The sequence below is a fragment of the Trachypithecus francoisi genome, unplaced genomic scaffold (genome assembly GCF_009764315.1).
Source record: "Trachypithecus francoisi isolate TF-2019V2 unplaced genomic scaffold, Tfra_2.0 Lachesis_group5, whole genome shotgun sequence".
NCBI lineage: Eukaryota > Metazoa > Chordata > Mammalia > Primates > Cercopithecidae > Trachypithecus > Trachypithecus francoisi.
In genome coordinates this window covers 91,762,936-91,835,024 of record NW_022681470.1, presented here as the reverse complement: position 1 = coordinate 91,835,024, position 72,089 = coordinate 91,762,936, and the positions used below count along the sequence as shown (strand labels likewise).

Below are 72,089 nucleotides of genomic sequence, written 5' to 3'. Positions count from 1 at the left end.
GGGGGAAAAGCAGTGCAGAAAAGCTGGAAATTCAAAAAATCAGAGCACATCTCCCCCTCCAAAGGAATGCAGCTCATCGCCAGCAACAGAACAATGCTAGATGGAGAATGACTTTGACGAGTTAAGAGAAGAAGGCTTCAGTTGATCAAACTTCTCAGAGCTAAAGGAGGAACTACATAAGCAGTGCAAAGAAACTAAAAACCTTGAAAAAAGAATGGATGAATGGCTAACTAGAATAATCAATGCAGAGAAGACCTTAAAAGAACTGATAGAGATGAAAACCATGACACGAGAACTATGTGACAAATGCACAAGCTTTAGTAACTGACTTGATCAACTGGAAGAAAGAGTATCAGCAATTGAAGATCAAATGAATGAAATGAAGTGAGAAGAGAAGTGTGGAGAAAAAAGAGTAAAAAGAAATGAACAAAACCTCCAAGAAGTATGGGATTATGTGAAAAAACAAAATCTACATTTGACTGCTGTGCCTGAAAGTGATGGGGAAAGTGGAACCAACTTGGAAAACACTCTGAAGGATATCATCCAGGAGAACTTCCCCTACCTAGTAAAGCAGCCAACATGCAAATTCAGGAAATACAGAGAGCACCACAAAGATACTCCTTGAGAAGAGCAACTCCAAGACACATAATTGTCAGATTCACCAAAGTTGAAATGAAGGAAAAAATGTTAAGGGCAGCCGGAGAGAAAGGTTGGGTTACACACAAAGGGAAGCCCATCAGACTAACAGCAGATCTCTTGGCAGAAACTCTACAAGCCAGAAGAGAGTGGGTGCCAATATTCAACATTCTTAAAGAAAAGAATTTCCAATTCAGAATTTCATATCCAGCCAAACTAAATCTCATAAGTGAAGGAGAAATAAAATCCTTTACAGACAAGCAAATGCTTAGAGAGTTTGTCACCACCAGGCCTGCCCTACAAGAGATCCTGAAGGAAGCACTAAACATGGAAAGGAACAACAGGTACCAGCCATTGCAAAAACATGTCAAAATGTAAAGTCCATCGATGCTAGGAAGAAACTGCATCAACCAGCGAGCAAAATAACCAGCTAATATCATAATGACAGGATCAAGTTCACACATAACAATATTAACTTTAAATGTAAATGGACTAAATGGTCGAATTAAAAGACTGGAAAATTGGATTGAGAGTCAAGACCCATCAGTTTGCTGTATTCAGGAGACCCATCTCACATGCAGAGACACACATAGGCTCAAAATAAAGGGATGGAGGAAGATCTACTAAGCAAATGGAAAACAACAAAAAAGCAGGGGTTGCAATCCTAGTCTCTGATAAAACAGACTTTAAACCATCAAAGATCAAAAGAGACAAAGAAGGCCATTACATAATGGTAAAGGGATCAATTCATCAGGAAGAGCTAACTATCCTAAATATATATGCACCCAATATAGGAGCACCCAGATTCATAAAGCAAGTCCTTAGAGACTTAAAAAGAGACTTAGACTCCCATGCAATAATAATGGGAGACTTTAACACCCCACTGTCAACATTAGATAGATCAACAAGACAGAAAGTTAACAAGGATATCCAGGAATTGAACTCAACTCTGCACCAAATGGACCTAATAGACATCTACAGAACTCTCCACCCCGATTCAACAGAATATACATTCTTCTCAGCACCACATTGCACTTATTCCAAAATTGACCACATAGTTGGAAGTAAAGCACTCCTCAGCAAATGTCAAAGAACAGAAATTATAACAAACTGTCTCTCAGACCACGGTGCAATTAAACTAGAACTCAGGTCTAAGAAACTCAATCAAAACCACTCAACTACACGGAAACCGAACAACCTGCTCCTGAATGACTACTGGGTACATAACGAAATGAAGGCAGAAATAAAGATGTTCTTTCAAACCAATGAGAACAAAGATACAACATACCAGAATCTCTGGGACACATTTAAAGCAATATGTAGAGGGAAATTTATAGCACTAAATGCCCACAAGAGAAAGCAGGAAAGATCTAAAATTGACACCCTAACATCACAATTAAAAGAACTAGAGAAGCAAGAGTAAACACATTCAAAAGCTAGTAGAAGGCAAGAAATAACTAAGATCAGAGCAGAACTGAAGGAGACAGAGACACAAAACACCCTCCAAAAAATCAATGAATCCAGGAGCTGCTTTTCTGAAAAGATCAACAAAATTGATAGACCGCTAGCAAGACTAATAAAGAAGAAAGGAGAGAAGAATTAAATAGATGCAATAAAAACGATAAAGGGGATATCACCACCAACCCCACAGAAATACAAACTACCATCAGAGAATACTATAAATACCTCTATGGAAATAAACTGGAAAACCTAGAAGAAATGGATAATTTCCTGGACACTTACACTCTCCCAAGACTAAACCAGGAAGAAGTTGAATCCCTGAATAGACCAATAGCAGGTTCTGATATTGAGGCGATAATTAATAGCCTACCCACCAAAAAAAGTCCAGGACCAGATGGATTCACAGCTGAATTCTACCAGAGGTACAAGGAGGTGCTGGTACCATTCCTTCTGAAACTATTCCAATCAATAGAAAAAGAGGGAATCCTCCCTAACTCATCTTACGAGGGCAACATCAACCTGATACCAAAGCCTGACAGATATACAACAAAAAAAGAGAATTTTAGACCAATATCCCTGATGAACATCGATGCAAAAATCCTCAATCAAGTAATGGCAAACCAAATCCAGCAGCACATCAAAAAGCTTATCCACCATGATCAAGTGGGCTTCATCCCTGGGATGCAAGGCTGGTTCAACATACGCAAATCAATAAACGTAATCCAGCATATAAACAGAACCAAAGACAAAAACCACATGATTGTCTCAATAGATGCAGAAAAGGCCTTTGACAAAATTCAACAGCCCTTCATGCTAAAAACTCTCAATAAATTCGGTATTGATGGAACGTATCTCAAAATAATAAGAGCTATTTATGACAAACCCACAGCCAATATCATACTGAATGGGCAAAAGCTGGAAGCATTCCCTTTGAAAACTGGCACAAGACAGGGATGCCCTCTCTCACCACTCCTATTTAACATAGTGTTGGAACTTCTGACTAGGGCCATCAGGCAAGAGAAAGAAATAAAGGGTATTCAGTTAGGAAAAGATGAAGTCAAATTGTCCCTGTCTGCAGTTGACATGATTGTATATTTAGAAAACCCCATCGTCTCAGCCCAAAATCTCCTTAAGCAACTTCAACAAAGTCTCAGGTTACAAAATCAATGTGCAAAAATCACAAGCATTCTTACACTCCAGTAACAGACAGAGAGCCAAATCATGAATGGACTCCCATTCACAATAGCTTCAAAGAGAATAAAATACCTAGGAATCCAACTTATAAGGGATGTAAAGGACCTCTTCAAGGAGAACTACAAACCACTGCTCAGTGAAATCAAAGAGGACACAAACAAATGGAAGAACATACCATGCTCATGGATAGGAAGAATATGGTGAAAATGGCTATACTGCCCAAGGTAATTTATAGATTCAATGCCATCTCCATTAAGCTACCAATGACTTTCTTCACAGAATAGGAAAAAACTGCTTTAAAGTTCATATGGAACCAAAAAAGACCCCGCATTGCCAAGACAATCCTAAGTCAAAAGAACAAAGCTGGAGGCATCACGCTACCTGACTTCAAACTATAGTACAAGGCTACAGTAACCAAAACAGCATGGTACTGGTACAAAAACAGAGATATAGACCAATGGAACAGAACAGATCCCTCAGAAATAATACCACACATCTACAGACATCTGATCTTTGACAAACCTGACAAAAACATGAAATGGGGAAAGGATTCCCTAATTAATTAATGGTGCTGAGAAAATTGGTTAGCCATAAGTAGAAAGCTGAAACTGGATCCTTTTCTTACTACTTATACGAAAATTAATTCAAGATGGATTAGAGACTTAAATGTTAGACCTAAAACCATAAAAACCCTAGAAGAAAACCTAGGGAATACCATTCAGGACATAGGCATGGGCAAAGACTTCATGTCTAAAACACCAAAAGCAATGGCAACAAAAGCCAAAATTGACAAATGGGATCTAATTAAACTCAAGAGCTTTTGTACAGCAAAAGAAACTACCATCAGAGTGAACAGGCAACCTACACAATGGGAGAAAATTTTTGCAATCTACTCATCAGACAAAAGGCTAATATCCAGAACCTACAAAGAACTCAAACAAATTTACAAGAAAAAAGCAAACAACCCCATCAAAAAGTGGGCAAAGGATGTGAACAGACACTTCTCAAAAGAAGACATTCATACAGCCAACAGACACATGAAAAAATGCTCATCATCACTGGCCATCAGAGAAATGCAAATCAAAACCACAATGAGATACCATCTCACACCAGTTAGAATGTCTATCATTAAAAAATCAGGAAACAACAGGTACTGGAGAGGATGTGGAGAAATAGGAACACTTTTTCACTGTGGGTGGGACTGTAAACTAGTTCAACCATTGTGGAAAACAGTGTGGCGCTACCTCAAGGATCTAGAATTAGAAATACCATTTGACCCAGCCATCCCATTACTGGGGATATACCGAAAGGATTATAAGTCATGCTGCTTTAAAGACACATGCACACGTATGTTTATTGCATCACTATTCACAATAGCAAAGACTTGGAATCAACCTAAATGTCCATCAGTGACAGACTGGATTAAGAAAATGTGGCACATATACACCATGGAATACTATGCAGCCACAAAAAAGGATGAGTTCGTGTCCTTTGTAGGGACATGGATGCAGCTGGAAACCATCATTCTCAGCAAACTTTCACAAGAACAGAGAACCAAATACCACATGTTCTCACTCATAGGTGGGAATTGAACAATGAGATCACTTGGACACAGGAAGGGGAGCATCACACATTGGGTCCTATTGTGGGGAGGGGGTTGGGGGAAGGGATAGCAGTAGTAGATATACCTAATGTAAATGACGAGTTAATGGGTGCAGCACACCAGCATGGCACATGTATACATTTGTAACAAACCTGCACATTGTGCACATGTACCCTAGAACTTAAAGTATAATAATAAATAAAAAAAAAAAAACAGAAGCAACCTAACTCCTAAAAGACACCAAATCATACACATATAATTTGCCCACATTTCTTGAATGTATGTCACACTTCAACAAAAGATTTTTTAAATAATGCAATAAAATTCCAACTCCTCAAACTTCTGGAGTTTTTATGATCCCTTGTTTTCTAAACCACTAAAATCAGTATCATTTTATTGCATATAAGAAAAACTATCAGACAATACATAAACAATCTTATTTGTATTTGAAGTTCCTCACAGTCTGTGTCTCCACTTTTCTGTGGACAGTCTTCTGGAAGAAGTGACCTACATTTATCATCTCTACTTCATTATCTTATATCTCATATGCACATTTTGTCCATTATAACTTGGTTTTTAACCCCAATAATTGACTAAAGCTCATTTTTCATGTTTATGAATATAGTAATGATGATCATGATAAAATAAAAAAGATATTTTTCATCATGACACTATAGTGCCTTCAAGTTCTGGTGAGTGCATATTTGTCAGATGTAATGTGTAAATATTTATATGTATACAGATGCTAATGTAATCATCAAAACAATTCAGTGAGGTGGGTACTATTGTTGTCCCTGTTTCACAGATGAAGATGCTAAGGCCCAGAGTGGTTGAGTCACACAGCTAGTAAATGAAGAGGCAGCAGTCAAACCCAGGTATTCTGGTTCTTGTCTGTGTTCTTCTGCCGAAGAGTACTTTGTGGCTAAATTCACTGGATGTGACTCAGTTTTGTTTTTGATTTTGTTTTTGTTTTTGTTTTTTGTTTTTTGTTTGTTTGAGACAGAGTCTCATTCTGTTGCCCAGGCTGGAGTGCAGTGGCACAGTCTCGGCTCACTGCAGCCTTCGCCTCCTGAATTCAAGCGATTCTCCTGCCTCAGCCTCTCAAGTAGCTGGGATTATAGGCGCCTGCCACCACGCCCAGTTAATTTTTGTATTTTTAGTAGAGATGGGGTTTCACCATTTTGGCCAGGCTGGTCTCAAACTCCTGACCTCAGGTGATCCACCCACCTCGGCCTCCCAAAGTGCTGGGATTACAGAAGTGAGCCACTGCACCTTGCTGTGATTCAGTTTTTATCATTCATCATCTCGTGGCTTTGCCTTATCCAAACTGGCTCACTATCTTCTACTTGGAACACGTTCTGCCCTTGGTGACAGTGGTACCCACTCTCATAGTGCCTCTTCTCTCAGCCAGAGTCCTTCCTTCTCATGTCCCATCTCCCCTACTGGGACTGGCCTGGGAGTTCTGTCCAACTGGGCACTCTCTTGTTGGGCTTTCTCCTTCACTCCTGGCTGCTCCCCAAACTGGCTACTCTATGACCTGTTCCTCACTGTGCTGCTGGAGTGGTTTTCCCCAACATTTAAACCTTCATGGAGCCCAAATTCCCCTGCAGAATATGGCCCAAGCCCTTACTCTGCTTCTAAGTAGGTTCTAACCATGTTTTCTTCCCCAACATTATCCTTCCTTTCTCCACCGTTCCATCTATGCTTCAGTCATCAAGAACTGACCCCTCTCTGGAACCGGAAAGTGTCCTCCCTTCCTCACCACAATCCTCTTCTCATGCTGGTCTCACCTCGCCCATGAGCTCTTCTAAGAAATTTTTTCTCACTTCCCAACTCGGATTGGATGCCTTTCCATCTGCTCCTGCCGCCACCAGGTACTTCTAACCTAAGGTTGATGTTTTCTCTATTACTTGTCTGCATTTGCTGTTAGTCCCTATGAACTGTGTGGGCAGGGCCAGGTTAGTCTATTCTCAGATGCATCCTTAGATGTCAGTGTAGTCTGGTCCATGGAATATATGCAATCAATATTTATTAGGTGAAGAAATGAGTCATCGATTAGGACCTTATATCTCTGAGTGAGTTTGATCACGACGTCACCGTCTCCACTTTCCTTGGGACTCTGAATGTTAGGGACATTGCTTTTTTTCTATGTCATTTGATGTCTCCCCCTGGGTTCCCTGGTCCTCTCCTTTATAATCTCACACATCCATATGAGAGGGACTGGATTCTCCCTTGCCTTCCAAGCTGGTATTATTGTTTTACAGGAGAGGAAACTGAGACTGCTTCCAGACCCAGCAAAGACTGGACACTCTGTCAAAAGTATAGGCCCAAATCACACTGTCTCCTTTGACATTGGACCTGGCCATTTAGCCACACGTGGATGGTTCAAAATTGAGATCCAAAGCTCAAAGGAAACCTCTTTGATGTCATAACTGTTTGCCAGCTACCTGAATAGCCGTGAGGGCATTAAGCCAAGCAACTGGAGGTGAAGCTGTCTCCTGGCCTGCTCCCAGCCTGCCGCGGCCTGTGCCTTTCTTACCTACTGCCCAATCAACTGTAAACAAGGCTTGAGCAAGGGAGACATGTTGGGTTGACTATGATCCAGTGACTTGTCTTTGTGTCTCACATGATATTGCATCTGGTTATTCACTGATGTCTGATATTAACTGGACAGGGGACACTTCTGTGACCCTGGGAACTGAGTCTGAGTCTATATCTACTGAGAACAATTTTGTGAATGAAAATCAGGCATCTGGCAGATCTACAGGACAAGTGGAGAGCACAAGAAAAGTGCTTGACTGCTCAGAATTTGAAGAGCAGGGAAGAGAAAGCTGCTGCATCATGAGGCAGGGGTAGGAAGGCATCCAGACTGCAATGAGACAAGGCTGAAAGTGGTGGACAGCAGGTTTAGTGAGCCAGAGAGTGGAGGAGGACATTAGGTTGTCCCAAAGAAGAAGCAGAGGAAACCAGAAGGTATATGCTGACTTCTGAAGGGCTGGGTGAGAGAGGACACTCAGCCAGGGGTGGGTGATTGCCAGGAACTCAGGGCTTACCAGTGATGGAGAGGCTCACTGCCTCACTGCACTGGGGGCCAAAGCCATTGTCAGCTGTGCACTAGTAGTTCCCTGAATGCTCTGCAGTCAGACAGAAGCTGATGGCCACTCCTCCTGCAGAGTGGGCCGACCTACTCCTCAGGGCGGCATCCTCATGATGAAACTGGTACACGATGGGGAGTGAACCTCTCTGGGCTTCACAGTGAAGTGTCACCTTGGCTCCCTCAAAATTCAGGTCCTCCGCAGAGCTGAGGGTGAGGACAGGACGAGACACAGGGACTGAGAGAGAGAAAAAAAATTAGTTAAGATTTGTTTCTGCCTCTTACTGTAGATTTTGTAAAAGGAAAATAAATCTTGGGAACCCCAAATCACTAAGCCAAAGGGAAAAGTCAACCTGAGAGCTGTTGCAGGCAAATCTGACCTAAAAAAACCCCCTTTTAAAATAAAATTATTCCTTAATAAGATAGCCACAAAAGCTTTTTTACAAAGCTACATACTTCCCTGAAAATTTGCCCTCTAAAACTTTATTTGTGGACCCCAAGATCTTTACCCTAAAATGGTTCTGTTTTAAATGATTGTGTTTTACCCTAAAAATGTAAATTGATAGCTGATTTTCACAGATGCAGGACAAAAGACAGAACTCTAAGTCATCCCTGCTTGCACGAGACAACTGCATATCTGATTGTTTCCCTGATTTCAAAATGCAGACTCACTGGGCTAGAGGAAGACAGAAGTGACTATTCCTCTGCCCTGTCTCTCACATGTAAATTGTATATTCTGATAAAGGCTGATCAAAAACTCAAAAGAGTGAAACTGTTTGTCTCTTATGTATGAATACCTTTTAAAAATTTCTTCCTCTTTCTCCAATGTCTGTTCTTCCCTCAAAATCATCTTTGGAGAAGGCAGAGAGCTGAATCTGGGGCACATGTGTTTAACCATGGCAAACTAAACCGTCCAAATTCATTGAGACCTGTCTCAGGTAGTTTTTGGCTCAAAGACTCAATGTTTGGCCAATGCAGATGTTCAGTCTCCAGTCCACAGTCTTCAGGTTCCACCTACCCACAGGGTGACCCAGCCACATCCCAGGCTTCTCTCACCAGCTCTCCTGTCCTCCATGCTGGTCTTTCCCTTCCTGTTCCATTTCCACCAGACCTCCCGTCTTTTCTCCACCCTACAGCTCCCGTTGTTGTATGACCTACCTCTCTTTTGCAGAGGACACGTTGCTTTCAAGGAAGAATTCCCTTGTCTTGTCACCAGCTGAACCACACCCTTACCTGCACCAGCTCCTCACTCCTTCCTGTGCCCTGAGACCATGGAAGAGCCTCCCTGGCCTGCCTGGGGGGATTCTCTTCAGTCTCTTGATCCTGTGCACACCTGCCTCTGTCCTAGATAAAATGTTCTTACCTCTACTGGCTTCTTGCAAACACCATTTTCATGTGTTTAACCCTCTCCATGTTAGAAAAACCAGTAGACAATAGAAAAACAACCCTATTTGCATTTGAAGTTCCTCACAGTCTGTTTCTCCACTTTTCTGTGGTCAGTCTTCTATAATAAGTGACAGACTTATTATCTCTACTTCTTTATCTCACATCTTATACGTGCATTTTGTTCATTCCAACTCCGTTTTTATCCCCAGCAATTTACTAAAGTTGATTTTCATGTTTCTGAGTATAATTATGGTGATAATGATAACAATAATAAAATAGATGTTTGTTATAATAACACTTAGTGTCTTTAACTAAGTTCTGGTGTGTGTATATTTGTTGGATGTAATTTGTAAATATTGATATATAGAGAGACACTAATTTAATCATTAAAGCAATTCATTGAGGTGGGTACTATTGTTGTCCTTATTTCACAGATGAAGATACTGAGGACCCAAGTGGGTGAGTAACACAGTAAGTGAAGAGACAGTAATCAAACCCAGGTATTCTGACTCTAGTCTGTGTTCTTCTGCCACAGAGTGGCTAAATTCACTGGATGTGACTTAGTTTTTATCTTTCATCATCTCTTAGCTTTGCCTTATCCAAACCGGCTCACTCTCTTCTGCTTAGTACTTGTTCTGCCCTTGGTGACAGTGGGGCACACTCTCACAGTGCCTCTTTCCTCACCCAGAGTCCTTCCTTTTCATGTCCCACCTCCTCTACCAGGACTGGACTCCTCCAACTGGACACTCTCTTGTTGGGCCCTCTCCTTCACTCCTGGCTGCTCCCCAAACTGGCTACTCTATGACCTGTTTCTCACGGTACTGCTGGAGTGGTTTTCCCCAACATGTAAACCATTCATGGAGCCCAGATTGCCCTGCAGAATATGGCCCAAGCCCTTACTCTACTTCTAAGTATGGTCTAACCTTGTCTTCTTCCCCAGCCTTATCCTTCCTTTCTCCACTGTTCAGTCTATGCTTCAGTCATCAAGAACCAACTCCCCTCTAGTTTCTGGAACATGTACTCCCTCCCTCACTAGAATCCTCTTCTCCTGAAATGTTCCCACTCATCCTCAGGTCTCAACTCACACATGAATTCTTCTAAGAAATATGTTCTAACTTCCCAACTCAGATTGGCATGCCTTTCTATCTGCTCCTGTGGCCACCAAGTACTTCTATCCTCAGGTTGATGATGAAATGAAATCTCTTGCAAGTCAAAGTTACTCTCTCTCCTCAGAAAACTGTGGTCCATGGAGGCTGGCAGAAAATAACAGACTTGTGTGTCCTTGCTGGAGAGGAAAGAGAAAAGGAGTCTGAGGTGGAGGCACCTGCAGGCCCAGCCTCAGGGCCTCTTGCTGCATAGCCTGAAGGACCTGGGTTTGGAGGAGCTGAAAGAGGTCCTCGGGGAGGGTCACTGATAGCTCAAAGCTCCCTGTCAGCCAGTGGTCCTCACCTCACCCAAAGGAGAAATTACCCAGGGGATGGCAATGGGCAAAATGATTTCAGGAGAGTGACACCAGCAGGATTCACCATCAAATATCACAGTTAGGTAGCCTTACATGGAAGTGGGTCCCAGAGAAAATCAATGTTGCGCTGCCATGTCATCATGTTCAAACACTCATAAGAAACTCCAAAGGTGATGTTAAAATCACAATTTTGCACTTTCCCTAAGAGAATAAATCATATTATCTTAAGATTTGTCACTGAGAAAACCTCAAGAGCTCAATTTACCTAACATCTTCATTTTGTAGATGGTGATTCAAATGCCCAGAAGAACCCCATCGTAGCTAATTGTGGCAGAGCAAGGAAGGGGCAAGTCACTCACTGGCATCCAGAAGTGACTAGGACAAGGTTATAGCTGGGACCGCTGATTCGGACAAGGAGAGGGGTTGCAGAGGGTTCTTGCTACTCCTGGGTTCTCCATCATCCACTCTGAGCAAAAGGAATGGCAGTAAGAGCCAGAATTAATTAAATGTGGGATGCAGATAACTTGTCTTCTTCCCTCTCTCCCCTTTCTGTGCCTTTCTTTTTTGTGAGGACCCAGTTGTTGGATGTCCAGAAGGATTTTACTCCAAAGCTGCAGAGAATGCAGCATTCCTGCTGGCATCAGTACAGTGGGATGTTTTCGGGGATTTTTCTGGCTTGCTGATTGGAGAGGATCCTATCCTGAGTCCAGCACACTTGCCGTGGAGTTGAAGATGTCCTGCCTGGCTAAATGGGATCTGTTGGCAATAACAGTAAATGCAGGGCTTAGCAAAGGCCAGGAGCTGCTTGGGCATTCACCTCTTCCCCCCGGGAGGGTCAGAGGGTGACCGTGGAGCTCTCCTGGCCCTTGGGAGATGCCAAAAAACCAGGCATCACTTTCAAATCCCTGCTGACCTCAGTGAGAAAACAGGAGATATTAGAGATCTCAGGCAGCCATCACAAATGTTTTCTATTTATTAGGAAGAGACACTCTTAACTAGAGGCGCTGAAGAGCCAAAGGCAGGAGAACTCACCAAACTGTCCACTGAGAGGAGCTGCAAGAATAAGAGCCAGAGATGAATATAGAGCCAAGATTATTTTGTTTTAAGAAGATAATTCATTTTTTACCCCAATGCATGTATTACCTCTCCCATTAAAAATTCATTTTTTAAAAATCCAATAATTTTTCATCAAATATTCATATATACTAAGGCATGGTGCTTGGATTTTTAAAATGAATTTTAAAAATGGTATCTGCCATCAAGAAGTGGACTGGTGGAAAAACAGAAACACAATGTAAAGTAATATAATTATAACACAGGGTATAGTACATGGGGTATCTTGGGGGCAGAAGAGCCACCTAGCCCTGTGTGTAGTATATATGTGTGTGTTAGAGTGTGTGTTTGTGTGTATATTTGTTGAAGAGAGTGGATGGATCCTGGAAGGTACCTGAAGGAGATGATACTTCACAAAACTGTGAGTGAGAACATGAGTTTGCAGGTAGAAGTTAGCATTTGTGTGTGGAGAGAGACGATGGGGAGGGTAATGAAGGCAGAAAGGGCACAGAGGTGGAGAAATGACATTGGTGCTCAGGAGTTGGGAGGGTTGGGGGAAATAGGATCAGAGAAGCATGCAGGGCCTGAGGAAGTGGCTCTAATTTTATTATAAAAGCCATAAGGTGTCATGGAAAGGTTTCAAGGAGGAGATTGACAGGGATAGAATTTGAGCTTCGATGGAGCATTCTGTCAGTGAACAGACTTCAGTGAGACACAATATGAAGCGGGGAGACTGATTAGAAGGCAGGGCAAGGAAATGGGCATGAATTAAGCCTCCCTTGGGCACCAGACTCCAGGCTACATTCTTTTCATGAGATCATTGAATCCAAGGGCTCATTATCATCATGTTTAATTTTTAAATAATTAAATTAGCCTCAGGTCACTTTGCCCCTGTGGTCACAGAGCTAGAATGTTACAAATTTAGGATAAACCTCATTGTCTCTAAATTTTAGTACCATGACCTTTAAATTAAACTGTGCTCTCTGAGAAAGTCAGAGAAAGAGACCCTAATGTTAAATAGGTTAGCAAAAGCCTTATCTCTTGCTCTGGGATGGCCAAGGAGCCAGGGAGTACACACGCTATAGGATAGTTACGGGACTTTCTTCATACGATTTCTTGTATCAGGGTATCAAATGGATCAGAACAAATAAGTAAATATTTGGGCACAGGATATTCCCCTTTTACATCCAAATGGCTTCTGACCCTTGTGCTGACTAGGGGCTAGGAAGTTGAACCAGGGTCAGTATCAAATACTGACTATGTAAGTAAAAAAGGAAGAAACGACAGCAACTTGTTCTGAGCCTGGACCAAAGATTTGGATATAAGACCATTTCTGCAAATATGTTTTTTTGCAGAGTTGCCTCCCTGCTCCCCAGTATGGACTTCCAACTGGAGTGTCCCCAGAAGCTTTAGTCCATCTGTGACCAGGGAAACAGGCTGTCTCGATGCCTGCCCTTCCTTTTTCAGGTGAACAATTTTCCCTTTGCAGAAGGCATCAGAAATCACAACTCTTGTGCAGGGCCGAGCAGGAATGTGTCAGAGAGAGCAAGCAAGGTAGGCAGAACCAAAGTGACTGGGCCTGGTGGAAACGAGTATGGTTCCCTGCCGCTGCTGGGGACATGGGTTGCTGCAGGCTTCCCAGGCTCCTCTGCTGGGCATTATTACTCCAAAGCCAAGGAGAAGAAACAGAGGAAATCTTACAGGACTGTCCTCTGACGAGAACTGCAGGAGGGACAGGCATGAGAAATTAGCCTCTGCTGCACACTCACACTTTCCCTTCTGTGCCTTCCTTCTGTGCCTTCTCTGCGTCACTCTGCTCCAACCCAAACAGCAAAGAACACTTCTCCAGTTCAACATCAGGATGGATTGGCTCCTCTGCAGTTCTCTTTCTTTGGTACTAGATGCTGATGTGGAATTTCACAGAGGCAGGAAGGACATAGGAGAAGGACATCCAACCCCTCCCTTTCCTCAGCAACTGGTTTCCCTAATTGCTCTCTGGTTTGGCTTTACTATACAAATCAGGGTTTACCAGATACCTGATCTTACCAAGATCTTACCTGGCAGACAGTGCCTTTGCAAGAGCACTCAATGGAGGCAACTTCCTTGATCATTCATTCATTCATTCAACAAACATTCTTTAAGCACTTACTGTGCAGGCATTGGCCTAAATATTGTAGTTACCAAGAAGAATGAAATACTGCTCCCGCCCTCAAGAAACTTATAATCTATTGGAGGAGAAACTAAGTTAATAAGCAATATAACACAGTGTGGTGGGGCTATGATAATGGGAAACAGAGGGCATTGTAAGAGCACTGAAAAGAATATCCAACTTCTCCGTTTTACTGAATAAGAAAAGACCATTTATGCAGCTTGTCATATAAAAGGAATAAGTCAGAGTCAAAATGTTGAGCCTGTTTTGTTAAAACCTGAGATTCAGTTTTTCTATCATTTTTCAAATGTTTTAAATATTGCTTGTATTTTAAAAAGTGAAACAATCTATGCATACTCTCAATTTCATAGTTCAACTGGTTTCACTACTTGTTACCTTCCAAACACTAACCTTGTATGTGCATAATCTTAACCTAGTTTTCGTGAGTGTTAAGACACTGTTTATTATTCTGCTCTTTTCCCCTCAATATTGCCATAATAACTACAATGAATATCATTGTGTATATTATCTTCTGCAGTCTTACCACTTTATCTTAGCTTTCTGGAGCTGGGAGTACTGAGTCAAAACGTACTTATTTATGTTATTTCTTGTTAACTGGCTTTCTTTTTTTCTTTTTATTATTATACTTTAAGTTCTAGGGTACATGTGCATAACGTGCAGGTTTGTTACATATGTATACTTGTGCCATGTTGGTGTGCTGCACCCATCAACTTGTCAGCACCCATCAACTTGTCATTTACATCAGGTATAACTCCCAATGCAATCCCTCCCCCCTCCTCCCTCCCTATGATAGGCCCCGGTGTGTGATGTTCCCCTTCCTGAGTCCAAGTGATCTCACTGTTCAGTTCCCACCTATGAGTGAGAACATGCGGTGTTTGGTTTTCTGTTCTTGTGATAGTTTGCTAAGAATGGTGGTTTCCAGCTGCATCCATGTCCCTACAAAGGACACACTGGCTTTCTAATTGAGCTTTACCATTCCCACTGCCACAGCAATGTATAACTTATCCAACCTTCCTACACTGTACAGTATCCAGCATTTGGGAGTTGTTGTTGCTGCTGCAAATTTAATGACTGCAAATGGTACCTCTGTGTGCATTTACTGAATGCATTTATTCGTTAATATAAGGCATATTTATTGAATGCCAACTATGTTCCAGGCACTCTGCTAGGTTTGGAGGACAAGCAATGGGTTTTATGAAGCTGGCAGGCAAATAAGCAGCAGCTACAGGGAGTGTCTGAGTATTCTATAATTCTGATATTTATCCATTTACCCAATAACATTTTCAAGTTTTTTTGGCCAATGAACATGAATTCTTTGTATCATATCTCAATTATTTGCCTTACTTGCTACAAATATCCTAATGCAACGTTAGTTTCTATTAAAGTTATGTTATTGTAATACATAAGTTTTTAAGTTTTGGATTCAAAATTGCTAATCTTTCTACTACTTCGATGTTTAGGAAGAAGTAATCTATATTAAAAAATAATCTTAATTTTATTTTCCATCATGTTTTTGGTTTCGCCACGCTGCCCAGGCTGGTCTCAAACTTATGGGCTCAAGCAATCTGCACATCTCTGCCTTCCAAAGCACTAGGATTATGAGTCACTGCGCCTAACCAACATGATTTCTTTTATTTAGCATTTTTATGTGTTTTTTTCATATAATAACAGCAAATTTCCATATAGTCTTCAATTCTGATACAAATTAATTAAAAATACAATTATGATTATCTGAACTTTATTTTTAAACTTGTATGAGAATTGTAAATGTCTATTGTATTATGATATCTGTTTTTAATATATTAAATAACATGTAATTAGATATATTTCTGTGTTTGTATTATTTTTCCATTGACCTATATTTATATGGGATCTATTCTTTAATATATTAATTACATTTCCAACGTTTCTGTTTTTTAGAAAAGAATCTATCCTTTGGCATTCTTAGCAGCATATTTTTCAAGGTACACTTTTGAATATGTTATTGAGTTCCATGGACAATTCCACAGGTAGTTTGAAATTATACAGAATCTACAAATCCACTTGGGGTGAACTGATCTCTTTATAACATCTTTACTTTAATATTTCTATCCAGGCTAATGATATGCCCTTACACATTGAAGTTTCCTTTGTACAGTTTTATATATTTCTTTTTCTAGGTTAAAAAACTCTAATTATTCCTATGTTTTCACTTTTATTGCTATTGTAGATGATATTTCTTAATTATAATCTCCAAATGGTAATTAATAATACTCATGGATTTCATAATTTTGAATATTTATGTTCAATCTTCCCAATTCATGAATATTCATACATTTCTAACTATACTACATAGATGATATGATCAAGACCAGGGGACAGGGGCTGCATATTTCATAGCAATAATAGCAAACAAGCTGGTGATCAATAAATGCACTGGGAATGAATAAAGAATAAATAATACTTTTTAAAATCCTGGCTTCCTATGTGTATGCTTCCTATTTTTGTTACTAATTTAGTGTGTTGGCCAGGTTCTAAAAGCTATTGCAAATGATGATGATTACAATAATCTTGGTTCTAACTTCAATTTGAATGGCAATTTTAGTCCTGTTTTTTTTATTTTTTTTATTTTTTTATTTTTTTATTTTTTTTTGAGGCGGAGTCTCGCTCTGTCGCCCGGACTGGAGTGCAGTGGCCTGATCTCAGCTCACTGCAAGCTCCACCTCCTGGGTTTACGCCATTCTCCTGCCTCAACCTCCCTAGTAGCTGGGACTACAGGCGCCTGCCACCTCGCCCGGCTAGTTTTTTTTTTTTGTATTTTTAGTAGAGACGGGGTTTCACCGTATTAGCCAGGATGTTCTCGATCTCCTGACCTCGTGATCCGCCCGTCTCAGCCTCCCAAAGTGCTGGGATTACAGGCTTGAGCCACCGCGCCCGGCTAGTCCTGTTTTTAAGGTGTAATATTGGCTGTCAGTCTAGAACACATATTCTTTATCATGTTAAGTAAGTATTCTTCCGGCTTAAGAATACTTACTTTTGGAATGGATATTGATTTTTAATACTTATGTCAATATTTTTGACACGTGTTGTCATTATGCAATTTCTTTTTTTGTTTGTTTTTTGTTTTTGTTTTGAGAGACAGGGTCTCAGTCTGTTGCCCAGAATGGAGAACAGTGATGTGATAACAGCTGACTGCAGCCTCAACCTCCCAGGCTAAGTGAACCTGCCACCTTAGCTTCCTGAGTAGCTGGGACTACAGGCACACAACACCACATCCGGCTAATTGTTTCTGTGGAGACGGGGTTTCGCCATGCTGCCCAGGCTGGTCTCAAACTTCTGGGCTCAAGTGATCTGCACATCTCAGCCTTCCAAATGCTAGGATTATGAGCCACTGTGCCTAATCATATGGTTTCTTTTATTTAGCATTTTTATGTGTTTTTTTTAAATGTAATAACAGTGAATTTCCATATAGGCTTCAATTCTGATACAAATACTTGGTAGTATTTAGTGTAAAGATTGAAATAGATTAAAACATATAAGTTACTAGTGAGCACTCAACAAATACTAGCATTTCTATTATCATCATTTTTGTTTTGATGTACTGCTAAATTCTTATTTAAGAGGCCAGGGGCTTATATTCCAAAAACGTTTGCCCAGCCCCCTCTAAGCCTAGAGACTGCCTTAGGACAAAGTACAACAGAAGCTTTTGTGAGCATCTGAGGTCAGTGCTCAGTGCCCCCCAATCCAGGTCTAGATTCATGGTGTCCACTCACCTAGAACCAGCATCAAAGGCCATAGCAACATGAGGACCTGTCCTGGAAAACCCTAAGGAAGTTTATATTGGAGAATGACCATACGATTCAGGTGTGAGTACAGATGCTCTCCACATTGGCACCCATGAGCATTGCCTAGGAGATTTTGAAAAAGGGAAGCAAGGATACTGCTATTTGCTAATTGGCATTCCCTCTGTTGTGGGTCCTAAGGAAATGAAGTTGTTTTCTTGTTTTTAAGTCTTCTTAAATACAGGGTGACATTATGGCTGAAGTAAACAAGAAGCTATCCAGCTATACAAGCTAAGACTGGCTATCCTGTTAGAAAGGTTCAAGTCTCCTTAGCTTCTGTGTCTGGGGGACTTCATTCACTCATTTAACAATTATTTATTGAGTATTCACAGTGTTTCACTGGTTGCACAGTGTTGAACAAAGATGACATGATCCTTATCTTCATGTAATTTCTAGTCTAATAAGGGTAGAAAGACTTTATAGAGAATAACATGTCCTCTATTTCCTATTAAAATTTAAAAACTTGATATCTTTCAAGAGTGAAGGGGTGGCCTGCCCCTCCACACCTGTGGGTATATCTTGTCAGGTGGGACAAGAGACTGAGAAAAGAAATAAGACACAGAGACAAAGTATAGAGAAACAACAGTGGGACCAGGAGACTGGCACTCAGCATACCAAGGACCTGCACCGGCACCGGTCTCTGAATGTCCTCAGTTTTTATTGATTATTATTTTCATTATCTCAGCAACAGGAATGCAGTAGGAGAGCAGGGTGATAATAAAGAGAAAGTCAGCCAAAAGAAAACAGCAACAACAACAACAACAAAACAAAACAAAAAACAACAACAAAAAATGTGAGCAAAAGAATCTGTGTCATAATTAAGTTAAAAGGGAGGTACTACGCCTGGATGTGCATGTAGGCCAGATTTATGTTTCTCTCCACCCAAACATCTCAGTGAAGCAGCATTGCTGCCAACATGTCTCACCTCCCGCCATAGGGAGGTTTTTCTCCTATCTCAGAATTGAACAAATGTACAATTGGGTTTTATACCAAGACATTTCGTTCCCAGGGCAGGCAGGAGACAGTGGCCTTCCTCTATCTCAACTGCAAGAGGCTTTCCTCTTTTACTAATCCACCTTGGCACAGACTCTTTACGGGTGTCTGGCTGGGAGATGGTCAGGTCTTTCTCATCCCATGAAGCCATATTTTAGACTATCACATGGGGAGAAACCTTGGACAATACCTGGCTTCCCAAGGCAGAGGTCCCTGCGGCTTTTTGCAGTGCATTGTGCCCTTGGTTTATTAAGACTAGAGAATAGCGATGACTTTTATCAAGCATACTGCTTGTAAACGTTTTGTTAACAAGGCACAGCCTACACAGCCCTAGATCCCTTAAACCTTGATTCCATACAACACATGTTTTTGTGAGCTCAAAGTTGGGGCAAAGTGGCTGGGGCAAAGTTATAAATTAACAGCATCTCAGCAAAGCATTTTTCAAGGTACAGGTCAAAATAGAATTTCTTATGTCTTCCCTTTCTACACAGACACAGTAACAGTCTGATCTCTCTTTCTTTTCCCTACAAAGAGTACTTCTTATCTGCCACTCTCTGTATACCATGTGGCTCCTTATAGATTCTGTTTTGCTTGCACCATTTAAACATACTCCTATGCTCGAAAAACTATTGCCTCTCTCCTTGGGCAAAAATCTCAACTTCTTCATCACTAGTTAATATGTGAGTTAATATGTGAAAGCCCTTCAAATAGTGCCTGACATATTTAATACATAAATAAATAAAAAAAGAGATGACTATTTGTCTCAAACTTGGCATGCACTAAATTGCTCCAGTCCACTTCCAGGTATATACTGCCCAGCTCTTTCTCACCCCGTGGGTCCTTAGTGCTCCATCGATTTTACAAGTATCCCAGGTTTTTTCTATGACAGTTCCACAGTTGAGTGTGTGGCCAGAGCTCTGAAGCTTGTGGGTGACAATGATACCATAAGAGTGTTCAGGAAGCTTCCTTGGAAAGAATGTAAAATGGTCTTCCCAGTAGTGGATTCTATGGTTGAATGACCCTGGCACTTCCTGAGACATAGGCAGGCCCTAGAAACAGTGTCAGGTAGACACTGAGGAGCACTATCTGTTCAGGAGCAGATGACTACCTTCCTCCTCGACCCAAATCTTGTTTTTCTTTCCTTTCCCCTCATTCTCATTCCAGGTCCGTCCACCACTGCTTTTGACTGCTGAACTCAAGACATTTATTCTCTTTTCCAAAGTAGAGATTAGTTGTCTATTAGGGAGTCCATAGAAGCTCCTAAAGACCTGTTTCTTCCAGAATTAAGGAGGGTTAAGTTCTTCAGTCCCAAAGACCTGTTTATCTTCTTGGAGGTGGAGGTCACTGTTTCCCGAGCCGTTCTCCACACCCCTTCCCACACTACAAGTTCACACAAACATATAGAATCAGTATGGAGTGAGGACACTTCCTGCCACATCTTTGTTAAAAACCGTAAAGCAGTCTAAGACTTTACTGGAACGTATTGTTACATGTAAAACGATTCAGCACATAACAACTGGTAGAACTGACTTCTTGAATTTGGTATCTACTTTTTATGAAGAGATACAGATACAATTACTTCTACCTCAGACATTATTTCTATTCTTTTACTCCTGTGATTGCAGTATGTTGTAGTTGGGAGGTGGAGAAGGGAAGTTTTTTGAAATCTAAGAAGGCCTTCTCTATGCAGTCTTGCTTAAATTTCAAGTAGAGTAGTAATAATAAACATAATTGTCATCATCATCATAGCTCATACTTATTAAGCACTTACTTAATATCATGTGTTGGGCTAAGTAATTCATTTTCTTCTCAGGAAACCCCTATAAGTTAGATTATGCTGTTTTTCACATGTCAAAATGTCTTCAAAGTTAAAACAAATTGCTGCATCTTGCACCTTCTTATTACTAAAGAAGAGGCACAATACCTGGTAGATATGTTTGGAATTTGGATGCAATATATCCTCATTTAAGTGCACCACTCTTACCCATTTGCTGAGGAGCCCATAACATTATTAGTTTTGAGTGAGGCTCAGGGCAAGAGAAGGCTCTGCAATAATTCCAGATTGCCTTGAAAGCTGCTTGACCACTTGAGACTTGTGGTGTGGTAGATCCAATGTAGCCTGAAATGACTGTAGCAAATACGGATGTTGTATGGTGCTTCTAAGGAATCAGAAAAGGAAAATTAGAGCACAGACTTCTAGAATTTTAGATAAAAGTTATACTGTCTTCTGGAGGTAAATGTTCTTTTAGGAGATAGCATCAAGTTTGCCTAGACCTTACTAAAAACTTAATACTTAACATGGGACTTCAAGTGACCACGCAGTCTGCAATTTGAACTGCTCATCATGAATGGGGTTTTATGCAGCCACAAGATTGTACATGCACAGCAGCAATACATCCTTAAATATATATAAATATATATATATATATGACTGAGTTTAACCTGGCATAAGTAAGTTGTATGAGCAGGTGGCTCGAACTGCTAAGGCACCAACTTTTCCTGCATTCCCTCCTCTCCTGCAGTTCACATCTACAGCCTCAGATGGAAACCCAGAACTTGCTTCACAGATGATTTTATATAATATGTTAGCAAAACTGGAAGTGGACGGTTGCATTACTGCAACCACAATTAGTGTTGTTCTTGAAAGAAAGTGATGAAGGAAATCCTTGAAAGCGGGCAGAACTTAAGATAGTAGCATTAGTAATGGTCATCGACTCAGTCTGGCTTGAAACTAAATTAATCCTGATTGATTCAGCCTTACAGTTGAGGTTCACTGAGCTCCCCTCCATGGGTTAGAAAGTCTGGCTTTTGGCTAAGGAAATAGAAACAGCCCTGGGAATGAGAGACAGTCACAACTTTCAGAGCAGAGGTACTCAGAGGATTGGGTCAGAAATAGGCTGAAAGTTCTCTGCTCCAGCAAACAGGACACGTAGCAGAACACTCATTGCCTTCCCTCTACTGAGGGTGTGATAAACCTTACATACTAGAGGAGAAGACTCATGCTTTACAAGTAAGCAATTAGGTAAATAAGACAATTTCAGAAAGTGGCAAATTATTTTAAAGAAACAAAATAGAAATCAACATATGTGGGCAGAAAATACGAAACAACCGATAACAGTAACTAGTATTTGAGAGGCTAGCAAATTTCAGACCTAGGTCCAATCTCTTTACCTGTGTTAACTCATTCAATCCTCACAAAAATCCTAAAAGATGGATACCATTGGGCCCATTTTACAGATGAGGAAACTGATGCATACGGAGGTTGAGCACTTTGTCCAAGGACACAGATGGCAGGTAGAGGAGTCTGTCTGATTGCAGGGTCGAGGTAGTTCCAAGGATCCCAATAACCTCCCACTTTCTGATTCCAGCTTGTTTACGAACTTCCTGCTTAGCATTCTAACAGTTATCCATTTTCCTTTACAATAAATTACCATTTCTTACTTAAGGTTGCATAAGTTAAAAAACAAAACAAACAAAACAAAACAAAACAAAACAAAACAAAACAAAGGTTGCATAAGTTGGTCCTGCTCCCTGCTACCAAAAGAGTCCTATCAGTATTTATAGATAAAAGAGTAATTTCCACTTTCAGCAGATTTAAACCTGCAAGGAAAGGAAGGCTTTTCTCTTTTCCTTATTAGCATTGGAGGCCTTTCTTTCCAACAGGTCCTGAGGGACAAAAGGAGATTGAAGAAATATTTGAAGGATCCGGTGGACCTGAAGCTGAAACTAAATGGCAGGGCTGGACATTGAAAGCAGATAATGATTGTAATGATATTACTTTATTCTAGGCATGGAACATGGATTTATTTGCAAAATTCCTTTTGTGCATATTTCAGGGTCCATCTCAATGGAGTTAAATCAACTCTTGCACCCTGAGAAGATTTATAATATGGACTTTGGTCCATCAATAACCACTTATAACATCTGTCCTTCCCTTTAAAAATCTCTTCTGTCTCCCTCGTTGGCATTTCTCAGCAGATATATTTACTTTTTAGGGCAAGACCCGTTCACACAAAATGGAACGCAGGTGACCGGAGTGGATGAGTGTAACCATTGCGCTTCCTTGGCCTGAGATGATAGAAGACCACACTCTTGCAGCTGTTAGAGAGAAGGGGCTTAGATAGATGTTGATGAGTCTCCTGTGCATTGGTCAGAGACTCAGTCTTGCCCGGAGATCGTGAAGAAGGTACAGAAGTCACAGATTATTTTTTTCTTCTGCATGGAGCTGCCAAAAAGGACAAACCAGAGATTAGCATAGAACTGTTAATTTTTCAATCTTTTCAGTTTGTAACCTTTGGAGAACTTTCTCAAGAACCCACTAACCACTACTTCCTCTTTTTGTGACTACTTCTCTCTGTTCTTTTTCGACTCCATATGCTGTATGTAAAGCAGTCTTATCCTAGCAGAAGGGCTGAAGAAACAGTAGCTGCTCAAGAAGAATCATGGTAATTGCCCACGGACAGGGAAGAGGGTAATGATCCATTTTAAGAGTAGTTTGTGTAGACAGGTTCAGTCAACTTTCTTCGATCCAAATAAGGGAGAGATAAGAATTTATAATAAGAAGAGTTTGCAAATTTGATTTTACCACAAAAAGCAGAGTAGACAGAGGAAACCAAGGCATCAAAGGAACCTGTAAGGGGCTCCTACATTGTCAGTTATATTCTTTTTTTTTTTTTTTAGTAGACATGGGATTGTGCCATGTTGCCCAGGCTGGTCTTGAAATTCTGGGCTCAAGCAATCTACTGGTCTCAGCTTCCCAAAGTGTTGGGTTTATAGGTGTGAGCCACCACGCCTGGCCTTTTGTCAGTTATATTTTTGACACACATGTCTCTTCATTCATCAGCAAGGCACTGCTTTTGTCTTGGATATTAAGAGTTTTCTCCTGTAAGTGTGTAGCACAGAATAAAATTAATACTTTAATCTATATGCCACCATATTCACTTTTGCAAAAAATGAAGCTGCTCTCTGGACTGAGTGGCCCAAGTGTTATAGTTCTCTTGAACAGTAACCCTTAGTTCATGATTCTGAAATGGTTTTTTTCTGTTAGCAATTCTTATTTCTAATTCTTTCTCTCCTGGACCTAATTTTAGGAGGTTTTGACCATCAAAACACCACACTTTAGAGAATGCAATTGGAGAAGTGGCTCATCTCCACATTACCTGTGATAATTTCTTCTCTTAATCTCAAACTCAGATGAAGTCTTGATTCTACATTTAGAGAAGTTTCAGTTGAAGTCCTCATGTCTTAACCTATGGCTAAGCAAGATATCTTGGTAAAGTAGCACATGTTCATAATCTATTGGATAACCTTGGTAGATTAAAGATACCATAAACAAAAGTAAAAGGCAAAAGACATACCATGAATATCTACATCACACATAATTAATAAAGGATTACTATCCTTAGTTCACTAAAAAAAACCTCACATAATTTGTTAGGAAAAGAGTATCTTAATTTATTGAAAATGTGAAAAATTTTTATCCTAAATGGACTATTGATTAAAAAAGAACACTCTCCAAAACATGTAAGATTATATTCTACTTAACTAATAGTCAAATAAATTAAAATTTAAACAATAAAATGTAATTTCTGTTATAAAGAAATTACAGCACCCAGTGTTGGAACTCATAAACTATTTCCTGCTGGTACCATACAATGTAAAAACTTTCTGGATTATAAGACGCAAAGTTCCTTATACTACTTTTCCCAATAAAAGTTTATTCTGAGGAAGAGAGGAAAAGATTTCATCTCAAAGTTTTTATGAAAGTAAAAAGCAAAAATATCCAGAAGAATGATAATTAGGGTACCTATATATGATGCAGTATTATAAAGCTATTAAACTCATGTCTTAGAAGAATATTTTTAAAGCATGAAGTGTTCAAATACGTAAAATAAGTATTTAATAAAATTGCAGTCCAAGTACGTAAAATGCATATACATGCATATGTAGATACATCCTGAATAATGCAGACCTTACTGACCAATGAATACAAATATGTCCATTCATACTTAACATAGAATTTCACTTCTGGAATAATATTGTAAATTCCCTTCAGACAAGCCATCTAACTGGTAACAATTATATGGTACATAAAATACAGAAAATGACCACCTGAGAATTCTGAAGAATAAAAGAGCAGCCAGGGTGTAGTGGGGAGATGAAAGTTGGAGAAGTGACTGGCATAGCAGTTAGTTTTCCATTTTTATTGTAGATTTGATTTGTGGATTTGTTTTTTGTAGCAGAGAAGGCATATTGTAGGTTGGTAAAATTTTCATAGCTCATTGTCTTTCTGGTCAGAGGATCTAAAAAGAGAGTCTGATTAACTGCAGTTACTAGAACGTGGAGGGAGAATTCCACAGAGGAGAGAGCCAGAGAAGGAAGTCCTTTAATTTTCTGTGTGGTTAAATACACAAGTTCAGGCTGACGCCTGAGTCATATAAACACAGGACTGTCTCAAAGCAGTACACCAAAGAACTAAATAATTGAATTAAGATTTAAACTACCACCTACAGAAGGAAAGGCAGAGCTTGTATATTGAGTCTAACTGGGTTAAATGCCTGCTAAGACAAAAAATAAAAACAAAAACAGCATGATGGATGTCACAGAACACAAAATCTATACAACGTAACATTAAAATGTCCAAGATGAAATGAAAAGTATTCAACATACAAAGAAGCAGGAAAGTGAATTCGATTTTTCAGAATAAAGACAATCAATAAATGCTAGCTTCAGATGCATCTGATGTGGGAATTATTTGATGAGAATTTTTTAGTAGCCACAATTACTATATTCAATGAGATTTTAAAAAATATATAAAATGAATAAAAAGGCAGGAAATCTCAGCAGAGATATATAAATAGAGAACTAAATAGAAACTTTTGAAATAAGTCTGTAATATATTTCAAAAATTTACCAAATGGACTTACAGCAGAATGAATAGGACAAAGGAAAGAATCAATAAAATTAAAACTATATCAATTTAATTATTCATCTAAAATACAGAAAGAAAGTTTGAAAAAATAAATAGAAACTAGGGACTTGTGAGACAATATCAAGTCTATCAAAAACTGTAACATACATATATTTGAAATCCCAGCAGAAAAGGAGAGAAATTGGACATAAAATAATATTTAAAGATATTGCAGCTGAAATCTCTTCAGATTTGGTGAAAAACATACATTTACAGGTTTGAGAAGTTCAATGAACACTACAAAGGATAAATTCAAAGGAAACCATACCAAAAACATAATCAGACTGCTAAATATCCAAGATAAAGAACAAATCTTGATTGTAGACAGAGAAAAATGCTACAATATTTATAGAACAGTGATTTGGATGACTAGTAACTTCTCTCAGAAACCACAGGCACAACAAGAGAGTGGAACATTTTTAAAGTAAGAGAAAAATGTTTAAAGAAAGGGAAAACGATGATCAAACTTGGTTTTTCTATTGAGCAAAAATATTCTTCAAAAATGAATGCAAAATTTCTTTTTTAAAAAATAAGTAGAGCAAAATGTAGACACTAATTGTTAGAAAACAGTAGAAGAGATTCTAAAGAAGTCCCTGTCGGCGACCAGCCTGGCCAATGTGGTGAAATCCCGTCTCTACTAAAAATAAAAAATTTGCTGGTCGTGGTGGCGTGCGCCTGTAATCCCAACTACTCGGGACACTGAGGCAGAATTGCTTGAATCCGGGAAGTGGAGGTTGCAGTGAGCCAAGATTGCGCCACTGCACTCCAGCCTGGGTGACAAGAGCAAAACTCTGTCGAAAAAAAAAAAAAGAGAAGAAGAAGAAGAAGAAGAAGAAGAAGAAGAGGAGGAGGAGGAGGAGGAGGAGGAGGAGGAGGAGGAAGAAGAAGAAGAGGAAGAAGAAGTAGTTCCTTAGGCTAAAGGAAAATGAAATTAGAAATAATGGGGATTATCAGAAAAAATTAACAACACTGTAAGTGGTAAATATCTAGGAAAAAATAAAAAAGACTGCATTTTTGTTTAAGTTATCTAAAATATAAGTACTTAACAAATTATAAGAATTTTTGTGGGATTTTTAAAATGTACGTTGATATAATGCCTACACATCCATCCTATAAATGATTGGACATTTATGGGATATAAATGAAAGGATAGGACAACCATCTTATAAATGATTGAAGGGGTGGACATATATGTACCTATTAATTTCAAGATTCTACATTTTCAGTGGAGAGGCAGAGTATCAATTTTAAGTAGGCCATGAAAGGTTAAGAATGTATATTGTAACCTCTAGATCAACCTTTGAAAACAATACAAGCATGTATTACTAAAAAAGAAAACAGATACATTAAGATGGAATACTAAAAAAATTCAAATGATTCAAAAGAGAAAAAGGAGAAAAAATGAACAAAAATGGTAGAGCAAATGGAAAATAAAAATTTTTAAATTCAACCATATTAATAATTGCCTTAACTATGAATAGTATAAGAATTTTAACTAAAGGAAAATGTTATCTAAATAGATTTTAAAAAGTAAGGCCAACATATATGATGCTTACAAAAAGCTCACATGAAAAATAAAAACACAAATAGATTGAAAGTAAAAACGATGGAAAAAGATATGTTATTTAAACAGTAAACATACAAGAGCTGAAGAGGTTACATTACTACTGAATTAATAAACGTTAAGACAAGCAATATTATTAGACATAAATAAGGTGTTTTATTATAATGAAAGGGACAATTTCAAGAAGACATTATTAACATGTGTGCATTTCTTACTAGGGTCTCAAAATATATGAAGCAAAAATTTATGGTATAAAAACAGAAATAGAGTAATTCCACAATCATGGTAAAAAATTTTTAACATTCCTTTCTCAGCCAATGGTAAAATGAGATAAAAACACAAAAAATTTGAACGACACTCTCAACTTTCTTGCCTTAATTAATTGATATTTATAGAACACACTATTCTGAAATTGTAGAATATACATTATTTTCAAGTGCACATGGTATGTCACCAAGAGAGAACATATGCTAAGCCATAAAACAAGTGTTGATAAATCTGAAAGGATTGAAATAATATTATGTTCTCCAACCACAAAGCAATTAAATTATAAGTCAGTATCAATAAGATATTTAGGAAAATCTCAAATACTTGAGAATTAACAACATATTTTAAAACAGCAATGTGTTGAAGAAAAAATGAGTATTAGAAATTATTTGGCATGGAATGAAATACTAAAATATGTACAAGTAATCTAGAAGAATGCTGGAAGGGAAAAGAAAAAAAATAAAAATCAGAGGAAAACAAGAAACAAATAATAAGATGGAAGGCCTAAATCTAACCATATCAAGGAGGACAATATTTGTGAGACACAGCTAAATGAGCATTAGGAGGAAAACGGATAGCTTTTAATGCTTACATGCAGAAGAATGAAACTAGACACCTATCTCTCACCATATAAAAAAAAACAACTCAAAATGATTAAAGACTTAAATGTAAGACCTGAAACTAAAACTACTGAGAAAAAAACAAAGGGAAAATACTTCAGGACGTTTGTCCAGGCAAAAAATTTATGAATGAGGCATTAAAAGCATAGGCCACAAAAGCAAAAATAGACAAATGGGATTTCATAAAACCAAAAAGCTTCTGCAGAGCAAAGGAAGCACTCAACAGAATAAAGAGACAAGCTATTTGTCTGTCAAATGATTAATATACAGGATAAATGAGGAACTCAAACAACTCAACAGCAAAAACCAAACAAACAAAAACAATCTGATTTAAAAATGGACAAAAATCTGAATACACATTTCTCAAAACAAGACCTGCACATGACCAAACCAGCATATGAAAAAATTCTCAACATCATTGAGAGAAATGCGAGCCAAAACCACAATGAGATATCATGTCACGCCAGTTAGAATGTCTATTATGAAAAGGAAAAAAAAAATAACAAATGCTGGTGAGGATGCAAAGAAAAAGGAACTATTGGTGAGAATATAAATTAGTATAGCCACTATTGAAAAGAGTATGAAGATTTTTCAAAAAACTACAAATAGGCCGAGAGCAGTGGCTCATGCCTGTAATCCCAGCACTTTGGGAGGCCAAGGCTGGTGGATCACTGGCAGTCAGGAGTTTGAGACCAGCCTACCCAACATGGTAAAATCCCATCTCTATTAAAAATGCAAAAATTAGCCAGGCAGGGTGGCAGACACCTGTAATACCAGCTACTCGGGAGGCTGAGGCTGGAGAATCGCTAGAACCCAGGAGGCGGAGGTTGCAGTGAGCCAAGATAATGTCATTGCACTCCAGCCTGGGAAAGAAACATTTCTGAGTGGATTCCCTGCTTTAGCATAAATGGAACAGAATAGTACAGAAGTAGACTCACATTTATATAGGCAATTGGTTGTTGACAACAATGACAAGGTAATTCAAAGGAAAAACAAAAAACAGGTAATCTTCAAAACAGAGTGCTAAGATCATTGGATATTTGTGTGGGAAAAAATTGACATCAACCCTGACCTCATGCTGTGATAAAAATTTACTTAGGATGCCTTACATAGCTAAACACAAGAGCTAAAAATATTACATTTCTAGAATAAAATGTAGAAGATAATCTTTATGACATTTGGTCAGAGAAATAGTTCTAAAAGGACACATAAGGCGTGAACTACAAGAAAAAAAAGATAAATTCCATCATATGAAAAAATTTGAAATTACAAATTATGGTTAAGAAAATGTAAAGGCGAGTCACAAAATGGGAGAAAATACTTGGTAGGCATTTATCTGACAAAGTTATATTGTACTGTAAATTTTAACACTTCATATTTTCTTGGTTCCTCAAAAACCCACAAACAGGCCGAGAGCAGCTTACCCAGACAACCAGGTGCAACAGTGTTGTAAGATTGGTCCCTGCCACAAGTTTCGTTTCCCAACCTCTCCTGACCATTACCTAGTAACATTTCAACACACCAGTAAAATTTTTCTTGTGTATCCCTTTTCTTGTGTGTCTCAACCTGAGTTCCAATAAAGGCACTTACCCTCTGGTGTTCGCCTGCTCTCTGCTCCCCACTTGCTTGGCTGAGCCTTTTTCCTTGGTGTTCTTTTCCACATCACTCCCTCTCAGCATGCAGTGACTCTGTCCCTCTAGGACCTTGAGTATAAGAAACTTGTTTTTCCCTTTGCCTCTTCTGTGTCCCCTTGTGGTTGACCAGACTGACCATCACCAAAAATAACTCCTGCAACCACATACTAACAAGACAACCCAAATTAACGAGAGGCAAAACAAAGTTTACTCAGTAAATAGTGTTGGACCAACTGGGTACTTATAAGAAAAACAAATCAACATTTTTTTTTCTCACTATACACAACATGAAAAAAATCACTCTAAGTGGATTATAGATTTAAGGGTAAAAGTAAAACTATAATATTTCTAGAAAACACAGAAAGGAATATTTTTGTATGTTTTAAATTAATACATCATAGTTGTACATTTTGGGGGTATGTGTAATATTTGATACATGTATACACTGTGTAATAATCAAAGACGTGTGATTGGGGTATCCATCATCTCAAACATTTATCTTGCTTTATATTGGAAACATTATATTTCTTCTGGATGTTTTAAAATGTTCAATATATTATTTTATTTTTAAATATATAATTTATTATTTATTTTCACTAAAATTTCCCTACTTTGCTATTGAATACTAGAATTTATTCTTTCTAGCTAACTGTATTTTTGTACGCATTAACCAACTTCTCTTCATACCTCTCTCTCCCTTTCCCTTCCCAGCCTCTGGTAACTATCATCCTACTCTCTCTTTTCATGAAATCCACTTTTTTGGCTCCCATGTATGAGTGAGAACATGCAATAACTGTCTTTCTGTGCCTGGCTTATTTAACTTGATATGATGACCTCCACTTCCATCCATGTTGCTACAAATGACAGGATTTCATTCTTTCTTATGGCTGTATAATATTCCATTGTGTATATGTGCCACATTTTCTCTGTTCATTCATTTGCTGATGGGCGCTTAAGTTGATTCTATATCTTTTCTATTGTTCATAGTGCTGTGATACACATGGGAATGTCGGTATCCCTTCAATATATTGATTTCCTTTCTTTTGGATATACACAGTAGCAGGATTGCTGGATGGTAGAACAGTTCTATTTTTAGTTTTTTGAGGAATCTACATACTATTCTCCGTTGTGACTTTACTAATTTATATTCCCACCAAAAGTGTGTGAGAGTTCCCCTTTCTCCACATCATCACCAGCACCTGTTAGTTCCTGTCTTTTTGATAAAAGCAATTTTATCTGGTGTAAGATAATACCTCTCTGGAGTTTTGATTTGCATTCTCCTGATGATTAGTGATGTTAAGCATATTTTTCATGTATTTGTTGGCCATTGTATGTCTTCTCTTGAGAAGTGTTTATTCAGATCTTTTGCACATTTTTTAATTAAATTATTTGCTTTTTTTTTCCTACTGAGTTGTTTGAGCTCCTTATAAATTCTGGTTTATTAATCCCTTGTCAGATTGGTGGTTTGCAGGTATTTTCTCCTATTCTATAGGTTGTGTCTTCCTTCACTTGCTGATTGTTTCCTTTGCTGTGCAGAAGCTTTTTAGCTTGATGGAATACCATTTGTCTATTTCTTGCTTTGATTGACTGTGCTTGTGAGGTTTTACATAGAAAATTTTTGCCCAGACCAATGTCCTGGAGTATTTTCCCAATGTTTTCTTCTAGTAGTTTCACAGTTTCAGGTCTTAGATTTAAGCCTTTAATCTATTTTTGTGTGTGGATGGTAAGAGATATAGATCTAAGATTCATTCTTTTGATTATAGCTAACCGAATTTCCCAGCACCATTTATTAAAGAGGTTGTCCTTTTTACCACATTTGTTGAACATGAATTTGCTATAAATGTGTGGATTCATACATGGATTTCCTATTCTACTCCATTGGTCTGTGTGTCTATTTTTATGCCAGTACCATGCTGATTTGGTTACTATAGCTTTGTCTTAAATTTTAAAGTTATACAGTGTGATGCCTCCAGATTTGTTCTTTTTTTCTCAGAATTGCTTCAGCTAATTAGGGTCTTTTATGGTTCCACATAAATTGTAAGACTTTTAAAAATTTCTGTGAACAATGTCATTGGTATTTTGATAGGGATTGCACTGAATCTGTAAATTGTTTGGGGGTAGTATTGCCATTCTAATAATATCAATTCTTCCAACTTATAATTATGAATTTTTTTCATTTTTGTGTCCTTTTCAGTTTTATTCATTAGTATTTCCAGTCAAGGGCTTTTAGATAAAACTCCCATCTCCCTGGGAAAGAGCACCTGGGGGAAGGGGCTGCTGTGCGCACAGCTTTGGCAGACTTGTTCTTGCCTGCTGGCTCTGAAGAGAGCAGAGCATCTCCCAGCACAGTGCCTCCTCAAATGGCAGTCTGACCCCTGTGCCTCCTGACTGAGAGAAACCTCCCAGCAGGGTTCGACAGACACCTCATACAGGACAGCTCCAGCTGGCATCTGTTGGGTGCTCCTCTGGGACAAAGCTTCCAGAGGAAGAAACAGGCAGCAATCTTTGCTCTTCTGCAGCCTCTGCTGGTGATACCCAGGCAAACAGGGTGTGGAGTGGACCTCCAGCAAACTCCTGCAGACCTGCAACAGAGGGGTCTGACTGTTAGAAGGAAAACTGACAAACAGAAAGGAATAGCATCAACATCAACAAAAAGAATTTCCACACTGAAACCCTGTCCTAAGGTCACCAACACCAGAGAACAAAGATAGATAAATCCATGAATATGAGAAAAAACCAGAGCAAAAAGGCTGAAAATTCCAAAAACTAGAATGCCTCTTCTCCTCCAAAGGATCATGATTCCTCACCACCAAGGAAACAAAACTAGATGGAGAATGAGTTTGATGAATTGACAGAGGTGGGCTTCAGAAGATGGGTAATAACAAATTCCTCCGAGCTAAAGGAGTATGTTCTAGAAACCCAATGAAAGGAAGCTAAGATAAAAAAAAGAAACAAAAAAATCTATACACATTAACTACCTTCTTGTCCCCACATTTTGGCTTTTTGATGTACATTTTACATTTTTATATTGCATGTCTCTTATATGATTTTTAAAATTATTATTCTTAGTGGTTTTGTTTTTTAGTCTCTTACAACACAACAATTTGTCTCTTCAACACAACAATTTGTCTCTTCAAATACAACAATTGTATTAGCATAACAATCACATTAGCATCCTTTTCTTTTGGTTTGAAGAATTCTCTTTAGTATTTTTTTTTTGTAGACAGTTCTGGTACTGATAATTTTCCTCAGTTTTTGTTAGTTTGAGAAAGTGTTGCTCTTTCATTTCTTCCTTCCTTCCTTCCTTCTTCTTTCTTTCTTTCTCCTTCCTTCCTTCTTCTTTCTTCTTTCTTTCTTCTTTCTTTCTTTCTCCCTCCCTTCCTTCCTTCCTCCTTCCTTCCTTCCTTCTTCTTTCTTTCTTTTTCTCCACCCTCAAGTGGAAGAAGAAGAAGAATTTCTTTCTTTCTTTTCTTTCTTTCTTCCTTCCTTCCTTCCTTCCTTCCTTCCTTCCTTCCTCCTTCCTTCCTTCCTTCCTTCCTTCCTTTCTTTTCCTTCCTTCCTTTCTTTTCCTTCCTTCCTTCCTTCCTTCTTTTCCTTCCTTCCTTCCTTCCTTCCTTCCTTCCTTCCTTCCTTCTTCTTTCTTTCTTTCTTTCTTCTTTCTTTCTTTTTTTTTTGTAGTCTCTCACTCTGTTGTCCTGGCTGGAGTGCAGTGGTGCAATCTTGGCTAGCTGCAACCTCTGCCTCCTGAGTTCAAGCAATTCTCCTGCCTCAGCCTCCTGAGTAGCTGGAACTACAGGTGCATGCCACCATGTCCGGCTAATTTTTGTATTTTTGTTAGAGACGGGGTTTCACTGTATTGGCCAGGCTGGTCTCGAACTCCTGACCTCGTGATCCACCCACCGTGCTTGGCCCACTCTTTCATTTCTTATTGATAACTTTGCTGGGTACAGGATTCTTGGTTGGCAACTTTTTCTCTCAACATTTTGACTATAATGCCCCACTTTCTCCTGTTCTGTATGGTTTTTTGCTGAGAAGTCCCCTGCCAGACATATTGCTTCTCCCTCATGTGCTATTTGCTTCTTTTCTTTTACTGCTTTCAGGATTCTCTCTTTGTCTTTGACCTTTGAGAATTTGATTGTAATATGTCTTGGGGTATTCTTATTTGAGTTGAATCTGATTGGTGATCTTTGAACTTCCTGTATCTGATATTTATATCTTTCTCCAAGTTTGGAAAGTTTTCTGTTATTATTGATTTCAATAACCTTTTTGGCTCTTTGCTTTTCTCAATTCCCTCCTTCACTCCAATAACCTAAATATTTGCTTTTTTGATTTGGTCTCAAAGCTCCTTTAAGTTTTGGTCATTTTTTTTTTCTTTTTTCTCTTCTATTTTCAAATATTCTGTTTCCAAGCTCACTAATTCTTACTTCTGTTTGACTAATTCTGCTGTTGATGCTCCCTATGGCATTTTTTATTTAATTTGTATAGTTTTCAGCTCTATAATTTCTATTTGATTTTTTTAAAATTATTTCAATTACTCTGTTAAAGTTCTCTGATAAGTTACTGAGTCAATTCTCTGTTTTCCTGAAGTTTTTTGAGTTTTATTAAATTAGCTATTTTGAATTGTTTATTTGAGAGATCACACATCTCCATCACTTTAGGTCAGTCTCTGACACCTTATTTTATCTATTTGGTGAGGTCATACTTTCCAATATGATTTTTATCTTTTTGGAAGTGTGATGATATCTGCACATTGATATACTGGGTATTTATTTTAGTCTTTGTAGTCTGGCTTTGTTTGTGCCTGTTCTTCAAAGGACCTTTCTGGAAATCCACGTTGATGGACTATTGTTGTAAAATAGCTTTATCCTTCCTGGGGTCTCCAGGAGGAAAATGTTTGGAGCAAATTTGAAGCACATATAGACTCCACTTGAATTCCTTGATCCTTCTAAAGGCCACACCCACATTTCTGGATTATATTTTGCACCTTATTATTTCAAAATTTAAAAATATATATTTTTTCCTTTTTAAGAAGAAGTAAATTTTTCCTCAGTGAATGAGTTTGCTAGTTGAATTCATTTGCCTAATATTAAAAACTTCAAAGTAGATTGCATTTTTATATACATTATACTTTCTGTTGTCTAAGCTATTGATACCAAATAGAAAAGCCATAAAATTTGAAATACACTTCATACTTCAATATCTGAGTTATTTTTAAGGTTTTCAAAGCATTCTAGTGTTGTTTACATAAAGTCATGAACAATGGCTGATGTAAAATCAGTGATGTTGATAAATTGTATCAGTTGATGTTTACTGGTCATCAGTGAACTTTTTAGCTTCTTTTCTTAAGATTCATTTTTCTCAAAGCTAAAAAAATGTTCAGTGTAATATCAAGTGATACAGGCTAACAATTTCAGTTATTCCTTTCTACCTCAGAGGAAATTATAAATAAAAGTAACTCTGTCCATTTTCCTGAAATGTAAGCACAAGAATGTGCTTTTGTTTTATTTATCTTTTCAATGGTAGTTACTCAATGTATGTCAGTCAGTTGAAGAATAGATGAGGGGTCTTTTGAGCAATGGGAGGAATGTCTTTTTTTGAGCCTACTGGTTGATGCTTTGCATCTATACGTCTACTGCCAGCTTAGTGCTGATGCTTCAGTAGCTTTCAAATAGTGAGTGCTGAAGTTAAGGAATAAAACTGAGATGCTACAGGTGGGGGGAAATGATTGATTCTGTGACAGAGGAGATATCTCGGAGACCAAAACTTTTGTGCAGATCTACCTGTATCTATCTATCTGTCTATCTATCTATCTATCTATCTATCTATCTATCTATCTATCTAGTTAGCTACCATATCTATCATCATCATCATCTATCCTCTTTACTATCATTAATCATATATCACCTACATATCTATGTGTTTATTTAATTCGACTATTTAGAAGCTCACTCTCCATTAAATAGAATGATTTTTTAAAAACTTGTTAGTAGTGATGTATATTTCACAAAGAAATAGTATATATGTTGATAAATAGAGACACAAATTACTGCAGAGACACAAATATTTCTATTAACATTGACATCTTAGGAAAGCAAGCCTCTTTAAAAACAGATATGAAAAAGATTCTGTACTTTGAGTAATTTTAAACAGAGTGAATAAGAATTATTTTTGCAAGTAACATTAAAATCCTGAGAGAAGGGAAAAGTCATTTTGATGCAAATTGCATAAAAAATGATCACTGAGGGAAGAAATAAAGGATCAATGAACAATGCAAAACCAAGACAATGAAAGAAGAGAACCTGCATCGTGTTTATTGGGAAGGGTTAGAGGTCCATAACAGAACAATCTTGAATATCATTTATACATGTTTAAGCCAGTTGTTTAGTAAACTGCATAACATTCTTCTTCCATAAAATTATTTGGTCCTTTTGAATTCTAGTATCATCCTTGTAACTAGAAGGCAATGTAGTTTGGCAATGTAGAGCACAGATTTCAGAGTTGGTCAAATCTGGGTTTGGATTCTGCTTTACTTTGCATTTGATAAACGATTGGATAAACTATTTAAACTCCCTGAGCCTCAGTCTCATCTTTAAAAAGGTATTATAATACTGAACTCTTGGATTTTTTTGTGAGTCTATGAGTCATGCACTATATTCACAGCTCTTATGTATATAAAAACTCAAAATAGTGCATGACTCATAGTGTGTGCTCAACTTTGGTAGATTTAGGGCTTGGCTTTATCCATTCAGAGAAAAATTACCAGATTGTGTGGAGTAAAATTCATGATAGACTAATTTATAGAAAGAACGATTCTTTTTCTTTTCTTTCTTTCTTTTTTTTTTAGGTGGAGTTTTGCTGTTGTTGCCCAGGCTGGAGTGCAATGGCAAGATCTTGACTCACTACAAACTCTGCCTCCCAAGTTCGAGCAATTCTCGTGCCTCAGCCTTCTGAGTAGCTGGGATTACAGGTGCCCACCACCATGCCCGGCTAATTATTATAGAGACGGGGTTTTGCCATATTGGCCAGGCTGGTCTTGAACTCCTGACCTCAGGTGATCTGCCCACCTCGGCCTCCCAAAGTTCGGGGATTACAGACGTGAGACACTGTGCCCAGCCAAAAGAACTATTCTTTTCAAGTATAATTGAGAATTTTTTCCCAGTGAACAGAGGAGTTGTGTTGGCAACTCTGGACACCCTCTTCTCAGTCAAGGGTCTTGGAAAAAATAGAAAGTCTTGGGAATATTGCTCAAATAACAGAATAGCTCTGATTATATGTTTATTTCCCTTTGAAACCTTATTAACGTTTATTTCAGGTTCAGGGATACATGCACAGGTCTGCTATATAGGTAAATCGTATGTCTTAGGGGTTTGGCATACAGATTATCTTGTCACTCAGGTGATAAGCATAGTACCCAACAGGTTCTTTTCGATCCTCAGCCTCCTCCCAACCTCCACCCTCAAGTGGGCCCTGGTGCCTGTTGTTCCCTTCTTTGTGTCCATATGTACTCAAAATTTAGCCCCCACTTAAAAGTGAGAACAGGCGGTATTTGTTTTTCTCTTCCTGTATTTGTTTACTAAGGATAATGACCTCCAGCTCCATCCATGTTGCTACAAAGGACATAATCTCATTCTTTTTTGTGGGTGCATAGCATTCCATTATTATATGTACCACATTTTAATTTTTACCCATTCTACTGTTGATGGGCATTTAGGTTGATTCCATGTCTTGTTATTGTATATAGTGCTGCAGTGAACATACATGTGCGTGTGTCTTTCTGGTGGAATGACTTATATTCTTTTGGTTATATACCCAGTAAGGGGATTGCTTGTTCAAATGGTAATTCTGTTTTAAGTTCTTTGAGAAATTACCAAACTGCTTTCCACAATGACTGAACTAATTTACATTTCCACCAGCAGTATATAAGCATTTTCTTTTCTCCACAACCTCACCAGCATCTGTTAGTTTTTGACTTTTTAATAATAACTGTTCTGCCTAGGGTGAGATGATATCTCATGGTGGTTTTGATTTGCATTTCTTTAATGATGTCTAACACTTTTATATGCTCATTGGCCATGTGTATGTCTTCTTTTTAAAAGAACCAGGATATTTTTCTATCTTAGTTCAAGTTTTCCCTTATTTCTTATATTTGGATGCTATTATGTATTTTTTATTATCTGTATGTCAACTTCTAGAAATGTAATGGTCTTTATTATTGTTGTAAATATTATCTCCTTTTTAAAAACAATTGATTTCCTACAACTTACAACTGGCATGTATGGATATAATTAATTTTTATTGATTTATCAACACTTTACCCTTTTTGTTTGACTTTTTTGGACTTTCTGGTTATATAACTATATAGTGATAATAGTCTCTATATTATGGATGTACCATAATTTATTTAACCAATTTTCTGCTGATGTAATTTATTCAGAACCACCCTGTTCTTTATTATCAACAATCTTGTGTAGAATTAAAGGGCTAAAGGGATGCACATTTAAAAATGTTGTTGCTGATTGCCAAAAAAGACTTAGTAATTACTCTTCCACCTGCAGAGTGAGGAATTGTCTGTTTCCCAAAACTTTTGTCAACATAGCACTGTAAGAAATCAAAGTCTGAATAAAGAATAATAAATACTGTTTATTATCAACCAGAAATAACCACTTTCCACAGTTCTATGAGTATCTAAATCTATATTTGTAGCCACATCTATATATTTAGTCCAATCTCTTTTGATTTTTTTACAATAATGGATCAATTTATAGAAACTATTCCAGAACACACCTGTAAAAAATTATGTGATGCAAAACCATTGATACAGTTTTGCTCTCAAACTCAAATCTCATCTTGAATTGTAATCCCCATAATTCCCATGTGTCAAGGGAGGGACCTGTTTGGAGGTGACTGGATTATGGGGGCAGTTCCGCCATGCTGTTCTCACGATAGTGAGTGAGTTCTCACAAGATTGATGGTTTTATAAGGCAGTCTTCCCTGTTCTTGCTAACTTGCTGTTTCCTGCTGCCAATGTGAAGAAGGTCTTTGCTTTTCTTACACCTTCTTCCATGATTGTAAGTTTCCTGAGGCCTTCCCAGTCATGTGGAGCTGTGAATCAAGTAAACCTCTTTTTAAAATAAATTACCCAGTCTTGGGTATGTCTTTATAGCAGTGTGAAAATGGACTAATATATTAAGTTGGTACCAGGAGTGGGGCACTGCTATAAAAATACCCAAAAATGCGGAAGCGACTTTGGAACTGGGTAATGGGCAGAGGTTGGAACAGTTTGGAAGACTCAGAAGACAAGAAGATGTGGAAAAGTTTGGAATTTTCTAGAGGCTTGTTGAATGATTTTGACAAAAATGCTGTTAGTGATGTGGACAATGAAGTCCAGGCTGAGGTGGTCTCAGATGCAGATGAGGAACTTATCGGGTACTGTAGTAAAGGTCACTCTTTCTCTGCTTTAGCAAAAAAGCTAGTGGCATTTTGCCCCTGCCCTGCAGATCTTGGGAACTTTAAACTTGAGAGAGATGATTTAGGGTATGTGCTGGAAGAAATCTGTAAGCAGCAAAGTGTTCAACAGGTGACAGAGCATAAAAGTTTGGAAAATTTGCCTTCTGACTACGTGATAAAAAGGAAAAACTTACTGTTCTGGGGAGAAATTCAAGTCAGAGGCAGAAATTTGCATAAGTAATGAGGATCCAATTGTTAATTGCCAAGATAATGGGGAAAATGTCTCCAGGGCTGTCAGAGGTCTTCAGAGAAGCCCCTCTCATCACAGGCTGGTAGGCCTATGACGAAAACATGGTTTCACAGGCCAGGCCCGGGGCTTTGCTGCTTTGTGCAGTCTCAGAACTTGGTGTCCTGCATCCCAGCTATGGCTAAAGGGGCCAACATACAGTTTACGCCATTGTTTCAAAGGGTGAAAACCCCAACCCTTAGTGGCTTCCATGTGGTCTTGGGCCTGCAGGTGCACAGAACCTAAGAACTGAGGTTTGGGAATCTCTGCCTAGATTTCGGAGGATGTATGGAAACTCCTGGATGTCCAGGCAGATGTCTGCTGCAGGGATGAAGTACTCATGGAGAAGCTCTGCCAGTGCAGTGCAGAAAGGAAATGTGGGGTTGGAGCCCCCACACAGAATCCCTACTAGGACACTGCCTAGTAGAGCTGTGAGAAGAAGCCCAGCATCCTCTAAATCCCAGAATTGTAGGTCCACTGACAGCTTGCATCGTGCACCTGGAAAAGCTGAAGACACTCAGTGACAGCCATGAAAGCAGCTAGGGTGGGGGCTGTACCCTGCAAAGTCGCAGGGGCAGAGCTGCCCGAGGCCATGGAAGCCCACTCTTTGCATCAGTGTGCCCTGGATATGTGACATGGAGTCAAAGGAGATTATGTTGGAGCTTTAATATGTAATGACTGCCCCAATGAATTTTGGACCTGCATGGGACCTGTAGCCCCTTTGTTTTGGCCAATTTCTCCCATTTAAAATTGAAGCATTTATCCAATGCCTGTACTCCCATTGTATCTTGGACGTAACTGACTGCTTTTAATTTCACAGGGTCTTATTTGGAAGGGACTTGCCTTGTCTCAGATGAGACTTTGGACTTGGCTTTTTGTGTTAAGGCTGGAATGAGTTAAGACTTTAAGGGACTATGGGGAAGGCATGATTGTATTTTGAAATGTGAAAACATGGGATTTGGATGAGGTCAGGGGCAGAATGATATGGTTTCACCCTGTGTCCCCACCCAAATCTGATCTTGATAAAATTAAAATAACCTTTTTAATATACTTTAGTGACAAAACCTAAGCTTCTCATGTGGCTTCGTCTTTGGTAATCCATGAGTGAGAATAGGCTCTGATGTAAAGATGTACTAAAAGGGTAAGTGTGAGAAAGACAGTGGAAACTGGTACTTTTTCCAATTGTCTTTTATTTTCAAAGGCTCCATTAAAATTATTGTTTTTTAGATTTCTGGGCTATGGGTTTTTAGTTGTGAATTCAAAGGGAAAAGTCAAGTAGAGCAAAGCATGAGAATAATTCATTTTACAGGGCAATCAGAATTTGCACTTTTGTTATATCTGAAATGTACAGTTAGGACTCACTCCTCTTTCCACTCACATACTCTGATTTGAACAGGGTTAAGTGTTACAAAGATATGGAAAATCTTGAACTTTGTCCTTTCCTGGGTTCAGAATCTAGAAAATGGATAAACAATGATAAAAGATGACAGATCCCTTAGAGAAAGTTCACTATAAGGCACAAAGGGACCTGGCAAGGTAATTCCAAATCAGCAGCAAGGTTTGAAAGGAGGAGAGCCTCCATGTACAGCCTGGTGGTTGGTACACAAACCTGTTTATATATTTTTACCATAGAGAAAAAAACAGCAGAGTGTATCACATAGAAGACAGAGACATTTGCCTCCTCCCTCTTCAAGGGAACTTAAAATTTTAATGTCAATATGAACATGAACTGGCAGAGATCAGCATCTCAGTATAGGCAGGACATCATGCCCTGCTCTCAAAGGCCAGGATAAGGGTAACAGAGGCCAGTGGGAGCAGTGTGGATTGATCATCACATTTTTTGAGGCCAGCAGCTGTGGCTTAGATGGCTTTGCTGGTAGTAATGGAGGACAAAAGTGCCTTCTGGTGAAACTCAGCTTCCATAGTGATGGAATCCAAGGGTAGCAGAGTTTATGGTGACCCTGTAGTGTATCTCCAGAAATGGTGATTGGTTGAATGCTTGTAAGACATTCCTTAGGGACTCCAAGGAATACTGATTAGAGAAAGATGTGGTGCTTTGAAAAGACTTGGCGTTCCTACATGAACCAAGTGAAGGCTTAGAATTAACAACATTCAGAGATTAATGTTAATATAATCTCAGTTGTCCCTAGGACTTGAGGTATTCAGAGATATTTGGAAACATCAGGATTTCAGAATGAAGGTAAAGTCACTAAAAATTGTTGGTACATTTTCATTTTTGTCATATTAAAAATTCAAGACACTGTGGAAAGAGTTTTTGATAGTGATAGCTAGGAAAACATTAAACCAGATATTTTACACAAGTAAATACAAAACAGCAATAACAACAAATGAACTATAGCAACATACAACAATATGGATGAATCTTAGAAATAGAACATGAAGAGAAAATACCAAAAAATTACCTACAACAATATGGTCTTTAGCTTATAGTTAAGACTAATATAAAAACATATTAAGGAAAACATATATTACATTAATATGATAGAATTAGGAAAGCACGGGAATAATGAACATGAGATTTAGAATGGTTTTTTATCAGACGGAGTGAGGTAGAGGAAGAGAATGGGAGAAGCCACATAGATATAGTAGGTTATTGTCTCGGGGTTAATGGGTGCTTATAAGAATAAAACTGACTGACTAGAAATCTATCATGTATGGAAAATGATGAGACTATGTCATGAAGCAAAAATTACAATTAATGTGATTTTTTACACATAAGGTCTTTGCAGTAGGGATAGAGGTCACATATTAAACTAGCAGAGCCTTTAATGAAATGCTGAGGTTATTTTTCATCATAACTAAGGGTAATTTGGTTGGGAATGTCACCTTGTAAGTACAAAAATACACTTCAGATAGAGTCACCTTAAAATCTTGTTCTATAACTTCTTATGGCTGTTCCCAATATGGTAGCAAGGATATAGCATATATACCAAAACATCAGCAATGCCACTACCAGCCACACACACAAAAAAGGAAACAAAATATTTGGAGCAAATTGTTTATACAGAGAGAACATTAACAGCTTTCAATCACACTTGGATCAAATGGTCATGATTGTGCCCTTGTAACCCTGGCTAGACCATTTCTCTCTCCTCCTCTATTCGACAGCCCTAGGAGCTGAGGGCCTTCCTGCCTTGCCATGTGTCTCCACTGTGAAAATAACACAGTGCTTGCTCAGAGGCTGCCCATTCTTTTCCTAGGGAACACACAGACCCAGGCACAGAGGAGATTTGCAGATCTTTTGTGCAGCCTCACACCCCCTGCAGCCCAGCCTCAAAGGAGGCAGTCTGGAGAGATGGATGACGTGTGGTTGGAGAGAACAGAAAAAAAAAATGGTGCAGGCTATTTCCTGTGGGCCACTCTGGGTAAGGGGCTAGTGGTCTGAGGCCAGTAATACACGTGGTATATTCTCATAGTTTTCTTCATCATCTTCATGGGCCCTGCCTCTGCTGCGAGCCTCCCCTGCAGAGTCATCTGGGTGTTTCTTCTTCAGTTCTGAATAGAGGACTGTGAGTTCCTGGTGGAAAAAAAACACAAAAGGTAAGTACCTAAATACAGGAGAGGAAGGTCAGAGAGGGAAGAAAGCTAAGAAATGTGACTCACCTTATGCTCTTGATGCATCGTTGGACAATTAGCTGTTGGGTAGGAGTAGCAAAGAAAAGTATTAAACTGTGGGCAGTATAATCCAGCTTACAACCTATGCACACTGCATTCCAAGCCAATCTTCTTGATTTGCTTGATCTCTTGACTGTTTCCTCTGTTGGATTCTTCCAAACCCACATAGAAAAGTACTCCCCCAAGCACAAACACTAACAAAGACTTTCCTCTGCCCACCAAATACCCAGAACTACTTTCATGACAGTTTCCTTCTTGCTCCTCTGCTCATTCTAACCCCAGAGGGGCAACCATCCCCAATCCACTGCAGACTTCTAGGGCTGTATTGATCCTCTGGGAGAAGGAGGCAGATATGAGTCACTTCACTTTGCACAGGGAAATTGGAAGAGGCCAGAGAGGAGATTGGCATTCTAAGGCCACATGGCAATTTCCCAGGAAGCCAAAGAGTTGCATTGGAACATTGAGAAAATTTAGTGTGTGTATGTTTTCTACCTTTCCAAGGGGTTCTTTGTATCTCTTTTATTTGTTTGTGCAGCCAATAAGCATTCATTAAGCAATGGCCTTCTATTAGGTATTAGGTAAGGTATAAGGAGATAGAAATGACAGAAACTCCTGAACAACATAGTGAAATCCTGTCTCTACTAAAAATACAAAATTTTGCTGGGCATGGTGATGCACGCCTGTAATCCCAGTTACTTAGGAGGCTAAGGCAGGAGAATCCCTTGAACCCAGGAGGCAGAGGTTGAAATGAGCCAAGATCGCACTGCTGCACTCCAGCCTGGGTGACAGAGTGAGATCCTATCTCAAAAAAATAAAATAAATAAATAAATAAATAATAACAGAAACTCAGTTCGTGTGATCAAGAATCCTATAATTTTGAAGGAGAGAAATGGATATAGAAATAAATGCAACAAGCATTATGGGCACCAAGATAGAAATACATATTGAACTATGTTGTTGCCATAAAGAATAAATGGCTCCTCCCAGGTTAGAATATGGAAAGGGTAGTTGGCATCAGTGTGAGTTTCACTGTGTTACCTGAGCTATGTCTTGAAATATGAGTAGGGATCATCAAGTAGACTAGAGGCAAGGACATTTCAGGACCAGTAAGAAACATGAGCACCAAGCGTAAAGATGCCAAGAGTTCAGTATGGCTAGAGGAAGAACATTAGGCAAAGCTTGCAGGAGGAGCCAGTGTGCAGAAGGCAAAGATCATGCTTTGGAATGGGTGTCAGTGAGGGCAGTTAATCTAGGCACTGATGTGAACAATAGAGCACCTAAAAGGGATCATGCTGGAAGTAGATTGTGGGAAGGCTGGAGGAGAACAGTAGTAGAAATAAAGAGACCAGTAAAAAGAATGACAATTGTCTACACATTTGATTATTCACTCATTAATTCAAACAGTATTTTAGGGGGCCTGCAGTTTCCAAGCGTTGGGCTAAATGCTGTGAATACATTAGTGAAAAAGTCACAGTGTCTGTCCTCAAAGAATTTATGGGATCACGGTGGCAGTGTGTAAAGGTAAGAAGAAATGGATAGCTTCTATAACTGACAATATGGGAGACAAGTAATGCCTTGCATGTTGGACTTGTATTTGAAATAACTCTGATCAAAGACCCCTTACTGGTTTCAATAAAACACTGCCACCTCACCTCTATTTGCCTGAAAGGCATCTCACCTGAATTTCCTTTTGTGTGTTGGATGTTCCAGATGTGGGAATAAATCAGGTTGCTATCTCCAGGATTTACTGTGAGAGAAGGTATCATAGTTGGTTGCAGTCAAGAGCTCATATTCTAGACTCTACTTCCCAATCATCAAATTCATAACCACCTTCTATTCCCAGTCTAATGTTAGAAATGTCATTTTTAAATTTGTGACAGGGCCACGGGCTGTTATTCAATCTCTCTTCCCTCCCTGGCTCCTCCCTGGAGCCTTCTGCCCCCTAGGGAGTCCTCACCATTGCTGTACATTGGCTCCAGCTCTATTGGGGCTAGTGGTTTAGAGTGAGTGGGCTCTTGAAGGTCTATCCTGGAAGGCCTGGACGAGGAAGGCTCCTGGCACTCACTAGGACTGTGACTGTGACAGAGGGGGAGAGAAAATGGATAAAAAAGTATCTGTGGGTTACACAGAATTTCAGGGAAATCGGTATCCAGGAAGTCTTCCAGTACAGCATGATTCAAGTAAAAATATTGTGTCTGCTTCTGTTTGGCTCTTTTGATAAAGTATCAGAAGACGTATGGCACAAGATGAAGCCCAGGGAAGCATTACAAAACAGGACAGCCAAGGCAAGGCCAGAGGGCAAGGCAGCCTCAGCGCTTCTTTGAAAGGCAAAAACTCATATTTGACTAATTTTAAATGTTATTTTTGAAGATGTAAATGATTAAACACTGATATGCAAAGACCTCTGCATTCTTATAGAACTTAAACCTTGTCTTTTGTAAAAGGTCCCTTTCAATTTTCCACCTCATATTACAATAATCTACCTTTCCTGCAAGATGCCATGTGAGCTCTTCAAGTAAAGTGGATTTTTTCCAATTTCATTTCCTTCTGCAGTTAATATTGCGAATTGAACATTGCCAGCATTCCATAATAATTTCCCAAATGAATGGAGGAATGAGGAAGAAGGAAATGAATGCCGTGTAGCCCTACGAAAGGTAATGCCATTAAGACATTAGTGGTAAAGTCTCTGCTGGAACACATTTAAGGAAGTAGATAAATTAACATAGATAGCCAATCACATGTATTCTGTGTTTAAGTAGACACAGTGAATATTGTTCACAAATATAAGTGAAAGTGACGTTCACTTATATCTACTTTTTTATTTTGTAAGAATGTAAAAATGCTACTAGGAAATCCATTCATATTTTTAAAAAACATAAACAAGTCTTGTGCATATAAATAAATCATGAAAATGTTGGCAGCACAAGAAGCAGAGACCTCACCTAGATGTTCCAGTGGCAGAAAGTCCTCCTGCAAAACAAACAAAGAAAGGTTGGGTGGTAAGTGAGCTGTGTAGATAACGAACTCTCTGTTAGAATGTTTTTTCCTAGAAATCAGATTCATTCTAGGTCTAAGCTATGGCAAATCTCAAGGATTATCCAGTTCTACCCTCCTTCCTCCCCCTATGTTATGTTATAGGTGAGGAACGTGGGGTCTTGAAAGGCATTTGCCTAGAATCACACTTATTCTGAATCATTTTTCAATCAGTAATAGGTGAATAGCAACTCTAAGTAGTTGTGACTGAATAGGTCACAACCTGGGTCAGGTGCTCCCCATAAACCCACTTCTTCATCCTGACTGCAGCCCTACAAGGTGGAAATAAGGAGACTGAGGCCTAGAGGGGCCAAGGGATGCTTAAAATTGATACAGAATTCCTTCACTAATATGAATCAATGGGACTACCATGATAAACTCTACCTTCTCTTTCTCTAACTGTGACCCCTCACCCCTGCAAGTCTATTCCAGCAACACTAAACTGCAAATCGTTTGGGTATGCAATGGCTTTTCCACACCTCTTCTCTCCTTCTCTTTCACTTGGTTAACTCCAATTTATCTTTTTTCCAGAGCATGCCAACAGGCTGGATTAAATAAACTGTCTCCATGCACATAAGACCATGTAATATTAAAATTACTATATGGTTTTGTAATTATTGATTTCTGTTTCCCTCTCATTCTCTCTTTCATGAAAGGATGTACTACTTGAGGCTGTAAACCTCATCTTAAATTTTTGTTTTATTCCTGATGCCATGGCCAGCAGTTAAAAATATTCAACAAAGATTTGTTAAACAGCTGAACAAAGTATGTATATTGAGGACTTAAAAATAACAAATTGACAATTTTAGAAGTTAGAAGTCTATCCTTGAAGCCAAATCTATCAGACTTAAAAATATGGCAGGTTTCCATCATCACTGAAATATTGAATCTTTCAGGCTTGCCCCAATACAAGCCTTATCCCCGGTTCCCATCCTTGTCCTTTGCCTTTTTAAAATCTGTGGCTCTATATTGGTCTCATTGGCTTAGAGAACACAAGCCATTGCTCAAAATAAACATAGCAGCCTTGACTCTCGTGAAAAATAACTGAGTAACTTCCTGTTCCTCAGGGAATGGGCCTCCTGAGTTAAGCTAGAGGGGTATGATCAGGATCTGGTCCTGAATCTCCTCAGAGCAATCACAGTTCACATCAGTTAATAACCAGTATCTTTCCTGTCAGTGGTTAGCTCAGACCCAGAATGCATCTGGGAGTCAGTCTATCTCCTTATTTGTAAAAGAGAAAACTGAGACCTAGACAGGTGGCTATTTATTATAAAAGCTAATATTCCTTAAAGACATATGGGCCAGCACTGCACTAAGCAGTTTACCTAGGTTGTGTCATAGTACCTAAAAGGTAGATACTGTTATTATTATAACCACTTCATAGATGAAGAAACTGAAGTTTAGTGAGTTTAATTTGTTTGCCTAATATCAAGTTGGCAAGTTTTATTACTGGAATTTCAACATAGCCAGATTTACTGTAGAGTCAATAAACCTATCATTCTTTTTAGGAGTGATTCACTCAGGCAAGGAGCAGAGTCCTTCAATTTTAGAAAAATTTAGAAGGTTTGAGCTTCTTCCTGAGAAGTCTTGCCAATGATGAGAAGGGATACTTTGCTATGAGGAGGTACAGTCAGCAAGATTTTGAGAAAACAAGAGCACAGACCCTCTGCTTGGTGAACTATCCTAATTCCTTAATGAGTTTGTTATTTAAAATAACACTCCCCCTAAGTCTGGGGGACAGACCACCTGGGCTCCTATTCACATGGATCATGTGAAATCATTGTCAGTTTTCTCTCCTGGTGCTGTGCTGACTGACAACCTCAACACTGAGATTCAATTGTCTTCTTTTAGTATGTTACAGATTAGAAAATGGCATCCCAGATAAACAATGAGAGGAAAAAAAGAAAAGTAATTTTGGAAGTAGGAGGTATGACTAGCCTTCTATAAGTAATATAATATCACTTGAAAATAGCAATAAGTTGAAGATATATACTATAAACCCTAAAGCAATCACCAGAGTAACAAAACAAATAATTATCACTTCCAACAAGAAAACTTAACTATTCTAAATATATATGCACCCAACATCACAGCACCCAGATTCGTAAAACAAGTTCTTCTTGATCTACAAAAATCCTGGACAGTCACACAATAATAGTGGGAGATTTCAATATCCCACTGACAGAGTTAGACAGATCATCAAGGCAGAAAACTGACAAAGAAACCCTGGGCTTAAACTTGACACTTGACCAAATAGACCTAACACACTTCTGCAGAATATTCTATCCAGCAATTACCGAATATACATTCTTCTCACCTGCATGTGGAACATATCCTAGGTTCAGCCACAGGCTCGGCCATAAAGCAGATATCAATACATTTTTAAAAAATCATACCAAGTACACTCCTAGACTACAGTGCAATAAAAACAGAAATAAATATCAAGAAGATCTCTCAAAACTACACAAATACATGGAAATTAGACAATTTACTCCTGAATAATTCCTGGATGAAGATCAAAATTAATGCAGAAATTTAAAAAAATTTAATTAATGAAAAAGGGAAACAACTATGCATGTCCACTATCACCACACTCATTCAAGACAGTGCTGAAAGTCCTAGCCAGAGCAATCAGGCCAGAGAAAGAAATAAAAGGCACCCAAGTAGGTAAATAAGTCAAATCATCTTTTTTCACTGACTGCATGACTCTCTACCTTGAAAATCCTCAAGACTCTGCCAAGAGTTAGGTTTCAGGACACAAAATTAAGGTATGAAAACCAGTAGCATTTCTATACACCAACAAAGTCAGGCTGAGAGTTAAATCAATGGACAATTCCATTTTGAATAGCCACAAAGAAAATGAAATACCTAGGAATACAGCTAACAAAGGAGGTGAAAAGTCTCTGTGAGAACTATAAAAAAAATGCTGAAATAAAGACAACACAAATATATGGAAAAACATTGCATGTTCATAGATTGGAAGAATTAATATTGTTAAAATGGCCACACTGCCCAAAGAAATTTACAGATTCAATGTTATTCCTATCAAATTACCAATATCATTCTTCACAGAATTAGAAAAATCTATTTTAAAATTCATATGGAACCAAAAAATAGCCCAAATAGCCAAAGCATTCCTCAGCAAAAACAACAAAGCTGGAGGCATCACACCCCACAACTCCAAACTATACTAGAAGCCTACAGTAATCAAAATAGTATAGTACTGATACAAAAACAGACACATAGACCAACGGAATGGAATAGAAAACTCAGAAATAAAGATTCACACCTACAACCATCTGATCTTTGCCAAGGCTAACAAAAAGAAGCAAAGGGGAAATGATTCTCTATTCAACAAATGGTACTGGGATAACTGGCTAGCCATATGCGGAAGATGGAAACTAGACCCCTACTTTTCACCATATACAAATCTTAATTCAGGATGGATCAAAGATTTAAATGTAGGACTCCAAACTATAAAATTCCTAGGGGAAAACCTAGGAAATACGCTTCTTGACATCAGCTTTGGCAAAGAATTTTTGGCTAAGTTCCCAAAGCAATTGCAACTAACACAAAAATTGACAAGTGTGACTTAAGTAAACTAAAGAGCTTCTGCACAGTAAAAGAAATTATCAACAGAGTAAACAGATAACCTATAGAATGGGGAAAATATTAGGAAACTATGTATCTGACAGAAGTCTAATGTTGACACCTGTAAGGAACTTAAACAAATTAACAAGCAAAAACCAAATAACCCCATTAAAATATAAGTGAAGGACATGAACAGATACTTCTCAAAAGAAGTCAAACTAGTGGCCAACAAACATGAAAAAATGCTCAACATCACTAATCTCCAGAGAAATGGAAATCAAAACCACCATCAGGTACCATTTCACAACAGTCAGAATGGCTAGTATTTAAAAGGTAGAAAACAATAGGTGCTGGTGAGACTGAGGAGAAAAGGGAATGCTTATATACTGTTGGGAATTTAAGTTAGTTTAGCCACTGTGGAAAGGAGTTTGGAGATTTCTCAAAGAACTTATAATAGAGCTACCATTCAACCTAGTAATTCCATTATTGGTATGCACCCACAATAAAATAAATCATTCCGTCAAAAAGACACATGCGGCTGGGTGCGGTAGCTCACGCCTGTAATCCCAGCACTTTGGGAGGCCGAGGCGGGCAGATCACGAGGTCAGGAGATCGAGACCATCCTGGCTAATTTTAGTCTCTACTAAAAATGCAAAAAATTAACCAGGCCTGGTGGTGGGCGCCTGTAGTCCCAGCTAGGCAAGAGGCTGAGGCAGGAGAATTGCAGGAACCCGGGAGGGGGAGCTTGCAGTGAGCTGGGATCGCGCCACTGCACTCCAGCCTGGACTACAGAGCAAGACTTCAACTCAAAAAAGAAAAAAAAAAAAAAGACACATGCACTCATATGTTCATTGCCATACTACTCACAATAGCAAAGATATGGTATCAACCTAGGTGCCCACCAGTGGTAGACTGGATGATGAAAATGTGGTACATATACACTATGGAATACTACACAGCCATAAAAAATGAAATCATGTCTTTTGCAGTGACATGGATTTAACTGGAGGTCATAATCATAAACCAATACAAGAACAGAAAATCAAATACCACATGTTCTCACTTATAAGTGGGACTAAACATTGAGTAAACATGGACATAAACATGGGAACAACAGACACTGTGGACTACTAGATGGGGGAGATGGGAAGGAATGCGTGAGTTGAAAAACTACCTATTGGGTACTATGCTTACTATCTGGATGGCAGGATCTGTACCCCAAATCTCAATATCATGCAATATAACCATGTAACAAATCCACACATTTACCCCTTACATCTAAAATAAAAGTTGAAAATTTTTAAAAAGTTATTGCTATTATGCTAACAAAGGAAGTAAAGTAGAATTAAAAAATCACTAAATTATTCCAAAAATAAGTCAAAGTAAAGCAAAAAAACAGATGTGACAAATAGAAAGCAAACAGCAAAATAGACAGGAAACCTAATCATATCAATAATTCTAAACACCTCATTTTAAAGGCAGACTATAATATTAAACTAAAAAAACCCCGCAAGAATTAGGTGCATGGTATCTATTAAAAATTAACTTTAAATATGGGGGTACAAATAGGCTAAAAGCAAAAGGATAGAAAAAAATCGCATGCTAACAATAATTATATTAATACATTAATATTAGACAAAGATTGTTTCACAGTAAGTGATTCAACCAGGGATACAGAGGGTAATTTCATAAGGATAAAGTGGATAATTCATCAAAAACATGAAAATTCTCAACACTTTTCCACCTAATAATGAGTAACTCCAAATTCTGGAAGCAAAACATGATAGAATTGCAGAAGAAATGGATAAATTCACAATTACAGTTAAAGATTTTAATTTCACTATCTCAATAATTGATAGATCAGATAGACAAAAAAATCAGTAAGGATATAGAGGAATTGAGAAACATTATAAATCAAACTCACTGGCAGACATTCATACTGTAAGAAACGTTAAAAAAAAAAAAAAGTCCTTCAGGCAGAACAAAATTGATACCAAGTGAAAATATGGCTATATAAAAATGAATGAAAAATCCTGGAAGTGGTAACTAAGTGAGTATTCCTTTGATACCAAATCATAAAAAGGCATTTCTAGAAATGAAAGCTAGCAACCAGTATTCCTCATAAACATGGATGTAAATATCCTTCGCAAAATTTTAGGAAATCATATCAACAATCATGATCCAGTTGGGTTGACCCCAGAAATATAAGGCTGCTTCAAAATTCAAAATTCACCTTATCAATAGACTAAAAAAAATCACATTATTATCTCAATAAATGTAGAAAAATCATTTTACAAAAATTTATTTGTGTAAAATGTCTCAGCAAATTAGGAATAGGAGGGACTTCCTCCAGCAGATAAACAGCATTGAAAAAAACCCATGGCTAAAGTAATCTGTAATGGGGAGAGATTGAATACTTTCCCCCTAAGATCTGGAATGTGATAAGGATATTTTCTCTCACCACTTGCACTCAACATTGTGCAGGAGGTTCTAATCAGTGCAATTAAGCAAGAACAAGAAGTAAAAGAAATTAAGATTGGAAAGGAAAGAGTTAAACTACCTTTATTTGCAGACAACATGATCATCTATATAGTACATCTGATGAAATCTACAAAAGAGATACTGAACTAATAAGTGAGTCTAGCAAAATTTCAGGATATAAAATTAATATTAAAATTAGTTGTGTTTCTATATACTAACAACAATCAGAAATTGAATTTTTAATCTCATTTTTGGTATTCTTTATTTATTTTATCCAGTTTCACTATATTTAGCTGGGATTCAAATATACCTTGGAGTTTATGGTCACCTCTACGATCATTTATTTATTTTTTGTTATGAATGAAGGACTTTCTTAGGGAGATAGAACATGAGTTAATTAATTTTCTAATTTTTAATTGGAAGCAAAACTCTGCTACCTAATATAAATCTCAAATTAAACATGAGGTAAACATTTTATTGAGAAGTTTATTCTATTGTTTTTGCTACAGTTGCCTACAGAGTGACAGTGAGTAGTGGAACTGAGGGCCTAGTACTTGGAAGGGAGTAATTGACCTTTTATAGGGTGCACCAGACAACTTCAAATTATTATAGCAACAGCAAAATCACATCACAGGGTAGGACCTAGACACCCACCTGGTTTCCTTTGGGCCCTGGCATAATGCAGCAGAGCAGCAGCAGCAGCAGCAAGGCTGAGGATGCTGAGCACCAGCCCCGTGACTCCCGCAGTGGTAAGGCCTGTTCTGTTCCTGGAAGTTCCTGAGTGGAGGGAGCTGTACTTGAGTTCCAGTGGCACAGGTTTTGGATATAGACAAAATCATGCAAGTAGAGCGGGTACGTTCCAGTTTCTGATTCCTTCTGTAGCGTCATTTGTAATTTTCAAAACTATAGCACATGAAAGGTATTTGCCAGCATCTAAGATTAAAATGTATTTCCTTTCCCTCTTCCATATAAAATCAGTACCAATCTCCAGAAGTCCCAAGCCTTGGGGTGTGTGTTCAAAACCTCCTTGGTGCTGGTAGAATTGTACAATCTGTCAGATAACTATTTTATTTACCATAATGGTGACCTCTAGCCCAGGTACTATTCACTTACCTGTAACACTGAACGTCACCACTTCACTGCGCTGGGCCCCCAGGCCATTGTCAGCCTCACATGAGTAGTTGCCAGAATGTTCTGTAGTCAGAGAGAGGTTTAAGGATGCCCCTCCTCCAGAGTGGGCCGAGCTGTTCCCCAAGGTGTCATCCTCGTGATAAAACCAGTACAGGATCGGGAAGGAGCCTCTCAGGGACTCACAGTGAAGCTCCAACAGGTCCCCCACCACAGCCTGGGCCCCGGGAGCCCTGAGGGTGAGGATGGGGCGAGACACCGGAACTGAGGGAGGAAAAATAGTTCACTGGCAGTTTTGCTTAAGTAGGTATACAAGAGAACTTAATAAAGGAATATGCAGCGTAGTTGAGTTGCAGGAACATGCACCTGGATTCTGGAGAACCTGGGCTTCAGTCCTGTCTCTATCCTTTATTAGCTCTACAAGCTTGATTGTTTAAGAACTTTTTAATTTCTCTAAGTCTTAGTTTATTCCTCTGTAAAACTGAGCTAATGATACATTATATCTCAAGCTATTGTAATAAAAATAATATTGTATGTAAAGTACTATAAAATTGGTTATTATTGATAAAAATATAACTAAAATCAAGGTTTCTAAACATTCCTACACCTGAATCTTAGCTCTAAGACTGAGACTTCCGTACCTATCTAAAGCAGGACCCATTACTCTTTACCTAATCACCTTGCTTTATTTTTCTAGATAGCATTTAGCACTACCTAACATCTGTCTATCTATGTATCTATGTATCTATGTATCTATCTATCTATCTATCTATCTATCATCATCATCTATCATCATTTTATATGATTTCCCAATAGGATGGAGAATTATCTGTTTGTTCGTTGCTGTATTTATGGCTGTTGGAACTTTGCCTGGCATGTAAAATTTATGCTCAATAATTGGTGATTGAATGGAAAACTGAATTGAACCAAACTATCACAAAAATATCCAAATATAGCTCTAGCAACAATGATTTCCATTTTAATGAACAATTAAAGAAATGGCATGGTGAGAATAATAGAAAGCCCTTAATATGGAATGTAAACTGTAAGATTGCTGGTTCTGCAAAGTTGTGAGGAAAACTGGATGAAACAATCTGTGTGTAGTGCTTTAGATATAAGCTATGTGCTTTATTGGCAAGGGTAGCTTGGTAAGGATCTTAAGTTCTGCTTTCCATTGGAGATTGGCTAAAGGGAATGAGTGTGAATGTGGAAACTATTCACTGAATGGCAATGATTAAACTTGAAAACGAGCCATCTGCTGGCTGCAAGAAAGAAGGCACCAGCTGCCTCATCAGGATAGATGTGCCAAGTCCTGATATTGAAAGTATAGAGTTCTTGCTAAATAGAAACTGATGGTTTGAATTTGTCCCGTTCGTATAGCATCTGCAATATGAAGTGACCTGGGCGGGATGCAGAGGGCCTCAGTGGTGAGTCTTTTATATGGTGCTTTGTGATCTCACTGTGCCTTTCACCCATGTCTCTTGGTGTTCGTATTCTGGGAAGAGAGATTTCCAACCTCTTGCATCCCCTCCTCTAGGGCTCATGGGACCTCTGGTTCTGAGTGCATATTCCCCTAAAATCAAAGAATTTGAAGACTGAAAAAGACCATGGTTATTGTCAACTTAAGTGGTCTCCAACATGGGCTGTAAGACACCCAATGGAAGTGTAAGAAGACAATATGACAGTTTTTAAGAGTACTTCTTTTTGAGCTTGAAATTTAAAAAGATATTCAGCTTTACTAATATTCATGGTGGTGCTCCTGCTCAGGTAGATGTCACATTGTATATTGGGATATGACAAGGTTTCTTATGATGGCAGGGCCACCCAGGCACAGAGAGTGGGAGAGCAGTGCCTTGGTTTGTTGGTTAACTCTCAACATATGGAACATAATGCCCTTTTAATTGGCTACTTAAGTGTTTTTACAGATGATTTCAATTTAAATCATAAAATATATTTTTTAATTTAATTTCTTTGTTTCTTTTTTTTTTTTTTTTTTTTTTTTTTGAGACAGGGTCTCACTCTGTTGCCCAGCCTGCAGTGCAGTGGTGCGATCATGACTCACCGAAGCCTTGACCTCCTGGGCTCAAGGGATCCTGCTGCTTCAGCCTTCAGAGTAGCTGGGATTACAGGATTTTGCCACCACGCCTTGCTATTTTTTGTGTGTTTTTAGTAAAGACAGGGTTTCGCCATATTGCCCAGGCTTGTCTAAACTCTTGGGCTCAAGCAATACTTCCTTGGCCTCCCAAAGTGCTGGGATTGCAAGCATGAGCCACTGTGCCTGGCCAAATAATAAAAACTTTACAATGCTTTGTGATGAGATTTGGAAGTAACCTCAAACCTTTTTGTATCACAGAAAGTTCATTTATTTTGTGGCAAAGTTCTAAAAAGAGGAATTAAATGTAAAGATAAGGTACGTGTTTTTCCGTAAAGAAAGATCAGTATTTAATTTTTGTTGTCTTTTTGGTGATCAGTGGCTACTGACAATGTTAATACTTAGCAAACACTTTAAAAACTGACCTTTAACAGTACTCATATTGTTAATGCTTTTCTAAACTCATGCTATAGGGATAATATTTTGGAAAATAGTTGTTTAAAAATATTTACATTTCTATGTGGTCTTATTACCAGAAAAATGTAAGTAAATCAACTTTAAAAATTTATATCTGGGCCGGGCGCGGTGGCTCAAGCCTGTAATCCCAGCACTTTGGGAGGCCGAGACGGGCGGATCACGAGGTCAGGAGATCGAGACCATCCTGGCTAACACGGTGAAACCCCGTCTCTACTAAAAAATATAAAAAATTAGCCGGGCGAGGTGGCGGGCGCCTGTAGTCCCAGCTACTCCGGAGGCTGAGGCAGGAGAATGGCGTGAACCCGGGAGGCGGAGCTTGCAGTGAGCTGAGATCTGGCCACAGCACTCTAGCCTGGGCGACAGAGCGAGACTCCGTCTCAAAAAAAAAAAAAAAAAAAAAAAATTTATATCTGCACCTTTAAAAATCCATGGAAACAGAACATGGCAACCAGCTTATCGCTCTTCCAAAGTTTAAACACATTCGATAGAAATTCAGCATGCAGTGGCTGGGCGTGGTGGCTCATGCCTATAATTCTAGCACTTTGGGAGGTTGAGGCAGGTAGATTCCCTGAGCTCAGAAGTTGGAGACCGGCCTGGGCAACATGATGAAAACCTGTCTCTACTAAAAATACAAAAAAATTGCAGGGTGTGGTGGCCTGTCTCAGCTACTAGAGAGGCTGAGGCAGGAGAATTGCTTGAACCTGAGAGGTGGAGGTTGCAGTGAGCTGAGATAGTGCAACTGCACTCCAGCCAGGGCAACAGAGTAAGACGCCATCTCAAAAAAAAAAAAAAAAAAAAGGAAATTCAACATGCAGCACTTCCCACTTACTTTACAAGAACAACTAATAAACATCAACAAAAATGAGTATAATGGAATTGAAAGAGCAGCACTGATGATCTGCTTCCACTTGGATCTAGATATATTGGTAAGATAAAGCTTTAAGCAGTAACAGACACTAAAACTAATAGGAATAAGGCCAAACTCAGAACCAAACCTCAAATAATTGTACCACCATAAGTAAACTAAGATTTTCAAAGTAAATGAAGCATATTCAATTATAAGAATTTTAGTCAAGTATTCTAAATCAAAGATTTAAAAATATTTTTTCTTTCTTTCTTTCTTTCTTTCTTTCTTTCTTCTTTCTTTCTTTCTTTCTTTCTCTTTCTTTTCTTTCTTTTTTGATATGGTCTCACTCTGTCGCCCAGGTTGAAGTGCAGTGGGGCAATCTTGGCTCACTGCAGTCTCAACCTCTTGGGTTCAAGCCATCCTCCCACCTCAGCCTCCCAAGTATCTGAGAGTACAGGCGCATGCCACCATGCCTAACTGAATTTTGTGGTTTTTTTGTAGAGACAGGGGTTTCTCCATGTTGCCCAGGCTGGTCTCAAACTCCTAAGCTCAAGTAATCTGCCCACCTCAGCCTCCCAAAATGCTAGGATTACAGGCATGAGCCACTGCACCCTGCCCCTTATTTAATTTCTATTTCTCTGTTTATTTTGCAATGTGCCCATTAAGTTAATATAGTAGTACATGTATATAATTAATACACAAATATGTTATTAATATACACATTTGTGGGGTGCGTGTTCAACAATTTTGATGGAGAGTGGTGTGATATCCAGAATTCTTGTACCCCCATGATTTGCTGACTCAATTAGTTTATAAGAGAGGAAAATAAGCACAAGACTAGTAAGAAGACTTATTCAAGGTTAAACAAATGATATTTTCTTGTTCAAAACTGGAGTCTCTGTTTCAGCACACTGTCTGGCATTCCCAGATTTTAATACTTTCTTAAATCATTACCCAAGTTTGGCCTATAGGAAAGATTATTATTAACCAAAATGTCATCAGTGTTCTAATAGTTTGGAATCATTGGAGAATAAGAGTCCATGGCAAAATCCTGAGAATGTACGGGTTTGGGTCACTGAGAATTATTGCCATATCTCTCTTATTTTGCCATCTTTTCCTAGGTCCCAGTGCCCTTTCCTATCCTCCAAATGCTGAGCACTTTGGGATAACCATGACTTGGACTGGAGGTTCTCTTCGAAATGATTGGGCACATTGCTAATAGTTCTTCGGGGCTGGACACGGAAAATATGAGCTGCCCTGGTGCCTCTACTGAAGGAAAAGTTTGTTAGGGGATACTGAGAACATCAGTTTAAACGAGACCCAATCAGAAGGCATTTGAAAAAAGTGAGAAGGTTAGATTGGTCATTAGAATCCGGAGGCCATGAAAGAGGTCTGCTGCTGTGATCCTAGTGGCTGACAGAGAACCCACAGAAGTGGGTATCCATGAACACAGACACTTTAATGATCCAGGGAGCCAAGTGGAAATTTAGATCCAGATAGAGGCAGAAAACTATGGCAAGGGATGATCCAGTCAATTTTTCCTGGGCAAGGGAATTCAGAATTTTCCTTTGTCAGTAATTGCTAACCCAGTACATATTTGGTATTCTGGTAAGCCTTTGTGCCTCCACCAGAAAAAAAAAAAAAAAAAAAAAAATGAATAGGGTATATGGATGGTCGTTGATGACAATTATAGAGGAATTAAAAAAAAAAAAAAAAGAAATGGTCTAAGTTACTAAATGTGTAGTCACAAGGAACAATCCCAGAACTCCCAGGCAGAGTCATAAAGAGTGGGAAGTCTATTGGGATATCAACCAGCAAATAGCCCAGTGGAGCTATTTCTGAGAAGACGTGACCTCTTGCATTGGCTGTTAACTGCTGTGGGTATATCTTGCTTACCTGTGACCCTGAGACTCACTCCATGACTGTGCTGGGCCCCCAGGCCATTGTCTGCATCACAGGAGTAGTTTCCAGAATGTTCTGCAGTTAGAGAGAGGTTGAAGGAGGCTCCTCCTCCAGAGGGGGCTGAGCTGTTCCCCAGGGTGACATCCTCATGATAAAATCGGTACAGGATGGGGGGAGAGCCTCTCAGGGCCTCACAGTGAAGCTCCAGCAGGTCCCCCACTAGAGCCTGGACCCTGGGGGCCCTGAAGGTGAGGATGGGGTGAGATACTGGAACTGAGGGAGACAAAAGGGCTGTCAGAGGATTCTGATGTTTGTGACAGATGCACAACCTCTCTCAAGGAGCCTAGCAATAGATATGTCCCTTATCCCTTGATTGTTTCTGTTTCTCACTGATCACATTTTTCTTATCTAACAATCAGAAGCATTTCCCCAAAACAGTGAGAGTTAATCCGGGGTAGTTTTGTTTTCATCACCATTCGGTCTTCCCCACAAGAAGTAAGGTTCTTCAACTTATTTTGCCATCTTTCCATTTCTTGGATAGCTTTTAAATCTCTCTCTCCGCCCCCCCCCCCACCATCCCTCTTTCCCTCCCTCCTTCCCTCCCAATGCCTCTTTTAGGAGATCCTAGTGGCTGACAGAGAACCTAAACCCTGGACTGCAACTAGAGGCTATGTGAAAGGAATCGAAACTTACTTCTCACAGTGACTTGAATCAATGTGCTGAGGATGGGGCCGTGAACATTGTCAGCTGCACAGTAGTATCTCCCTGCGTCACTCTCCTTCACCATGAGAACATGCAGCTCTGCCAACAGGGAACGCTGGGTCTTTCTACCCAGGCTTCTTACTCTTCCTTCTTTGTGCCAGGAGAATGTGACAGTCCCTGAACCCTGGGCTACTGAGCAAATAAGGACCATATTTTCTCCTTCAATCAGCTGCCCTCCAGTGGGCTGGATCTCTAGATTCACATTAGACACAGGGACTCCTGGGGGAACACAAGATGGCATGTGAAGGTCCTGATGGCAGGGACATCAAGGTCAAGGGGAAGGCTAGACCTGCCATGAATAGGCCAATAGCAGCAGGTGCGGCAGGCAGAAGCCCAAAGTAGGAAATAAGAAATTAATTGTGTATACTATTATAAAGGAAGCAACATCCCTCTCACTCCCACAACAATTCCCATCCTTGGGAAATGTGGGTAACAAGTCCATAATCTCCATAAACCCAGAGTTTTCTGGTCACATTTTGTATGTGTTTATCTCTAAGGAATCTTTGATGCATCAATAAACCACAAAGTAAAAGAGAACACTGGAGATCCTCTATTTTGAAGATCCAAGTAGAACCCAAACTCTTCTCCTATTCTTCAAGACTTGTCCAGATTTACATCCATGCGCCATATCTTTCTCTAACTATTATCGTTCATATTCATCTTCCCCTTTTCTGACTATTTTGTTGTGAGTTTAGGTCACCAAATGGAAGCACCACAGGGGCTTCTCAAAACTACATGTGTTCAGCTGTGCTTCTAGTTGTCTCTTGATTCATGAGAGAACCGATCTTGTACATCTCTGTAACCCCATAGGGTTAGGCACTCAGTAACTGATCAATAATTACTATTACCTGACTCAAGTGGAAGAAAATGTTCTAGGGCTGTTAAACCAACATTGAGCTCAAAGAGAGAAGATGATCAGAATAGCTGGACACTCCTCTCTGTTATGTCTACCATCCTAGGGGTGCTGAAGTTGTCACTGGTCTGCCTTCCTCTCCCCAGCTCTGATTCTGGAAGAGTAGCCCCTTGAACACTCACTCTGTACACGTATCTGAGATGTCAGGCTCCTTTTTTTGATGTTGTCAGTCACTGTCTCTGCCTCACACCAGTAAGACCCGGAGTCTTCAGTCCACATGGCAGGGATCTGGAGTTTGGGGGACCTGCTCCAGCCTGATCCGAGGGTCTGACTATCTCTGAAGAAGGAGAATTGCAGCTGGACTTTTGGCCTCTGTGGAGAGAGCTGGGTCTCACAGATCAGCGTCATGGGACTCCCCTCTATGGGCATGGAAGAGCTGACTCTCAGCACAGGATGTAGAAACAGCTCTAATGAAAAGAAAAAAAAAACATAGTCCCCAGGGTGGTGAGGCTCAGAGTTCCTAGAGAGATGCACTTCTGTTCTCAGCACCAGTCATCAGGAGATAGAGAAGCATGCAGAAAGAACAATCTCCTTCCCATGGCTGAGCCATAGGAACCTCTTTATGAAATTCCCACTGATAAACACCTTCCCTTTATCCTCAGTTTCCCTACCAAACCCAATAATCCACAGGAATCTAGCCATTACCTTGAACTTGGATATTTAGGTATTTTGAAGTTCGTTTAATTGATAGTATGGAAAGTATCCTATAATTAGCAGTACAATGATATTTGCTATTATCCCTGGAGACTGAATTCACTATGATGAAGTCTAAATTATAACTATTAGGAAGCTGTTTTCCATCTTTGTAGTAAACCTTTTCATGAGCATTTTCATCTTCTTTCCCCTGACATCTCAGGGTGACATTATCTCCTTCAAAGACAGGATGTGAAGCCTGCAGGATCACCAAATCTGCAAAGAGCACAGGAGCACACTCATTTACACCCTGCTGCTTCTGCCTTCACTCCCATTTCGGCCCATGAGGCAAGAGCCATAGTTCTATACACACCTGCAAATGGCCCCCACCCACATTGTCATGTGGCTCCAATACCTTATTCTTCCTTTCCCCAGGAGAGCGAACCAATTCCCAGAAAACTTTCTTGAGAAATCCTCACATGTCTTTACACAAAAGAGGAATCCCAGACCTAAACCTGTTTGTGCCTGATGGTCCCTGGGTCACCCATACTTCTTTGGAAGGGCATAGATAGACAATCCAACATCATGCTGCTGCCCTATCTCTTTATTTTCCCCAGTGGGGTCAGCACATCAAATATCCCCATGGCTGCTTACAACTCTGCCTGGATCCCCGCATTAACCCAGCCCTCAGACATTCTGCCTGCCTGGTGGCTTGACTTTAGACACTCCCCTTCCATTCCTCACCATATGAAAATTCCACATGCACAGCATCACTGAGGGAGGATTCTCGGGTCTTGCATTGATAATTTCCAGACTCCGTAATTTGGATTGCGTTATATTGTATTTTCAACAACTTCTCATTGCGATACCAAAACATGTGTCTGCGGGCTGGGAAATGTGATATTCCCCTGCATGTGAGAGTCACTTTTTCTCCTTTGAAGGCTGTGGACCATGGAGGATCAAGGAGAAGTACAGCTTTCGGAGCTACCTCTAAACAGGAAATAGGAAGATAAAGGCAAGGGAAGGTCAATGGGAGGTGGGCACAGCACAGGGGGAGCCCAACCTACAGTCAGGAGTTTTCCTGGACTAATTTCCAGTCTGGACCAGGGTGGAAAATGGAGCAGAAATAACCTGGAGAAATGCCTGGGAAAGAATCTGTTCTTCCTCACCCATTTCCTGGAGGTGAGCAGATGGGTATTACAGGGGAGAGGTCTCGGGTTTCTGGCATTGCCTCAGGAAAGCTCAGGAGATGTGATTTGCCAGTGGGCAAACACTGTGAAGGCCTCAGAATGTGGCTGATTCTGAAATTCTCTTGTTCTATGCATTTCTGTCCAGAGAAAGGTGAACCTGGGATGTATATACCTCAGAAGTAGTTTCTAGACTCCAGAAAATTACTTCCTACTTGTTAACACTTAATGAATAAGATTTTCTCACTTGTATTACTTTTATATCTTTCTTAGTTTGAGAGTCTGTGGGCAAGGCAACTTTACTCTCCATCTAAGTTGGGCACAGTAAACAATGGAGGGACATAAAGAATTTAAATGGAGGAGGATGGACTGCTTGGGAAGTCAAACTTGTGTATGGAATTGCAACTGACTGACAGGCATGGAAGTGAGGTGTGGCAGTGGCGTGAGCTCTTTTTGAAGATTTATAAGGATTCTGCTGTAGCATCTTCCTCCATGAATGGGAGCTATTTCTATGTCCTTTGATAGCAGCACTAGCTTGGACATTCAGAAGGAGATGTATTAGAGAATATGGAGATCAGAGATGAGATTCCTTCATCATCAGCCTCTTGCCTCTGCCCTTTGCTCTGCAAATGTTTCCTTCCTCTACTCTGAGGAATCCTGGTAATGTAGGGGTAAAAAGCCCTGGAGACTGAAAAAGTCGGAGGAGGCTCTGTTCACCCAATATAGTAGCAGATGTGACCCCAGAGCATCAGCACTGCTGATGGGATGCATCCCTGCAAGGGTTGGGGCAGGCTGTGTGGGCTGAGGGGACCCATATGCAGAGACCAGAGGGGCAGAGAGAAGGAGAAACTTACCTGATTGTTCTCTTCTACGAGCTGTGAGGGAGCAGACACTCTCTAAAACATTTTTTAACAACGTAACCACAACCGCTTCTTTTGTTTTTCCTTATCACTTCTTTGCTCCCTTTTTATATCACCCAGAGCCCCTAAGCAACAAACAAATGGCCTATAAATTATTTTACAGACGTGATGGCTTGTGTCCAAGGCCTGACCTCATCTCTGCTATTATTTACTTGGCCATGGCACACTTTATTCTCTCCCTGTCTTCTCTGAGTGCAGGGGCAGACAAAGACTTGCAGAAATGGTTTATGCTCCCTTTGTTCCTTGGGCTTCCTATCATTCCTCTCACTTTTTCAATCTCTGATTACGTTTTGGCTTAAAACTTCCAGAAAAGAGTGATGTTTCTCAGTAGACCTTCCTTCACATGCCTAAGTTTTTAGAAGTAACTGTTTATCTGAAAAATTATTTAGTCTGAGGCTCAAGAGGGAGGGTGGGATATAGAGTTGTGGTTTGGCAGAAGGAAAAATCTAAGTTTCCTATGAGGTGAGAAAAGCAGTGGATGAGAAACCAAGGGCAGGATATCTGACTTGCTCTGATGGTTGCATTTGGAGCCTCTTGGTTGTCCTGGGAACCCAGCTCTGCTCACTTCTCATCCCTAGCTATCTGTCTCTGAACCCCAAGTAGAAGCAGAGATAGAAGCTCTTTGAGTTTTTCCCTGGTCACCTTTAGGAACTGAGGCCCTGGTCCCATTGTAGTCCATCTGTTCACTCAGGATCAGCAGCAGCAGCCACAGAAGCATGGGCATCGGCCTGGCAGAGGGCAGGGAAAGTCTTTCTCACCAAAAGCCGGACTTATCTCCAGGAAGGAGGGCAGGAAGTTGCCCCTCAGATCAGACCTGCAAGAATTAGAGAAGGGAAGAAGAGCTTAGTATCATACCTTGCTTTGGGCTCTGAAAATGTGAACGTGGCTACCTTCCTAAATGCTGTTTGTATCTCAATCCTGGTAGTGATACATTTTTAGAAGTTGGGGCTCATCTTCCAACAAATGCAGTCTCTCAGGAGTAATGTCTCCAAGGCCGTGCCTGGGTTCTCTAGAAATGTGAAGTTGTGGATTTGCTAATATTCAAATAATTCTTTCTTTGTTTTTCACATGGAAAACCCCTTCACTAGCTTGTCTTCACACAGCCTTTGCTTCCGCATGCAGCTCCTAATGTAGGCAAGCTTAATGAGCGTGGTGTGAGTCACACAGTCAAGACGTGTCAAGCATATGCCTTTTTGACTTTCACACAAGTTGTCATGAGGCTTCTGAACAGGAAAATAATACAAATTTACAGATTAGGGACTGCTCGTAATCTCACCCAGATCTGCAAATTGGGAGATAAATCAGCAAGTGTACCACTGTTTTTAAAGCCAAAGCCCTTCTCAGAAAGGCCTTCCCTCACTTTGCAATCAAAGAGGTTCCACCCCATTATTTTGTTTCAAGTCCTTTGTGTTTTTTCAGTTTTAATAACAATTTGCAATTATTTTCTCTATTTCCTTGTTTACTTTTGCGTCTTCTTTCCCACTAACATTTAAGGACCCCTTTTCTTATCCATTATATCCCCTGCACCTCTAACTGTTCTTTCTTGAAAGCATGTCTTCAGTAAACATTGTTTGAGGGACTATTGAATAAAAACTCTGAACCAGTGTTTCTCAACCATTTTTTCATTATTGCTCCCCTAACGATCTTTTTAAGACATTCTTGTTTTTAGCTACCCCCTTTTTCCATGAAAATTTAATACCACAAATATACTATTTATGTGTTTATGTGCTGCATGTACAGCTGTGTTTGATACATTAAAAAATTAGTTTTTTTTTCATCTTCGCAAGAGTCAATTCTTGCCTCTTTGAGGGTCATATCACTTCTGTTAGAAATGCATGTTTTAGACTTAGAGGTAAGCCATTCTCAGGAATCTACCTACCAGGATAAAGTTGTCATCATTCAGAGACCTTTACATTAGAAATGGAAGATGATCTCAGATCAAATGTCCCATCCTCAGGGTGCCCAACCTTGGCATGTAGTGGAAAGAGGGTCCTCTTTTTTTAACGAATATTATTATGTTCCTTCTCCCATGGAAGTCACCAAATTTTATCTTTCTCTATATATTTATGTGATTGTATAATACCTATTTTTCTCATTAGTTAGTATTACAAGGTTTGGGAACAAGTCTCATATTTTTATTTGCTAAATATAGCAAATCTAATTGAACAGAATAACTTTTCATTTGCATGAATAAATTAATGAATGGTTGTGTTGGGGGGACACCTGTTTTCTTCCATGTGCATGCAACTCCTACTCCCGTTCCTCCTTCTGCTCCTTAACTCACTCCACCCTGGAAGAAGTAACGTGCCTTATGTGATTGGTAAATTTGGGAAGAATAATTGAGTCATGCTAAACTTATTATTATTATTACTATTATTTTTTGAGAAGGAGTCTCACTTTGTTGCCCAGGCTAGAGTGTAGTAGCACGATCTCGGCTCACTGTAACCTCTGCATCCCGGGTTCAAGTGATTCTTGTGCCTCAGCCTCCCAAGTGCTGGGACTACAGGCACATGCCACCATGCCCGGCTAATTTTTGTATTCTTAGTAGAGACTGGGTTTCACCATGTTGGCAGGATGGTCTCGATCTCCTGACCTTGTGATCCACACACTTGGCCTCCCAAAGTGTGGGATTACAGGCATGAGCCACGGCGCCCAGCTCCATGCTAAACTTAGCTCCATGCTCTTCCCCCTGGATGCAACTCTGCTGGTAGAAGGATTTACGAACAAGCATATGCCTTCCCCTGTGTGGAGATTTAAGTGGGGAGGGAGTGGGGGAATCTAAAGTTCCAGAGCAAATTTTCAGAGACACAAATAATTGTGGCATGAGTTTAGATGTTAAAGAACTAAAAACAAAAGATCATATGTATGAGAACTATATATTTGCAAGGAGAGGCTTTTGGTGGCAACAGATCCTGTCATTCTCAGCCTTGGGATTTGTTTAGTAAGAGAGAAGGGCATTTTCCAGATTGCAGAGGACTATTCTGAGCCACCTTTTATACTTAATTACTGAATCTGGGCAAGATGCTTGCAGTCTTAGGGCATATGGTTTTGTGACACAACTTGTGGTGGCTTTGTTCATAGGCTGGTGACTGCTTCTATAGAGGTGGGACTGTATCCATGAATGTCAATAAGCAAAAGGCACAAAATCCTTGTAAGGGCCTTCAAGATTGCTGCGAAGCCCTTGTAAGCAGGGACAGACAAGGCAAGGGCTTACACATGGGCAGTAAGTGCTTGGAAGGACAAAAGTGCTGCCTGGTAACAGAACTTTGGGGGCTACAAGATGGTTCAACAGAGGTCCACAGTAGGCAGAGTCACATTTTCTAGGTAGTCATAGGTGAAGCAGATAGTCTTTTGTTTTGTTTTGTTTTGAGGGGCGAGGGGCAAAAATAGAAATCTCTAAAGCATTTTTAGGCACTGGTGACTGGAATAATATTTTTGGCTCTAAGATTCCTTGTACGCTACAAAACACCAGTAAGAATCTAGTTTTAAATTGCTAGAATGAAGCCTAGAAAAGCTTCCTATATCTCAGTCACCCCAAATCTCACCCTGCTTTCAAGTCCAAGCAGCAAACTGGATGGATCACTCTTGAATTCATGTGATGTTCTCTAGGCTCAAGGGTGGAAAACATTTAAACAATTACCGACATGATTGCTTAGTTATTGTAGGTGGCTTAATTTTTTAATTCTTTCATATAGAGATGGGGCCACGCTGCCCAGGCTGGTCCTGAACTCCTAGGCTCAAACAATCTACCCACCTCCACCTCCCAAAGTGCTAGGGCTACAGGCGTGAGCAAACACATATATCTGGCCAGATATACTTTCTAACTAAACTAAATGTAAGTGCAAGGTGAAAAACTTCCCTAGGAGGCAGTCTTCTTAGGCCAGTACAATTCCATAACAAGCAGAGGCTGGTCTGCTCACTTGAGACGGTAGATGCTGTGTCACATAAGAGGTCTCTCAGTGAACTCAGAGTTGAGGTGTCAGAAGCACCTCACTCGAAGAGGAAGTGAAAACTAAGAGGCTTTGAATAGATTCAATGAAAAAGAAAGACACAAAATGCTATTGTAATGTAGGTTCCTTCAATATCTAGTTTATCGAGAGTTTTTAACATGAAGAGATGTTGAATTTTATTGAAGGCCTTTTCTGCATTTATTGAGATAATCATGTGACTTTTGTCTTTAGTTCTGTTTATGGGATGAATCACATTTATTGATTTGCATATGTTGAACTTTGCATCCTGGAGCATGAGAAACCCACAGCCAAGCCAATATCATACTGAATGAGCAAAAGCTGGAAGCATTCCCCTTGAAAATCCCCAAGACAAGGATGGCCTTTCTCACCACTCCTATTCAGCATAGAATTGGAAGTTCTGGCCAGGGCAATCAGGCAAGAGAAAGAAATAAAGGGTATTCAGATAGGAAGAGAGGAAGTCACACTATCTTTGTTAGCAGATGACATGATCCTATATCTAGATAATCAATCATCTCAGCTCAAAAGCTTCTTAAGCTGATAAGCAACTTCAGCAAAGTCTCAGGATACATAATCAAAGTGCAAAAATCATGAGAATTTCTATACACTAACAACAGACAAGCAGAGAGCCAATCATAAATGAGCTCCTACTCACAATTGCCACAAAAAGAATAAAATACCTAGGAATACAGCTAACAAGGGAAGTGAAGTCCCTCTTCAAGGAGAACTGCAAACCACTACTCAAGGATAGCAGAGATGACACAAAGAAATGGAAAAACATTCCATCCTCATGGATAGGAAGAACTGATATCATGAAAAAACAATTTATAGATTCAATGCTATGTCCATTAAATTACTATTGACATTCTTCACAGAATTAGAAAAAAAAATATTTTAAAATGTGTATGGAATCAAAAAAAGAGCCCAAATAGCCAGGATAATCCTTAACAAGAACAAACCTGGAGATATCACACTGCTTGACTTCAAATTATACTACAAGACAACAGTGACCAAAAAAGCACGGTACTGGTTTAAGAACAGACACATAGACCAATGGAACAGAATAGAGAGCTCAGAAATAAGACCACATCCCTAAAACCATCTGATCTTTGACAAACCTGACCAAAACAAGCAATGGGGAAAGGATTCGCTATTTAATAAATGGTACTGGGAGAACTGGCTAGCCATATGCAGAAAATTGAAACTGGACCCCTCCTTACACCATATACAAAAATTAATTCAAGATGGATTAAGAACTTAAATGTAAAACCTCAAACTATAAAAACCTTAGAAGAAAATCTAGATAATACCTTTCAGGACATAGGCACAGGCAAAGATTTCATGACAAAGACACCAAAAGCAATTGCAACAAAAGCAAAAATTGACAACTGGGATCCAATGAAACTAATGAGCTTCTGCACAGCAAAAGAAACTATCATCAGAGTGAACAGACAACCTACAGAATGGGAGAAAATATTTGCAATCTATCCATCGGACAAAGGTCTAACATCTAATGTCTACAAGATACTTAAACAAATTTACAAGAAAAAAATTTTTAAAAAACCTCATTAAAAAGTGGGCAAAGGACATGGACAGGCACTTGTCAAAAGAAGACATATATGCAACCAACAAATATATGAAAAAAAGGTCAACACTACGGATCATTAGAGAAATGCAAATCAAAACTACAATAAGATACCATCTCATACCAGTCAGAAGGCTACTATCAAAAAGTCAAAAAACAACAGATACTGGCAAGGTTGTGGAGGAAAAGGAAATCTTGTACCCTGCTGGTGAGAATACATATTAGTTCAACCACTGTGGAAGACAGTGTGGTGATTCCTCCAAGATCTAGAGGCAGAAATACCATTTGATCCAGCAATCCCATTACTGGGTATATACCCAAAGGAACATAAATCATTTGATTATAAAAATACTTGCATGCATATGTTCATTGCAGCACTATTCACAATAACAAAGACATGGAATCAACCTAAATGCCCATCAATGATAGACTGCATAAGGAAAATGTGGTACATATACACCATGGAATACTATGCAGACATAAAAAGGAATGAGATTATGTCCTTTGCAGGGACATAGATGGAGTTGGAAGCCATGATTCTCAACAAAGTAATGCAAGAACAGCAAACCAAACATTGCACGTTCTTGCTTATAGGTGAGAGCTGAATGATGAGAACACATGGTCACATAGAGGGAAACAGAACACACTGGGGCCTGTTGGAGGGTGGGGGAGGTGAGAAGACAGAGAGCATCAGGAAAAATAACTGATGAATACTAGGCTTAATACCTGGGTGATGAAATCATCTGTACAACAAATTCCCATGACACATGTTTACCTATGTAACAAACTTGCATATCCTACACATATACCTCTGGGCTTCAAATAAAAATTGGGGGAAAAAAGAAACTACTCAATTACAAAGCAGGGCGTCCTCAGAAAGCAGGAGAAGGAATGCTGCTACCTCATACATGATGCTTGCTTATATAGGATATTAAAGCTAAGAATAGTCTACTTGATTATAAAGTCTTGTAATCAGCCTGTGACAGGCTATAAGTATTTTTATTTTCCTGTGTAATTATTGATTTCAGTAAGAATTTATGAGGGTACTACTACCTTTGAAATGAAACTTATTCTTAAAATGCTTTCTGTTCTTAAAAAAAGGGCACAAAATGAATGGTTCCCACTCATCCTTAAAATAGTAAATGCTTTTAGTGTCAACATTAACCTTGTGCTGTGAGCTTCCTCACAATTGAGTTTAAGTTCAAAGGCTCTGAGTCGACTGGCATCAACTGGCATCAACTGACTGGCATTCTGCTAAGCAATGAATTTCTTTATCTACTTTTCTTTCTTCATATGTGAATGAATCTCCGTCTGGGTCTGTAGAGACATTAAATAAAGGTTCTAAGAGTGTAAGCCTGCTTAGTATAATTGCTCTAGGGTTGGGGGTTGACTTTCTAGAATTCAGTGGCTATGGGACCTGTGCTTTGATAATCTTTTATCCCCTATTAATCCTTTGAACTTGTTAAAACATCATGAGAGTCTCATGGCTCATGAGAGTCTTGGCATTGAACCAACACAATCTCCAAGGTTCTGAAAGAAATGACTCAATTCAGTTGTGAGACAGTACAAACAGCAATTGCTAAAACAAACTTAGCTTCATCCAGAACTTACACTTAGTTGAGATTAAGCAGAATATAATAAATTTGGGGTCAGAGGTTACTTTAAATTCTTAAAGACAATTTGATTTAAGGTTTTAGTTGATTTGGATTTTACTGTGTCTGGAATTTTTCCTACAAAAGGATTTAATCTTTGAATGTCAATTTCTTCCTAGGGATATTAAAAAGGGGAAAGAAAGGTTTGTAATAAAATTTGTGGCATCTCAACATTGTTATAATTTTGTTATTGGAGGATCTCATTGTTTAATCTTACTGCAGAACCTCTGAACTGCTTATCGGACTAATTTGTCATGAAACATGGGGAGCAAAATTTTAGCCTTGGATTCCAATACACATTTATGTTATATAGCTAACATATTTTTCTGAATTTTCTTGAAAAATTCTATACCACTACCCACCAGTGGTCCCAGGAGGATACCCACAAGGGCAGGGTTGGTCCTGGGGAGCAGCTTTGTGACTGGGTGACAACTTTCGGGAATTCTGATAGCTACTGTTGGCAATATAAAGAGAAATGAGATAGGATCCCTAAAAACAGAAAGTATACAAGATTTTGTGAAGAGTGATAGATATGATAAAGTTGTATACACAAATTTCTATGTGAAAACCAAACATGAAATAAGTATCTTATTAAACAAGGTAGTCACATGATACAAATGTTTGTCGAAGAAAAGGTTCCACATGAGTGGAGAGACGAAAGAAAGTCATAGACATCGCATAGCCGGATAGGGTAGAGATATAACCTCACTTGTACTTCATCTTAGAATGAGACATCCCATCTTTATGATCCTAACAACATTTGAAAGCTTAACACTCAATAGAATAAAAGGCAAATAGAATAAAATTCCCTCTCTCCCCCACTTCACCTCCTTCTTATTTTCCTCTCCCTTTGTATTGCCCTTTTTGATTCAGACAGCTGGCCATAATGTTCTATTAATGAGCTAAAATACAAGATGAAGGACACACACAGATGTGACAAAAAAGCAGAATGCACACGTAGAGCCCAAGTGCAAAGGCACTGCAGATTTGTGTTTTACTGACTGCAAAGCTCTTTAAAAGACTTGAAAGTAGCTAAGTTCTGCCTTAGAGTCAAATGTCCCTTGGGAGCCCAAATGGTGGAGAAAATACATCTGACCTCAAGCCCACATAAAATGGGCACAGAATGGTTAAAAAACAAAACCTTGAACATCTATATAAGTGAAATTAGATGTAGTTTTATTATACACAGCGTGGAGGCACTTGACACCTATGTGCAGTGATAGGATTCTTTTGAGATCAGATGTTTTCCAGAGCATTTGATTTTCACTTCATTAAATAGATTTCTCTTCTTACTCTAGAGTCTAGACCAAAATAGTCAACATTCCCTGAACATTATTATTCATGTGTTTAATCGCACCTCCAGATGAACATATCCAAAATTGAAGCAATCTTTTTTTTTTTTTTCCAACACAGAGTCTTGCTCTGTCACCCAGGCTGGAGTGCAGTGGCGCAATCTTGTCTCACTGCAACCTCTGCCTCCTGGGTTCAGGTAATTCTCCTGCCTCAGCCTCCCAAGTAGCTGGGATTACAGCCATACACCACCAGACCCAGCTTGTTTTTGTATTCTCAGTAGAGATGGCGTTTCACCATGTTGGGCAGGATGGTCTCGATCTCCTGACCT

The 72,089-nt window shown here is 39.2% G+C and overlaps 1 protein-coding gene across 6 annotated transcripts; it reads right to left on the bottom strand.

Moving 5' to 3' along the window:
• Positions 1-40,833: 40,833 nt before the first annotated feature.
• Positions 40,834-64,400, bottom strand: FCRL3 (Fc receptor like 3). Of its 6 annotated transcripts, none has more exons than XM_033197324.1 (15): positions 63,906-64,399; positions 63,198-63,218; positions 61,901-62,146; positions 61,169-61,432; positions 60,646-60,930; positions 59,542-59,829; positions 58,843-59,121; positions 53,516-53,794; positions 53,057-53,179; positions 46,240-46,267; positions 45,255-45,373; positions 44,976-45,044; positions 43,286-43,317; positions 43,080-43,199; positions 40,834-41,116 (listed from the first exon to the last, which is right to left on the bottom strand). In XM_033197324.1, the coding sequence occupies exons 1-15, from the start codon at positions 63,985-63,987 to the stop codon at positions 41,060-41,062; spliced, it is 2,292 nt and encodes a 763-aa protein (XP_033053215.1). In that variant the 5' UTR covers positions 63,988-64,399; the 3' UTR covers positions 40,834-41,059. The 6 variants fall into 6 exon arrangements, 5 of the variants coding, with proteins under 5 accessions (XP_033053215.1, XP_033053213.1, XP_033053211.1 ...); XM_033197322.1 differs by lacking the exon at positions 40,834-41,116 and having other exon boundaries at positions 42,667-43,199; positions 63,906-63,991; positions 64,119-64,398; XM_033197320.1 differs by lacking the exon at positions 40,834-41,116 and having other exon boundaries at positions 42,667-43,199; positions 63,906-64,077; positions 64,154-64,398.
• Between the last annotated feature and the right edge of the window lie 7,689 nt (positions 64,401-72,089).

Excerpts from the sequence above, each read along its gene's own strand:
- FCRL3 (XM_033197324.1), bottom strand. The coding sequence starts at position 63,987 with ATGCCCATGCTTCTGTGGCTGCTGCTGCTGATCCTGAGTGAACAGATG. Across the intron at positions 45,045-45,254 it reads GGAGCCAATGTACAGCAATG|TAAATCCTGGAGATAGCAAC; the intron begins GTGAGGACTCCC and ends CTTCTCTCACAG. Across the intron at positions 43,200-43,285 it reads CGATGCATCAAGAGCATAAG|GAACTCACAGTCCTCTATTC; the intron begins GTGAGTCACATT and ends TTTTTCCACCAG.